The 72,089-nt window shown below is 38.7% G+C and overlaps 1 protein-coding gene across 2 annotated transcripts; it reads left to right on the top strand.

Moving 5' to 3' along the window:
- The first annotated feature begins 20,788 nt into the window (after positions 1–20,788).
- On the top strand, positions 20,789–61,391 carry LOC117408936 (NACHT and WD repeat domain-containing protein 2-like). Of its 2 annotated transcripts, XM_034014408.3 has the most exons (9): positions 20,789–20,940; positions 21,576–21,651; positions 22,140–22,313; positions 25,993–26,081; positions 39,995–40,111; positions 46,209–46,412; positions 48,410–48,554; positions 49,805–50,394; positions 55,854–61,391. In XM_034014408.3, the coding sequence occupies exons 3-9, from the start codon at positions 22,163–22,165 to the stop codon at positions 59,787–59,789; spliced, it is 5,232 nt and encodes a 1,743-aa protein (XP_033870299.2). In that variant the 5' UTR covers positions 20,789–20,940; positions 21,576–21,651; positions 22,140–22,162; the 3' UTR covers positions 59,790–61,391. The 2 variants fall into 2 exon arrangements, with proteins under 2 accessions (XP_033870299.2, XP_058862467.1); XM_059006484.1 differs by lacking the exons at positions 20,789–20,940; positions 21,576–21,651; positions 22,140–22,313; positions 25,993–26,081 and having other exon boundaries at positions 40,036–40,097.
- Positions 61,392–72,089: the final 10,698 nt, after the last annotated feature.

Raw genomic sequence — 72,089 nt, 5'->3', positions numbered from 1 at the left:
GGGCGGGGCGCATTGCCACACACACGTAGTGATGTTGTTTGATTTTTATTTGATAATTACTGTTTACTGATTATTATTGTTATTATTGTTATTAGCAGCGTTTTTGTTTTCATTGTTCAAGCAAAAAATAAAAAATAAAATAAAAAAGGTGTTTTTATCTCTATATTGAACATGGGTATGTAGTACACAGGAGCATAAAGGGTTAATGAAAAACACAGTTTAGGTCATTTATTTGTGTTTATTTAACACTTCTCTTCAGGCCTCAAAATGTTTCACAGGTAGTGTACCTTGAATCAAGTGCATTTTTAAAACCATCAACTGTAAAAGACCTTGAAAAATGTTAAATATGTCAAATTCGAGGACTGGAGTTTGACACCCCTGCTCTAAGGAGTTATTATCCAGTTTTACATTTGACCTTTTGGAGAGGTCAGAGGTCATGGGCAATTACATTTTTATATCGAGCATACATGTCTTCCTATATGTGTTCCATCATAACCATGACACTATCTGCACTCTCTAAGGAGTTATTATCCAGTTTTACATTTGACCTTAAGGAGAGGTCAAAGGTCATGGGCAATGACATTTTTTTTATAGAGCATACATGGGTTACTATATGTGTTCCATAGTAACCATGACCCTATCTGCATTCTCTAAGGAGTTATTATCCAGTTTTACATTTGGCCTTTAGGAGAGGTCAAAGGTCACGGGCAGACATGGGTTACTATATGTGTTCCATAGTAATCATGGCTCTATCTCTGAATACTGTCAAGGTTTCTTTTTTTCACCTTAGGAATATTGCCAGACTGCGTCCCATGCTTTCTCTACCTGCAGCTGAAAAACTGGTTCATGCCTTTGTTTTCTCCAGGATCGATTACTGTAACTGATTACTGTATTATTAAAAGCCAACCATACTTAGATCATGTATAGCAATTTTCAATCGAATAAGCTGTTTCCGAGAATATGTATTTTTATGACGTTATCCAACATGGCTGCCATACCAGAAAACCAATCAGCTTCTTATGAACAACAGTTAATGTTGGACTATCCCTGAACATGTATAGCACGTTTCAGAACTCTGCAATAAGCTGTTTTCGATACGTACACGTTTTAACAATCTCCGCAAAATCCAATATGGCTGCCGAACCATGTGACCTGCAACATTTGTTTTTGTTTCTGGTACACCGTCCCATGGGCATCATCTACCAACCTACCAATTTTTGTGAGTTTTTGAGCAACTTTGGGGAGGAAGAAAATAAATAAATAAATAAATAAATAAATAAATAAATAAATAATCCTAACAAAAACAATAGGCTTCCCCAGCCTTTGGCTAGGAAGCCTAATAATAATAATAATAATAATAATAATAATAATAATAATAATAATAATAACAATAATAGGCTTCCCCAGCCTTCAGCTAGGAAGCCTAATAATAATAATCCTAACAGCAACAATAGGCTTCCCAATGGGCTTGGAAGCCTAATAATAATCCTAACAATTACAATCGGGTAATAACATCTGTGATGTAAGAGATAGTCAGCCCAACTGTATGGATTCAGGGATATAGTACATTATATATATATATATATATAAATCTATTTCAAAAAACATAATCGTATCAATCAAAATGTTAATATGATGCAGCAGCTGATGTACTGAGGGGCTCTGAAAAGCTGTCACTCATCACGACAGATGGTTAACACTGCATCGCCTCTTGGGCACCACAAGTGGGGAATATTTGACAGCTTTACGAAATCCCCTGCAGCCTTGTATAAACAACCTGAAGCCTGTGGAGGTGGCCCAAACACTTCCTTTTATTAAAACTTAGTACAACTCTCCCCCATGTACTAGAATTTTAGAATTAGAAACAGGAGCTGGAAACAGATACAGTAAGAAATCAGACATATTTTAAGGACACAGATGCTGTTAAATAATCTATTGCCATTTCTAAACAAAATACAGTACATGAGTGTGGCAGGGCGATTGCCCTGCACAGATCGGAATTAATGTTGGTGTGGTTTGTATGTGGAAATGGGTTTATTGTGTGTCTTTTTGGAGTTGATTTGTTTGATTAATAGATTGTTTACAGACGGGCGATCGATTGATACTTTGCTGCCTGTTGCGTTTGGTTGAGTGAAGGGGCAGTGGGTGATTGGCTGTGCTGGTCCTCAATCAGCAGTTGGGCGGGTCTCTACCGAGTGTCCGTCAGTTTAAAAACATCCGGTGGAGATCGCTCGGGGCGACTGCACCGCCATGCTCCAGAGGGGAGCTGTGTATACTCAGGAGAGCGTCCGCTCTGCAGGAACGACCGCTACGCAACCCTGGAACTGCAAGCGGTGCTTGTGAAGGCAATGCCCAGCCAAGGCCGTATGAAGCAGCACGAGTCGTCGTATGAATACCGGCTCATAAGTAGGTTAGTTTAGGGAATTGTGATCCCAACTAATGTACAGCGAGGGTTACGTAGTGTAGCCGGTTCCTGGAGCGGGACACCTCGTTTATAAGGCTAGTGCTCGCCCATTGGGGCACCTTTTATTTGTAGTTTTTGTACTGTATTTTATTTTGTATTTTTGTACAGCTTGCTGTATTTGTCCTCTGTGCATTACCATTGCTGGTAACGTCACATGACCCCTTTGTTTATTTACGTTTGTATTAATAAATCCTGCGCGCCTGTCTCTCTGTATTTCCTAAGCAGTGGCGACCCACACACGTGACACGAGCACCCTGTCACAATGAGTATCATTTTTTATTGTATTTTAATGCATTCCATTGCTCTAAGCATATATTTACCAAGTTAACAGCTATAAAATAGCAAGAGAAGGCCAAAACAAAATGTTTCAAGTAAGGTAAAATTCTTCATAACTTAAAAAGTGTGCATTTACAATACTATAAATGTTGAACTGTGATTAATGTTCATTTCCAGAGGTTCCAAAGTTCAAGGTTTGAAGATAAACTCTCATCCCTTTTGTTTCCGAGCAACATTTGTTCCATAGCACTGATTGATCACACAGACTGTGATGTCTTCAGCAGTGTGATATATCCGAATCCGCAGTATAGCAAGGGGTGATATAACGAGGGCTGGGTGTATGTGTATATGTATATATATATATATATATATATATATATATATATATATATATATATGGTAGGTGAAATTTAGCCTTGGAAACAATGCAAGGCAGCAGAAATGTGTTTGTCTCTGATCAATAATTCTGTTTGCCGGATGATAGATTATTAAAGTAATGGAAAATCCCATTTAAAGCATTCTAATCATGAGCATCCCCAGGGAATGATAACAAGTTGGTATTCAATTAGAATGCTTCAGCAATTTTTATTCAAATATGTATTCATATTACTTTGGACAGCATATTTAGCAATTGGTGCATGTAATGCAAATCTTACAGGTTAGAAGATATTTTTATAAACAAATAATTGAATTGCTTAAATAAACTTTACATATCAGTATATGTGACACTAATATTTGTCACGATTGAGCGATAACTACAAAGTTGGCGGATAACTTTTATGAGCACATACTAATATTCCATGGATACATATTTTTTTAATTGTATTTTAATGATGGAATTGTTCCCAGTATATAATATTTCAAACTGAAAAGAAAATAGACTCACAGAAATGTACCCTCACAATGTACAGCTATTTGTTCATCACAGCGGCTGAACCACGTAGCATCCTTTGAATAACACATAAATTTTCTGATGTATGGCAAAAGAGGAGAACAGAACTATACAACATATGGACAGCATGATGCAGAAATACATAACCCTGTGAAAAGCTCCCAATTGAACAAAAGCAGACACCATTTTCTAATGTTGAATTCAGATAAAACAGAGGTTATGCTAGTGGGCTCACAGAACCAACTAAAAGGAAATGTGGGATTACATGAGCTCGACCCTCTCATCAAAACTTAAACTAGAAATTAAGATTTTGGGGGTCATCTTTGATCCTGATCTATCATTTGAGACTCATATTAGAGAAGTTACTAAAGTATCTTTTTACCATTTGAGAAATATAGCCAGACGTGCTCTTAATGGAATTTACTCTTATAACCAAATATTTGTAAATTTAACTGCTCTTAGTTGTAATCACTCTCAAATGTAATTATTTACTGACATTTTTATTTGCTCTCATTTCAACTTGCTCTTACTACTGATGTTATTGTATTCTATAACTACTCTGTACTGTGATACTCTGTAATGTGATACTTTGTAACAACTGTAAATCGTCCTGGATAAGGGCATCTGATAAGAAATAAATAACAATAATAATTCAGTTTAGATTAGACCGTAGTTTGGATGAAGGGGTATCTGTTGTATCTAGTGTCAAAAGTAGTGACTCCTGCCAAGGAAGAATTAAAAATAAATGGGCTTGATCTCAGAAACAAACTTGTTGATGAGCTAATTGGTCTAAATTGTGGATCATTCCCTGATGATGTCCCTTGTAATCCAGAGAGTGGTGTAGTCGTCTGTCTCTATTGTATTTACCGTCTGTAGTATAGCCGTGCTTGAGAGGAAAACACATATAATCAAATATAAACAAGTAGCTATGATGACGTTGCCGTCAATCATGCAAATTAGCACCATCGAAGGTTCGAACTTTCGAAGGTCAAAATGTACCCTTCTTTGCAGCCCTAATAATAATACAACGGCAATACAATACAAATTTCACTTATATAGCACTCTTCCTGCAAGCATTCCAGGGCGCTTTACAAAATAAATATAAAAAATCCTGTGTCTATTATATAATCCAGCTATAAATAAACAGCCCCAAACAAATATATCTAATAGAGTCTCAGCGTGCAGCAAGAGAGAAGAGAGAAGACAACCTTACCCTCATCCCAGGATAGTAAGACGGCGACTAACATGTTTAGATCTAACTCCTATGCAGGTTCTGTGCAGATATAGATTAGATACCGGAACAGTAACATAGTTGTGAGATATGTTGAACGGTGAGTTAGAATCGACAACATCCCGAAGTCACACAATACCTGTACCAGCAAAGCTTACAGCAGCTCTACATTTCTATGCGACTCACTCATTTACACTAAATATATGAGTAAGCTATTGTATGATGGAAGAAAGAATGTAAATGGGATACAGAGATATATATAAATATTAATATTACTTTACCAAAATGTTAAATCAATCAATCTATCTATCTATCTATCTATCTATCTATCTATCTATCTATCTATCTATCTACCTTGACGGAGTTAGGTTCTTTTGTTTTGGTTTTGTTTCTTTTGTGTTTGAAAAATAAAGAAACATGCAGGCACCGTCCTGTTTTCTCAATATATCTTGTTGTGGACATATTTCTTTTATGCATAAGCAGACAGTAGAAAGGTCCCGAAGGTGGCAAAACTAAACCCCAAATTGCCACTATATATATATATATATATATATATATATATATATATATATATTGTAAGAAAGAGCGGCGTCGCCTTTAAGAAATAGCGACGCCATTTGAAAGACTATACAACCCAGGAACCTTAGCACTAATGGGCAAGGCGGGGTTTCTGGGTATAAAAGGAAGTGGAGCGGGACAGCAGGGGGTGATTGTGGGGAGCACCGCCGGTTTGTCCTGCTGAATAGTACCCAGAAGGTTGAGAGTGCATTACGTAGTATTGTAAGGTAAAGTGAACGTTTGGTTTCTTTTTGTGAACAAGAGTTGTGTTTTGTTTATACCGTGAGCGTTTTTCCTCTTGGTGAGGTAGTCTTTTGTTTTGACAAAGTTTAATTTATTTTATGAAACGTTGGTAGACAAACGCTGCTTCTCGGTAGTTAGTTTAAAACAGTTCCGCAGTTTCCGTGACGATTGGGAACCGTCACAACTGCCGTCTATTTGTGTATGTGTGTTTGACTCGGGACTTGGAGGGAAAGTGCGCATTCATGCGCTGCAGGAGCAGCGGGCTGTAACAGAGAGAACTGAGGCAACAGTCTGGTTTTCTGGTCGTGGTTTATTGTTACACACATGAACAACAGTACCCACAGGTGGTGTGGACAGTATGGATATTGTGCTTGAACTCTGAGACACTCCCGTGTTTCCGTGAACGACTGGGACATCAGCTGCAGGGGTCCTTCCCCACAGCCTGGATACAATCCTTTATCAACAGGGGGCACGCCTCTAGGTCACGTTAGTGGTCTTCCTAGAGCCCTTCTTCTGGGAGGGCCCATTCCATACTTGCTTACGCTTACCTGTGTTGCAGAGATACTCCAGCAGAGGGTGTCTTCTTTGTTCTTACCTGTGTTGCAGCAAGACTCCAGCAGAGGGAGTCTGCGCTATCCTTACCTGTGTTGCAGAGATACTCCAGCAGAGGGTGTCTTCTTTGTTCTTACCTGTGTTGCAGCAAGATTCCAGCAGAGGGAGTCTGCGCTATCCTTACCTGTGTTGCAGAGAGACTCCAGCAGAGGGAGTCTGTTCCACACTTACCAGTGTTGCAGAAATACTCCAGCAGGGGGAAGCCACTTCTGACTTGGAATACAAAGCTACCTCGGCAGGGAAAGCCTACATTGAACCTACCAGCGTACAGGACTACTCCAGCGGAGGGAGGTGGCCTGTAGAGTTTCCAGCTAAGCTCATCCCAGTGGACTCAATTCCACGGGGGAAGGACTTGCACAGGCCTCGGCCTGCAGAACACGGTATTCTGAAATAGTTAGAGAGGGGCGAAGAAGTGAGCCAGTTAGTGACCCGTACAGGGCAACAATCTATACAAAGAAAGTGTTGACTTGTGTAAATATTGTAAATAAAAGTTACTTGCCTGAACGTTCTTCGTGTCTGTGCCAGTCGGTGGAAGCAGTAATAGAGTATCACGCAGGGGTACTCTATCGGTTTGTTACTATATATATATATATATATATATATATATATATATATATATATATATACAGTGCTGTGAAAAATTATTTGCCCCCTGTCTGATTTTCTGCATTTTTGCATATTTTTGACACTGAATGTTATCAGATCTTCAACAAAAACCTAATATTAGATAAAAGGGACCCTGACTGAACAAATAACACAAACATTTGATACATATTTCATTTATTTATTAAAGAAAGTTATGCAACACCCAATGCCCCAGTGTGAAAAAGTAATCGCCCCCTTAGACTCTAACTGGTTACGCCACCTTAAGCAGCAATAACTGCAACCAAACGCTTCCTGTAGTTATTGATTAATCTCTCACAGCACTATGGAGGAATTTTGGCCCACTCCTCCATGCAGAACTGCTTCAACTCAGTGACATTTGTGGGTTTTCGAGCATGAACTGCTCGTTTCAGGTCCTGCCACAACATCTCAATGGGGTTTAGGTCTGGACTTTGACTAGGCCATTCCAAAACTTTAAATTTATTGTTCTTCAACCATTCTGATGTAGACTTGCTTGTGTGTTTCGGATCATTGTCTTGCTGCATGACCCAGCTGCGCTTCAGCTTCAGCTCACGGACGGATGGCCTGACATTCTCCTGTAGAATTCTCTGATACAGAGCAGAATTCATGGTTCCTTCAATGATGGCAAGGCGTCCAGGTCCTGATGCAGCAAAGCATCCCCAAACCATGACACTACCACCACCATGCTTGACAGCTGGTATGAGGTTCTTATTGTGGAATGCATAGACATAACGGGGCCCATGTCGGCCAAAAAGTTCCACTTTTGACTCATCTGACCATAGAACATTGTTCTATAGAACTCTTGCGGCTCATCCAGGTGCTTTTTGGTAAACTTGAGAGGAGCATTCATGTTCTTCTTAATGAGCAATGGTTTCCGCCTTGCTACTCTGCCAGGAATCCCATTTTTGCCCAGTGTCTTTCTGATGGTGGAATCATGAACACTGACCTTAGCTGAGGCGAGAGAGGCCTGCAGATCCCTGGATGTTGTTCTAGGGTTCTTTGTGACTTGCTGGATGATTTTACACCTTGCACTTGGAGAGATTTTGGCAGGTCAGCCACTCCTGGGAAGATTCACTACTGTCCCAAACTTTCTCCATTTGGACAATATGGCACTGACTGTGGTTCGGTGGAGCCCCAGAGCCTAAGAAATGTCTTTGTAACCCTTTCCAGACTGATAGGCATCAACAACTTTTTTCTAGAGATCTTCAGGAATTTCTTTTGTTCGTGGCATGATGTGCCTCTAGAACATGTGTGCTGACAACTTCACTCTGATGGTAAGGGCCAAAGTTAGTCAGATTTATATTGGGCAGGGCTGGTCCAAATCAGGCCTGGTTGTTAACCAAAGTACTCAAACAGCTGACCCTAATTATTCCTTTAATTGGGTTGAGTTAACTAGGGGGGCAATAACTTTCACACCTGAAGATTGCATGTTTGATTACCTTGCACATTAAACAAATGACAGAAGCACCAAACTTTGGTGGCATTTTTTCTCTCAGACTCCCTTTATATACTACTACAACCCACAAAAAAATCTGACCAAATACAATGTGAAAAATGTGCAAAAATGCAGAAAATCTGACAGGGTCAAATACTTTCTTTACAGCACTGAATATATATATATATATATATATATATATATATATATATATATATATATATATATTGTAACAAAACTGGTAGTGTGACGCTACTCGTCAGTGATTTTTCGCTCCCACCGATGGGCATGGACTCAAGTAAGTGTATTTTATTTACAATATTTACACAATAAAACAGTTTCTTCCATAGACTATTGCCCTGTACGGGCCACTGACTGACTCACTTCTTCGCCCCTCTCTAAGCTACTTCAAGACTACCACAGTACTACAGGCTTTGGCCTGTGCAAGTTCCAACTGGACGGTATCAAGTGCACAGGCGCGAGCTTCACTGGCCAACGTAGATGTGGAGACAGGTAAGTAGTGTAGAGGTTCCCTCTGCTGGAGTGAGTCAGTCCGCAAGTAAATGAAGAACCGTTCCCTCTGGTTGAATGGTCCTGTAACACAGGTAAGTGCAGGACAGGCTCCCTCTGGTGGAGTGATCCTGTAACACAGGTAAGCGCAGGACAGGCTCCCTCTGGTGGAGTGATCCTGCAACACAGGTAAGTACAGGATAGGCTCCCTCTGGTGGCGTGATCCTGCAACACAGGTAAGTACAGGATAGCCTCCCTCTGGTGGAGCGATCCTGCAACACAGGTAAGTGCAGAACAGGTTTCCTCTGCTGGAGTGAGTCTGCAACACAGGTAAGTGTAGGATGGGCTCTCTCTGGTGGAGTGATCCTGCAACACAGGTAAGTGCGGGATGGGTCCCCTCTGAAGAAGGGATCCAGGAACACAGTTAAGGTGACTACAGACGCCAAGAGAAGTGAACAAGGATCGTAGATAATTGTATCCGGGCTGTGGGGAAGGGTCCCCTGCAGCCAAGTCCCCAGATGTCCATGGATGGAAGTTGTGTCCCTATGCAGAAGCATGGTACCCGCACTTCCCGTGTAAACTATATGCAATATGACTCATGTCCATCCCACAATAAACAGTGTCTTGAAATAAGGTCTGGTGATTCAGTTATTTCTGAGTACAGTTCGCTGTCCCTGCAGCGCGTGAATAATCACTACACATCCAGGTCCCGCGTCATAAAACACAACACTAAAAAAAGAACTGCTGCTGTGACAGCACACAACCAAACACCGCGGCACACCGCGGGACCCTTTTAAATTAAATACTGTGTAACTAATACGAGCTCCAGCTAGAAACACTTCAGAAAATAAATAAACTTAACAAAACAAAAGACTACCTCACTAAGAGGAAAAACGCACTCGGTTTTAAACTGAATACTGAACTATTATCGAAATGCAAGCGTTCACTTTACCTTACGATATTTTCTGATACTCAACAGAATTTGCAGGCTTCTCTGAGCAGGACAATCAGGCAGTGTTCCCCACGACCACACATCACCTCGATTGTTCAGCCCTGCTTCCATATAAACCCAGTAACCCCTCCCTACCATTTGGTGCTCGGGTTTCTGGGTTGTGTAGTTTCACCAATGGCGCCGCCATTCCTCACAATATATATATATATATATATATATATATATATATATATATATATATATATCCATTATCATTAACCGCTTACTCCTTTATAGGGTCGCGGTGAGCCGGAGCCTAACCCGGCATACACAGGGTGCAAGGCGAGACTACACCCTGGACGGGACGCCAGACCATCGCAGGGCACCACACACACACTCACTCACACACTCACACAGAGGGCAATTTAGAGTGTATATTGTAAACATTAATTGTATAAATAAACATTTATTCAAAAGAAAGATTATAAAATCGTACTTTGAGATTCATTTGCTGACAATAATAAAAAATACCATCATTATAATTCATCATAATGAAAACAAACAGAATTTAATGGGATATAAGCACAGACAGAATGGCAAATAAACTGTTAGGCTGTATTAAAATGTAAAAAGAAACAATCACCTGGTGTTTTTTAAAAGTTTCTCTTTTTGCTTAAGGGCAGTTAACAGAGCAGCTTACTTCCTGTGCAGCCATCAGCTGTGATGGCCAGCATCCACAAAGGGTTAATGCCTCTGTTTAAGGTCCTGATGTTGTTGATGTTGAAACACAGCATCCTACCATTCTAAAATAATTTGATTCTGATGTTGATGAGTCAACAGTAATGACAAGGCATACGGTAACCTATACCTATGGCATATTATTTGCTGATAAGAAAGAGTGTTGTCTACAATACTTATCATATCACCCAGAGAGTGGGGGTGAATTGATAAATGTTGATGATGGAAATTGTCAGCAAAACCAAAGCTGGTGAAGCATATGTTACCATAAGAGTCATTAACTTTGTAACAGAATCCTGCTACGAGATTAACAATGTGTATGCATAGAGAACAACAATGTGTATACATATAGAACAGCCTCATATGCTGAGTGCTACTCTAATCTCTTTGAAGGAAAATGGGAAACGCAGCACGTTGTCACCTTTGGACTAGTGGGAGAGTGAACTTGTTCATTATCAGTTGACATTTGCCCTGGGATGAACTGCATTTTAGCTTTAAACCCATATTCCTTCTAGAGTAGGACAGTAATTGCATCTTTCCTACATTTTTTAAATATAGTTTTATTTTACTTACGGCAGACAATGCACCAACTTTTTTTTTTTATGTGTCTGCAGTTTTCTAGATATCACCCCTTCTCTCTGAAGTCACCACCCCGTTTCAGTCTACTTCTGCTTGCAGCTACAGTACATCTTTGTAGATTTGCCGCCTCTTTGTATTTCTCAGCCACCAGCTCAAATAGGTATGTAAATTGAGGCATGTTAGGGTTTTGGTTTTCAGCTTCATTTTGAATTAGACATTGGTACTGTGAAGGCTGGCCAATAGTTCATCCAAGGGTATGTTGAGTCTGGCAAGCGCTTGCTAATTGTACCTTGTAATGCTTTATTGCTTGAGTGCTGTGGCAAAAACCTTATGTTTTTAAGCCATATTTTCCATTATAAGTTTGAAAAAAGGCATTAGTTATTTATTCCTTCAACTCTGATTGTGTTAATTTACCAATGGAAAGATAGGGTTATATACTACCAGTATAATGTTGAGAGTTCATTTTGTGTTGCACAGAGAAAATCGGTAATTTAAGAGTGGCACTAGAAAAGTGTTACATTTCAACAGCAGGGCTCTGTAATTTTGTTTACATTTGCATCTTTTTCAAACTGAAAGAATCGTTTTTTCTACTGTCTACTTATGTTTGGGGTTTGTATTACTCTTGCATGCCACATCATTATTTTAAAAACAATTACAGTACCAGTAATCAGTGTAAAAACATCTCATGAGATTCGGCCGCCCCAGTCTCTTCTGCTGTCCACACTGAGGTCCGGCTGCTGTCGGATCCGTTTCCTTCTCTGGTTTTGGCCACAGTCAAAGACTCCTTCTGCTGCTGTGTTGGGATTTGGCCACCGCCGGTTGCTTCATGTTCTTCCTAAGCCCCGTTGCTCCAGTTATGATCAAATCTCAGTCGGCTTTTGGTTAAGTCAGGTCTCAAAATCTTTCATTTTAAGCCTTGGGGGTGATCTCTGCCGGAACAACCACAGGTTTTTCATTGTATTTCGAGAGTCTTTTTTCCTCACCACTGTGCTAAAGTCAAATATTCATGGCATTACATCCACCATACCGTTTCTCATTCATTTCTGCTGCTGGTCACCATACATTCCATTCTGCTGATTCTGCTTCAGGCTGAAATACCCTTGATTTCTGCCTGCTTCTGAACTAGTATGTATGTGTTTTGTATTTTGTTTGTTTTTATTTTATTGCAGTTACATATGTTGTTTCCTTGAATTGTTATATATGTTATTTGTTTTTTTTAAGACATGCAGATTTCAGGGTCGATAAATAGGATATCATCAAAGATTATATAACCATGAAATAACACAACAATTGATGCGTAATTTAAATGCCTTCTTAAAATAGTAAATAGGCTTAATATAAGCCTAAGGCAGTCCAAATAGCCTGCTACAGTGAGTTGTTATAATCATATAAGGAAAATCTTATGATGTTTTTTGTAGGGTAATTGAGGATCCTGGGAGGCATATTCTACTGCAGTGGGATTCAAGCAGTCAGTGCAACCTGCTACTCCCTGTGGCAATAGTTAAACAGATTGGATGTCTTCCAACACTTAAACATTCAGCATGTCTTACCATGGCAGTAACAGTCTGAAGCAGAACAATGCCCACAACTGCTGGGAATATCACCTGCACGAAGGTTACTCACCACAATCAATGTTATGCTTGATAAAACGTGTTCTTAAAAGGCTTTTTTGCTGGGAATGTCAACTAGTATTTGTTTAAAAAATACAGAATGATCCAGCCCACTGTGGAATCTGAGTTTGTATGAGTTATGTTTCCTTGGTATCACATTTTTTTAAATAGTTGATTTCAGTAATATTGGCATAGACCTATATGTTGGGCAGCAGTGTGGAGTAGTGGTTAGGGCTCTGGACTCTTGACTGGAGGGTTGTGGGTTCAATCCCCAGTGGGGGACACTGCTGTTGTACCCTTGAGCAAGGTACTTTACCTAGATTGCTCCAGTAAAAACCCAACTGTATAAATGGGTAATTGTATGTAAAAATAATGTGATATCTGTATAATGTGAAATAATATATAATGTGACAATTGTAAGTCGCCCTGGATAAGGGCGTCTGCTAAGAAATAAATAATAATAATAATAATAATATATGTTGATATATTCAATTGCATTCAGTTCTTTGTTATGTAAGCAGTACGAGACCCTATTGAAATCTATGTCATTGCAATTCAATGATGTTCCTGGGAGACTGTAAAAGCAGCAGCAATCCCACTGAGTCAGATACAAACAAATGACAATTAAAATGTTAAAATGTCAATGAAATAAATACATTGTAAAAAAAACCAAGAGATTTCTACCCAATTATTTTATGAATTGTGTTATTTGCGAGCTCATTGTATGGGTACCATTGATATTGTAGATCACTATATTTGCATATTTAAAAATGAATAACAATAATATAAAGCCATACCAAAGCTACAAAGCAAATAATCTGCCGATCTGATTCATTTCCCAACATAGACATTGTGGTTTCAACACCCTCAGACACAATGAAAGTGAAATGACCCAGAGTATAGCGAGTTCTCACTTGCATTGCCCAAAAACTCATCATCTGGGTTCATAGGGAAGATTGGTAAAAAAATACACTGATCTCAGAGTGACAGTGTTTAAGGCAGGAACCAGCTGTTGGATGGAAGATCCAATAAAGTGATGGCAGCAGAACACATATTTGAAGGAGCTCTCCTGATTTAGAACCACATACATCCCTTGTGCAAACACTATACATCAGCTCATTCCTGGTGATTGTGTGACGCTTTACGCTTTTCAAAATGCTGCTGCTAGAATCAGGACTAAAACCAGAAAAAGGGAACATATCACTCCAGTGTTGGCTTCTTTGCATTGGCTTCCTGTAAATTTTAGAGTTGATTTTAAAATACTGTTATTAACTTATAAGACCCTAAATACAGTAACTTGGCACCAACCTATTCACGAGAACTGCTTATTATTATTATTATTATTATTATTATTATTATTATTATTATTATTATTATTATTATTATTATTTATTTCTTAACAGACGCCCTTATCCAGGGTGACTTACAGTCGTAAACAAAAAATACATTTCAAGGATATGCTTACCCCATACATCCCCAATCGTAACCTTAGATCCCTGAATATGGGATTGCTGGTAATCCATATAATAAAGTATTTTAAATGGGGAGGAAGGGCTTTTTGTTATAGAGCCCCCACACTTTGGAATGAGCTGCCAACACATGTGAGGGAAGCTGAGACTATATCTGTTTTTAAAACCAGACTAAAAACATATTTATTTGAGCTGGCATTTTTATAATATCTATATGTATATGTATGTATGTATGTATCTGATTTAGTTTTTAGTGTTGTATCTGTTTGTATTTTTTTTTGCATTATATAGCTCTGGAAAAAATTAAGAGACCACTGCAAAATTATCAGTTTCTCTGGTTTTACTATTTATAGGTATGTGTTTAAAATGAACATTTTTGTTTTATTCTATAAACTACTGACAACATTTCTCCCAAATTCCAAATAAAAATATTGTCATTTAGAGAATTTATTTGCAGAAAATGACAACTGGCCAAAATAACAAAAAAGATGCAGTGCTGTCAGACCTCAAATAATGCAAAGAAAATAAGTTCATATTCATTTTTAAACAACACAATACTAATGTTTTAACTTAGGAAGAGTTCAGAAATCAATATTTGGTGGAATAACCCTGATTTTCAAGCACAGCTTTCATGCGTCTTGGCATGCTCTCCACCAGTCTTTCACATTGATGTTGGGTGACTTTATGCCACTGCTGGCGCAAAAATTCAAGCAGCTCGACTTTGTTTGATGGCTTGTGACCATCCATCTTCCTCTTGATCACATTCTAGAGGTTTTCAATGGGGTTCAGGTCTGGAGATTGGGCTGGCCATGACAGGGTCTTGATCTGGTGGTCCTCCATCCACACCTTGATTGACCTGGCTGTGTGGCATGGAGCATTGTCCTGCTGGAAAAACCAATCCTCAGAGTTGGGGAACATTGTCAGAGCAGAAGGAAGCAAGTTTTCTTCCAGGACAACCTTGTACTTGGCTTGATTCATGCGTCCTTCACAAAGACAAATCTGCCCGATTCCAGCCTTGCTGAAGCACCCCCAGATGAGTCCAATTTTCAGCTTTGCCCAACACCTGGTCATCTAATGGTTAGACGGAGACCTGGAGAGGCCTACAAGCCACAGTGTCTCGCACCCACTGTGAAATGTGGTGGAGCATCGGTGATGATCTGGGGGTGCTTCAGCAAGGCTGGAATCGGGCAGCTTTGGCATGAATCAAGCCAAGCACAAGGTTGTCCTGGAAGAAAACGTGCTTCCTTCTGCTCTGACAATGTTCCCCAACTCTGAGGACTGGTTTTTCCAGCAGGACAATGCTCCATGCCACACAGCAAAATAATAAAACACCATCTCTCTGTGCTAAATTCCAGTCTACTTCTCACTCTCACTGAGACAGCCTCTGTCACTCACTCGCACAACTGGCATGCACTCCTATTTATCTCTTTGCATTAAACTGCGCCCTCCATCTGCCTTCACTAATCCCAGGCATACCATTAGGACCCCAATCTCCCGACAGTGTTCTGGGGGTAAAAATGCATGTTCAGGATTGGTGTTTTGGAAGGTGTTCAGCTTGTGGGCTATTCTTGATGTGATTTCCCAGCACTCTGCTCCACATAATAGCACACTGAGGACATTGCTGTTAAAGATCTTCAGTTTTGTTTTTGTACCCACTTGTTTTGACTTCCAGATGTTGTTTAGCATGGATAATGATAGGTTGGCTTTACTTATTCTTGTGTTAACGTCCCTCTCTGTGTCCCCATCTATTGCTACTTTACTCTCCAGGCAGGTGAAATCACTCACTTCCTCTATGGCTTTGTTGTTAATGGTGATGGAATTGCTTTTCTTTGGGTTCATTCGCATCAGTTTTGATTTGTTGATGGTTATTTGTAGTCCAAGCTTTTGGGCTGTCTCAGTCATTCTGTCAGTCTTCTCTTGCATGTCTTTATGCTGTCTTGAAAGCAGGCTGATGTCATCTGCGTAATGTCATCTGCGTAATCTTCAAGACAGGTGGTGAGTGTCCATCGGATTCCCCTTCTATTTTCTGCTGTAATTTCTTTCATAAGCCAGTTCAAGGAGAGAATGAAAAGAAATGGAGACAGAATACAACCCTGCTTTACCCCTGTGGTAACCTTGAAGCAGTCTGTGAGGTGATTATTACATATAACCTTACACTCAAAGTCTCTGTATAGGAGTGTTATGCTATTCACCATCTTTTGGGGAATTCCACATGATCTCAGTATTTTCCACAGAGATTCTTGGTGAAGGCTGTCGTAAGCCTTTTCGAAATCTATGAAGTTGACATATAGAATGCTGTTCCATTCAGATGACTGTTCAAGAATTTGTCTGAGGGTGGTCGACACAGCTCTTTCCTTGTCTGAACCCAGCTTGTTCTTTGCATATGATTTTGTCAGCTGCAGCTGCAATTCTCTTGAGGATGATTTTGCTGAAAACCTTATCTGTGATAGACAGTAAAGTAATCCCTCTCCAGTTACTGCAATTTCCAGGGTCGTCCTTCTTTGGAAGTTTGACAATAATGCCAGTTTTCCATTCTTGTGGGGTTTCTTCAGTATCCCATATCCTGGTGAGGATCTTGGGTGTTTCATTTTCCTATGCTTTCAGCATCTCTGGGCAGATCCCATCTTCACCAGGTGCTTTTCCATTTTTGAGTGTTTTGATGGCTTCCTTGACTTCAGTTTCAGTAATGTGATCTAGGTTGACATCAAGATCTTGCTCTTCATCTGCTCCTTGGATATTGGCTGTGCTTACAGGCTCTGGTCTATTTAGGATACTGTGGAACTGTTCTTTCCATATTTCACTCCTCTGCCTTTCATCAGAGAGGAGTCTGCCATCTTTGTCCTTTACAGATAAGTCTTGGCTTGTCCCACAGTCTCCCTTTAGCCGTTTGGTGATTTTGTATAGTATGTCCTGTCTGCCGGCTGCAGCTTCAGCCTCGGTTGCTAGTCCTTCAATGAAGTGTCGGTTGTCACGCCTTGCCCTGTTTTTCACCTCTTTGTCTTTTTCTGCATATTCTCTGGATATCCTTTCTTTTAGTCTTGGGGACTTGGTGTTTAACATCTGTTTCTTTTGTTTTCTATCTTCAATTGCCTTCCAGGTGGGTTGGGATATCCACTCTTCTTTATGGGTCTTTTGATGGCCAAGGATAGCATCTACTGCTTTTTGCATGGCTTGGTTGAATGTGTGTATTGTCATTTTGGTGTCCTCCTGCAACACATTGTAACTCTTTTTGAGTACAACGCTGAACTGGAGTTTGACGTTTGGGTTAGCCAGGCTTGCAACATTGAAGCGGTTTTGTCTTTTCTCTCCGAGCTTGGCTCTTCTCAACTTCAGAGCTAGGACTGCCACAACCAGGCTGTGATTGCTCCCCACATCTGCACCTCTCTTTGTTCATACATCCTGTAATGATCGTCGCCACTTGCCATTTATGAGGACATGGTCAACCTGACTTTCTGTTTTAAATCCTCCAAGTCCTTACTTTCGCATTTAGCAGCGGAATAAAGAACAAGAAAACGAGGGTGCTACATTTTAATAAGTGACTAGTCTTTATTGACGTTAATGCAGTTACGAATAGTAATTGTAATGTTTGTCCAGATTACTTTTTTATTATAATTTTATTATAACGTTATAAAGATTTATTTATTAAAATGTTGCACCCTCATTTGTCCATTTTCTACATTCTGTACACAGCAAAACCCATAAATTAAACAATTAAACTAAAAGCTAAGACCCCCCCCCCCCATTTATAAACTGCAGGTGTATCTAAATCAAGTTATTTTTTTTATTTGATTTTCGAACAACAATTATTCAACTTCCTTCAGTTCTCCTACCATCAAGTGTCATTCTATTGATTAGCTTGGGTTCACATTATCGTCATGGTATCCTTAAAGCCACAAACTCCAAGAACCAGTATCTAAACAGCTGAATCTCTTTTGTTTTTCAAATGTCAAAAATTCAGCCATTTAACTGAGAAACCTCTTCACACATCACACAGACTTGCTATGATAAAAAGCCCCTATGGCCTTCAGTTTTCAGATGCAATGTCTATTCAATATTCAAAATCTAACTGAATCTAGCTGCTTTCCTCTTCTTATAATTTCAAGTCCACTGACTATCTTCCTCAATCATTACTTCTTTCAAGTAGGCTGAAATGAAAAACATCCTAAATGAGATACTGAAGTAGCAGCATTGAGCGACCAATGAATTTGAAGCAGCTCTTATTAAAGAGCAAAGGCTGGTGCAAGGTAAAATGTATGTAGCTCTACTTTGCAAACTTGCCTGCTTGAAGCACTATAAACTAGTCAAATGCAAACAAAAAAATGTTAATATTGTAGCAATTGGTTGCATATGCAAAAACTAGTCCAACATTTCTAAGTCCTTTTTTGAGAGTTATATAAAACGGTCGTTCTTGAAATTAACCAATGCTGGTCTCTGAAACTTTTTCACTCTTCATTTTAAATCTAATTAAATCTAACGAAAAGTGAGGAACAAATGGATGGCTCAGGCTTCATTTAGACTTAGTGCGGAAGCAGTCGCTGTAAGCTGTTCCAAAGCTCTCTAATCACACCGTAACCTTGAACTGAATCTAGCTTTGGGCTTCTGTTGTCCTTAAATCAGGAGACCTACGGCTTTTTAAGAAGCTGACAATTGCTGAGTTTGTGTTAGCGTTTGGTATTTACAGACATATTCTCTATGAGGAGTTAGAATTAGATTCATATCTAGCCATTCTCATTGATCTTTCTATTCAATATGGTGGCACAACCATTTACAATTGCCATCAACCATTTTCTCTTAAGGCAGCCACAATTTTGCAACACTTCAACATGAGGGTCAGTTGGGCAGTTTGCTGGTCTCACATCACTGGTCTCAAAGCTTTGACCTGCTCTCTATACAGCTCTGCTTTTCACCATCTGTAATTTAGATGCTCTAAACACTGCATCAGCTGCAAATCCCCCTCATAGTTAATTCAACCAGCCCATGCTCTGGTGGCATGTTATGGGGTGGCATCATATGCCTTATAATGTCAAAGTCAAGTGTTTCATTCTGTGAGGGGAATCACATCCCAGTTCCCTGCCTTCATAATCTGCTCATATACTCCACAGGTATGAAGCAGGAGGGGTGGAGTACCTAGTTAGTTCTTATCAGTGGGGGAAGTCAATCGTATTGCTTTCTGCCAGTCCAAGCCCATGTCCTTTGAGCAAGGCAGGCCTCGTTGGCCCTGCTGGTAAGTACTACATCTGGTCAGTCCTTGAGGCTTAGGGGTATTATTGTTTACTAGATGTTTTAGCCTGGAGAAAAGGCAGCTTTTGGCCTTGGTTTCCTTGAGGGGAGGGGTTCTCTCCTCCGCACCAAATAGCTCTGCAAGGTGGTGGTACCAGCTTCATTTCTTATGGAAAGGGTGGTTTATCCACCAATAAAATAGCGATGGTAGCCCATGTCCTACCACCACTAATAACTTTTCTAAATCATCCTAAATCTTCAGCACTGGCAGCCCAGGTCCTGACAGTCCCAATTAGAGTGTAAATTACTCTGAAGAAGAGGCTGAGGCCAACAAAGTCATTGTCTCAATTACCATGTGCACGCATTCCGAAATAAAGCATTGAAACCTATCATGTGGTCGTCTTTCTTTCTGAATAATGATTTCATATTCCAATATTCTTAACACATCCATACTTTAGAACACCAAACTCATTTCACTTGTGACCCAGGTCTCCAGAGGCAAAAGCCGTGAGAGGCTAGTGAATCAGCTTTCTGCACTGCATATACACTTTGTGTCAGCCTTTATTCTAACAGTTTCATAAAAAAAAAAAAAAAAAAACTATTTGATTTAATTTGTGGCTACAATTAAAGTACCTTCTTCTTCATACTGAAACAGTGCAGAGATAAAGAATAATGTGCATTGTGTCATATCAGTAAAAGGAAAATGAATTTTCAGCAATAACAGCCCTGCCTGTATTGCTACCTAGAGAGCTGTGCTGGGAACTAATTCATAAATCCTACACTGAAACCCACAAGAAGTGAGGTGCTAGAGGGCATCTGCTAAGTCCCCTCTATTATAGTTTAGCAGATTTGTTTCTGATTCATATTCAATAGCACTGTAGATTTAAATACAAAAAATAAAGGTTAAACTCCCGCTAGGCAGCACATCTCTTTTGAATGCCAGCCTGCCATGCCGGGTGCATGCTGGGTTCACATGTGGTTTTGTTGCAGCTTAACACATTTATACTGCTTGAGAGTAAGCAAAAAGCTCAGAGACTGCAGCGTGACTCGACAGCTCTGTAAGTTCTAATATATGTGTGTGTGTGTGTGTGTGTGTGTGTGTGTGTGTGTGTGTGTATATATAGATATTCTTAAATAAAGAAAATAGCACAATACATGTAATTGGTAGTATGTCACTATGGTACTATCTGATATTTTTTCTACTGCATCTCTCTCCCTCTATATATCTATCTATATAACAATCTATCTACTTCTCTAGAAAACATACCATTTCTTCTCTGTTTTAATTTTGCAGTCACCCATGGCAGTGGGTTAATAGCAAGTCACTGTGTCTGTTGGCCACCTACCCACACTGTACTGTCTGTGTAACTCTATCTCAAAGCTAGTCTGTCTCCTAGTTTTTTGTTTTGTTCACATTCAGATAATTTTAACTGTTAAGACTGAACTGTTTTTCCATATTACCATATCACATTTTTCACCACAGGTTGCCAGACTTCAGTACATCTCTCCTGGTCTATGAAATCACATTTTAGGTAGGAATTCATTTGGGTAAGTTTTGCATTATCTTACATGGTTATTTACCATACTATGTACGGTATTTAAATGTTTTGTCTAAATTGTTATTTATTAATTACTTGTACAAACTGTATGTGTTTTTTTTTTACCTGCATATAAAGTACCAGTATAGTTGCATTTCCAACAAGCTTTAATTGGAGGTACCCCACATGATGAATAACTACTGCAGATAAATGTATAGATTAACCATGTTAATTTTCCTGAGATTTTCTGAAGTGTCCAATACCTTGAAAATATGTGAAGGCAAAGTTGTTGCGAAAAGCATTTGTTTCGCTCAGAAATGGACAGCAGCGTCACTCTCTGACCGTGTTTGAAGTCTTCTGTGAAGCGGTCTGTATTTTAACCATAAACACAGCCTTACGGTATCAGTCAAGCAGCTGTACAGCTCTGGTGTCGGTGACACGAGATAACATTCTTTCATTTCAGTTGGCTGAGGGTGATTCATGTTCACAGGACTCGAAAGGAGGATTTTTTTTTAAAGCTTTTCAATGCGCTATCTGATTTTGGGCTTTATTGTAACACAACTCGTGAGGCTCCCGGGAAAAGGATTACTATAAATCTTCAGCAAAAGTGTTTTATAAACTGATTATATGTTACATCCTTTATAGGTGCAACTGTGTTTTTAAGGAGGAATTCAACAGATGCTAGAAGACTGCTGCTCTTTTTTCTGTCTTCTTTGAACCGGTATGTGATTTATTTTCTAAACTTAAGGATATATTAACTCCATACTGCTTTTGGATACGTGATGTATGTATTTACCTCCGAGGTTCAAGATCTCAACGGCAGCACTTTGTTCTATGAATTTGTATGTGTGCTAAAGTGATTTAATGCTTACATGAGCATCTGAAGTCTTCACAAAAAAGCATCATGTTCTAATTTGGAATTACGAAATGTTGTTTCCTATGTATAGTGTTTAAATATTGTGATTCTAAAATTCCTCGCCCGTGATTATAAACACAGCTTTAATAACGCGCATGGCTTGTTGCTACTGAAAAAAAAGCCTGGCTTATTTTCTATCTCCTGTGAGATATATATATATATATATATATATATATATATATATATATATATATATATATATATACATATATATATATATATATATATATATATATATATATATATATATATATATATATATATATATAATATCTATTTTCCTGTATGTTTAGTGTTGTGCTGGCATTCGCCGCTCATGTGGCCGACAGGAGCAGGCAGCAGGCTGCCCTGTCCGCGGGACTCGTCACTCCGCAGGGCGGCCCTTTGTGGAAATGTCCTCGCGATCTCTCCTCACCACGTCCCGACAGGCAGGAGTGTCCGGGTCTTTATATGTGGCAACCCCGAGGGTAAGACTATACATAGTTTTTATACGTCAAAATTAACATTACCTATTCGAGATATACAGCTCCACTGTTGCATTTATTTTCTGTACTGTCACATAGATTACATTTAGTTAAGTTATAAGAAGAAAACAAACTGATGCAATAGGCTGTGTTTTAAATTAGACGTTTTTACAGTAGGTTCGCTTTCTGGTATGACCAGGCACCTGTTAACATGGACGCAACTGTCTGACAGCAGACGTCTGCAAACGGTTTTTTGATGTTTGTAAAGTAGAAGTGGTGTGAAATGAATATGCCAAGCCTACTACTTCTGTTTCTAGCGTCTCACAAAAAGCCAAGTTAGAGGGATTTATTGGAAAAGAATTACAATACAGGTAAATCCCAATAGTGATCAATTGTCAATGAAATAATACATTAGAGGATGGAAAGGTTACATTAATGACTAGAAATCGTAGTATACATGCGTTTTTCTCTAATTTGTTAAAAAAAAAAAAAAAAACTGTAGATTATTTTTCTTCTCATTTGTACCAAACTATTTGGCCTGATCCTAAACCAATTAGCAACTTCTTATCTGGTAGGGAGTTATATTTTCAATTCAATCCATAGACTGGGTTTTATAAAACTTACAAAATCATTTAATGTAATAAAAATGTATTTGGTATTCTAACTATGCAGTCATTATTACATTGAATTATAGATGGTACACTACAGCGTGTACATACCGCTGAATCCCTGGACCTGTTATGTTTATTCAGTCAGCCCAGCACTTGCATGATGAAGGTAGGTGCTCACTAGCCAGCAGCAGTACCAGGTAGTTGGGGTGGGGTGAAAATTCCATCCTGTATTATATATAAATACATATATTTTCCCTAGACAGTCTTTGTATATGACAGAAGGCCTCCAGGCAAAAGCTATAGTCCAGCTGCCGTGACATCAGCTATATTGTTTGTTTGCCCCCCCCCCCCCAATGTACTGGTTTACAAAAATGTAGAAATCATTCAAATGAACGCTGACACATTGGAACCAGACAGGGTCTTTATCATGACAGGAACTTTCTTGTCTTGCATATCTCGGTTGATACCTTGTTACAGTAAATGTCAGACATACAGATCCTGGTGGTATTTTTCTGCAGCATTTTAATGAAGTCTCAAATTGGACTGAGGGTAAATGTCAGATGTAAAATGGACTTGCAGAAAGCAGATGAGACCACCCAAAACAAGCATAGACTAAAAGACAGGAATAATAGATTGACTATTGCATTTCCACTACATAGTGAACGTAAAAAAAAAACGTAATCATAACCAAAGAACTGATTTTGCAGTTGTTTAAGTGTCAGTAAATAAATACTTTGTACTTAAAAAGCTGTGGCATGTCCCCCCCCCCCACAAAAAAAAACAACTATTCATTCTATTCACAATTTCTAACATAAAATGCATTTGACTGGAGGAATACACAGAAACTATATGTTCAGGTAGTTGTTTTGGTAATTAAAAAAATCAACCACTGGGTAATTTTAGTGTATTTCAAGTTAAGTTTAGAAGCTGCAGTAATACCTTTTGCTGGTGACACTGTACTGTTATGCTAAATATTTATATTTTGAATCTAAAAGGGTTCACTGTATTCTATCTCAAGCTGTTACGCAAGCAACTCTAATTAGTTAACCAACATATTTGGTTGTATAGCATAATGATCAAACTTTCGAAACATATCATAAAATAGCATGTAGGGGGCACTGTTGTCTTTTGTCTGCTGTAAAATATTTGATATGCTAAAACTATAGTTTACTTAATCATATTTTTGTTGAACAAATGTTATGAAATTCTTCTTAAGACAAACAATACAATTTAGAGACAAACAAACATGGGTCAAAACAGGTTACAAAACAGACATGGTAAACCAAATTAAACAAAAATTAGAAAGCGGGAGCTCCCAAATTAAGACTCATATCTTTAATATTCCAAGAAGGAGCAACTCAGGAGTCAGCGGCACATCCACACCAATTAATTTAGATAACACAGTAACTACATATACCTAAAATCTTGCAATGATAGGACACTCCCAAAACATGTGTAGGTAAGTACCTACTGTCCCCTGAGTGCACCCATGACAGAGAGGGTTGCTAGTGATTTTCATCTGGAACCACCGATATGGCATTGCAGAAAATCTGTTTAAAATGAATCAATTGGTGTGCTAGATTTTTGAGGATGTAAAAATATGATCCCACACCCTATTCCAGTCGAGGCTGACTCCCAGCTTGCCAATTTCTCTATCACAGATAGTAGTTACTGGGAGGGAATTAGTATTATGAGATATTAAATGGTTATATAGAGAGGATACAAGACCTCTTGTGATGGCTGTGAATGAGCAATGGCGTATTCCATGTAACCCCATAGGCACGAAGGGCTGAACGAAGATACAAAACAAAACAGAACCCAGGGAGTGAGTATGTTTCCTTAAGAGCCCTATTTTTGAGACCAGAGAATGGGAGATCCTGAAGGCTAATTGGCTTAATCGTGGCCTCAATTGAACGCCGTGAAACCGGGGCACTTGGGTCCAGCCAGGGTTTAACAGCCCTCAGGTGAAAAGCCCGGCAGTAAAACTTAAAGTTCGGCACGGCTTTACCTAATCATATTTGACGTTTTGAGGATAAAATTGGCCTTTTTTTATTACAGTATGCATTGCATTTAATAATTACTTTAAACGGATAACTGTAAAATGATGTTTGCGCAAATTAAAAGTGTATGGGTTTATAAGCATATACAGTAGGTGCAATGGTATATGGATGCCAGTATGTTACCTCTCATTGCTAGACCTCAGTGGAACTAAATAACGCTTGGAACTTATTATTTCATTTAAAGACATTAATTAAATCAATTTTCAACCACTTTCAGCAGTATGTCTTATAACTGCATTGCCATAAACTGATCATTACCTGGATCTAATAAATCATGTTATATATATATATATATATATATATATATATATATATATATATATATATATATATAATTTGTACATGTTTTAGATGTTAATTTGGGCTTGTCAGTCTAAGAAGGTTTCTAAATGGCAGTGCTAAGTGTTTGCAGTAGTTGTTGCTCTTGCAGTGCGTCACTGTTAATTTAAACTATATATACCCCTCATTAGTATGGTCACTTGATATTGTACTATATTTTAATGTCCTTGACAGCAGTGTGTAATAAGTGGACATTCCCGTTCAAATTTTTCAAAATCACTGTATCTTCAGATTTTGAACAAAACTATTTTTGTTCAAACACCTGTTATAATTTACTTATCTTTTTTTTTTTTTACATTTTCCTTTGTATTGTGTTTTCATGAATTCATGTTGGTTCTGTGTTTTTTATTATTTTTTTTTTCTCCAATATTGTAACGATCTCTCTACCTGGCTCTGAGTTTTTGTATGTTGCCTGGAGATTCCTAACTACTGTACATTGGAGCACAGAACTACAAACATAACTTCAGATGAAATTTACATCACAACTTGCATTTCAATTCATATCCCAACTGGTTTCTATAAAAGAACTGAAAAGCTGTTTGCTTGCATTCTTGCAAAGTAATTTATTAAAATATATATTAAGTTAATTGTTTTAATGTTCTAAACATTAACAGTGTTTCTAAACATTTGTCGTGATTCAATATATTTGTATTGCTTTCTTCATCGTTGCAGACACAGAAGCTGAAAGAAATTCACTGAGAGAACGCGTTTATCCTAAACTACGGGAATTCTGCAGGGAAAACTATGGGCTAGAATTCCAGGTATTGTTTCTTTTTCACGTATCTGTCTGAAGTATTGTAAGTCACAGATTGTATGCATGTAACAGAATGTATGTGTGACAGGGGGTAGTGTTGTCTATGTGGTCCAGTGGTTAAAGAAAAGGGCTTGTAATCAGGAGGTCCCTGGTTCAAATCCCACCTCAGCCACTGACTCATTGTGTGACCCTAAGCAAGTCACTTAACCTCCTTGTGCTCCGTCTTTCGGGTGAGATGTAATTGTAAGTGACTCTGCAGCTGATGCATAGTTCACACACCCTAGTCTCTGTAAGTCGCCTTGGATAAAGGCGTCTGCTAAATAAACAAATAATAATAAGTTGCTGCATTTTTGTTTCCGCTATTGCACAAAGAGATTAGTTTGAGAACAGCACCACACAGTGAAATCATACTGTTTTATTTCCCTATTTACAAAGAATATGAAAACTACAGTATATATATATATTGGGCAGAACATTAGCATACTTAAGTATTTGTTCTATGACTTGTATTCAGAATCTAAAAAAAAAAGAAAACATAATTTTAATAAGAATGTAATACTTTCACAACTATGTACAGCAGTGTTTTAACTGAGGTAGAAGGCATTGATAGGCTTATCCTTGACATCTATAGGAGTTTTGCTGCAAACACCTCATTTATTGACACAGCGACATCTGAAGAGAGGCTTCTGAGCTGAGCATATCTGACAGTGGATTGTACATTAGTGACATGTGTATATACAGCATGTGTATATATGAATGAGACCCCAATAGGTTTTAGAACTTAAGCACAGATGGACCTACTCAGCACTTGGCACAGAGACTTTTTCAGTCCCCCTTAAACATGTGACTTCATCTTTTATTCTTTAACTGATGTGGTAGGAAGGCTTTTTTGTGGGTTTTTGTATGTTTTGGATATCTTTTTGTATTGTGAATTGCTAGTCACCTCTTCAGACACCCTCTATGGTAACCTGTGAGCTAGTCCCTTATAAGGATTCATATAGCTGATACTGCCCTCTTGAGCCCTACCATATTACTAATAAAGGGCCTATGCAAGCTACACAGGCACCATCTAATTATATACTACTGTATACTATAGTAATCCACCAGTACAGTCAAAACATCTCAAATGTTAATTTAAATAAGTCCTCTAAATAACTCATAAGTTGATTGGTGTGACTAATGGTGATTTTCTTCACCTCAATTCTGGGGATTTAAAATAGGATTATCATCACTGACTTCAGACCCTGACTGCTGTCCTCATTAAGTCAAATGTATGCATATTCATCTGTTTTAATAGGATCAGTCAGTAGTGACTGAGCTAAAAAGTATTCCAAACAGCACTCATAGTGGTTTGCTAAAGCATAATATAATAACTAGCTCTGCATTAATACATACATTCCGGTTTCAATAGCCTGACTGCAACTGTGGCATGTTTAGACTTTAAAACATCACATAAGATTGCAGTGCCATGAAATCAGAGTCTAGTGTTCTGTTGCTGTTCAGAAGTAGTAGGTATACTGCATTCGAGAACCCATCCAAAGAAAGCAGAGGGGAGTGGCATGTTTTCCTGTGATGCGGTATCTGTTTGCCATCTTTGGGAAATATTTGTGCGTACAATGTACAATGCACTAAGATTAACTGACCAGTAGTGGAGTCAAATAATTTATTTTCCAATTATACCGTCTTTCAGCTGCACGTGAAAGAATGGAAAAGAACGAGAACATATATATATATATATATATATATATATATATATATATATATATATGTATGTGTTGCTCTATTTACTTGAATCTATAGGGCAGTAATCCTAGCAAGGATATTTCATTATCTTTTACCTCTTACCCAATGCACTATATTATTCCTTTACTGGTACAAGTAAAAGTCTCATGAATAGTGATTTAATATTTTACCCCTTTGATTACTGTGTTGTTGTGGATGGATTTACAAGTAGCATGGCCTGTTGCATGGAAATTAGCCTTTAAGATTGTCACAACTAGGTCGCATGTTACTATGGACTAAATATTCTTAGATTTTTGTCTCTTTTGTAAGACATCAATGGTGGATTATTGAAAATAAGAGCTGTAGAGGGATCTTGTTGGAGAATACTAAAATGTCTTTGTATGATATGTTGTATTTTTTTGGTCACAGGATGATAGGTAAGAATTAGGGAGGTATGATTATTAGTATGCTGTGTGTTGCTTTTGTACAAAGCATCCTTTCTGTTTATCGTAGACACATGTAACTGTGCTTCTCTAATGGTTGTGTCTGGGAAACCACAGTTTCTGAAAAATACACACATTTCATTTGTTTTGTTTGAAAAATCCCTATCATCACTCCAAATGCATCTCAGTCTTAATAACTGGGAGTACAGTATGGAGTCACGACAAGCTTTAGGATGTGAAGAGTCGTATCTCAGGTATGAATGAGAGTCTGTTTCTTTGTAGAAGACGGTGGTGTTGATGGTAGAATTAGAAGCAGTAATGGTGGTGTCCCAAAATAATACATTTGTAGAGGTTTTCCATGTATACTCCAGAGCTGGATGGAACTGGTCAATAAAATTAATTTAAAAAATGTAATTCTTCTGAGATGCTGAATATGTCATCAGTGTATCTAAGTTATAAGATCATTTGTAGAGGTTTTCCATGTATACCCATTTATACAGTTGGGTTTTTACTGGAGCAATCTAGGTAAAGTATGTTGCTCAAGGGTACAACAGCAGTGTCCCCCACTGGGGATTGAACCCACAACCCTCCAGTCAAGAGTCCAGAGCCCTAACCACTACTCCACACTGCTGCCCTTGTGTGGGGGTAGGAATGGTGAGGTTGCTTTTTGAGGAGTGTTTTTATTTTCATTACAAATTACACTACATGTATCTACATAGTTTTTAAAATCTGTGACTCATAACTGTAAGATAAGAAATGACGTGTCTCTTAAGGTGGAATTACACTAGACAACATAAGTGACACACCAGACAACATAAGTGACTTAATTTCACAAGATCTCAAAATACATCTTATGTTTTATTGTTACAATTGAGAGCAAGGATTTAACATAGTACTCATTCTTCACTAAAGTTAGAACTTTAAGTGATTCTATTAATTGTAATGTTAAAGTACAGTGTGATTTTACTGCAGTGGGAGTTAGACTGCAGTTCCAATGGAATGTAACTATATTGTGATGTTAAACTGCAGTTAATGATTATTTCAGTCTAGTGTAAAACTGCAGTTGCAATGTGATTATATTACAGGCTACTGTTAAACTGCCTTTACAATAAGATTCTGTTGAAAATGTCACAAAAATGTTGTCTATTAAAAAGGGCAACTTGCATTTTTCTTGTTATAAAACACATTTTTAAATGCAAAAGATTTAACTGATGAAAAGAATGAAAGAACACAGGCTTACAAGTAAAGGTAGACAATCAGCCGTTTTAATCTGGAAATTTATTTCATGAAACGTGAGACAGTAATAAACCTGCTAATCAAAATAAATCTTCATTGAAAATAAATGGATGTCACAGAGTGCTAGCATTCAAGCAGGCTGTAAATGTTTAAAACTGTGTCACATCACATGGAAGACATTTTATCCCTGTAACATAATGAAATTGGAAATACCGACCCCATATTATCAGTAAAAGCTTCTCGATGAGCAATCCCAAGCGAAATAACGGCAATCCAGCATTCATTTAAAATATATATATTTTTTAAATATACCTGGTACGTTAGGCAGCACTGGGCGAGAGTTTTTGAGACTGTACCAGGTATTTCCAATAGCAAGGGGTTAAACATTTCATTGCTGCCTCTCACATTAAGTGGCGCTCCGCACTGTGTATACAGTATATATTTCAATATTCATTCACCTTACTGACTGACATGTTACTATTATTATTTTTTTACTGACAAGTAAAATTGGATGCTCTGCTCCATTTGGTATGCATTCTGGGAGCTGTAGGTCAAACTGGAGAGCGTGTCGACGTGATTGCATTGTTAACAGGCACCCCAAAACTACATATCCCAGAGTGGCCTGACGTGCAGGGGCGGGATTCCTTGCTAAGAGGATTTAACAAAGTCCTGGATTCTTGGCGGTTATCTTTTTATTATTAACAACTCAGGAACCGTTTTATATTTTTTCACCAAACCTTGGAAAGGCCCTACCTCAGCACAAATCACATGTACTCAGCTTGGTGCAGAAATTCAGTACCGTGTAGCCTGTACATGAGAGGAAAAAATGTAAAAAAACCCTTGTTAAATATAAGGGGAAAAAAGGGGAACTTTTACTAAAAAACAGGTATCCAGATCTCAGAAACCGCACAAGGTGGCGTCATGAAACTCCCCACGCTTTCACAACATTGGAACAGGCAAATCTGTGAGCAATTCTGACAAACCACGCCGAAGTTATTAAAGTGCAATGTTAGGGTTTTAACACTGAGCACCCAACTCAATCCTAACTATAATTTATACCGATGCACAAAAGAAATGCAACACTCAGGTCTAATGGATTTAATCAAATATTTTAAACAAAATCACAGAAAATGTGAACAAAATTACAGAGCAAAGAATCATGATAAGTTTTCAGTATAAAACGTGACACACTGTCAAAATGAAAACATTACAAAGTTAGTATCGGGTTTGACCTCCCTGAGCATTAACACAATCCTGGCAGTGTTAACGCACAGACCTGATCAGCATCTGGAAAGACTGCTGTGCAGCTGCAGCCAGCTGGTGATGGTTGGCTGGTCGCGGTTGTCTCCTGTGGATGGCACTGGCGATTTGGTCCAACAGATATTCTATTGGCTTAGGTCAGGAGAAAAAGCTGACCACGGCAAGACCTCGACACTGTTTTCTTGAAGTCGTGCAATTGTAATCCTAGCACTGTGTGGTCTTGCATTCATCGCTGAATAAAACACTCCACCACTCTCTCTGCCACCACCTCAGATGTTCTCTGGCCCACAGAATGGCGATTTCGTCTCTCAGCTGTCAACATGTTACCCCTGAACGGCCTCCGAGCATGCAGATCATTTTCATGCAGACGGCGAGCTACAGTCATTCTGCTGATGTGCGGGTTATTTCTTCCTGGAATTTCTCGTGCTGTAGCCACTGCAGTGTGAAAACGATTACGCAGATGGATCAGCCAGATGTGATGGTCCTGGGTCGGTGTGGTGACCCTCTGCCTTCCAGAATGTGGCCTGTCCCTCACAGAGCCGGTTTCCTGGTTTCTCTGAACTAGTCTGCTGATTGTTGAAGCAGAACATCTCAATCTCCGGGCAACTTCTCTCACAGATGGGCCGCCTTCAATCAGGGGTATGGTCCTATGTTTCGGTGTTCGTGCGTTAATTAAAATCATGTCTTTTCGAATGGCTATTTATACAGATTCTTAATCAACTCATTTGGGCAATTTTAACTGAACTCAAATACCAAACAATGAGCACCTGGTGTTTTTGTGAAATCACATGACTTGAGCTCAGTATTTTGTTATCCAAAGGAACAATACTACTCAAACAATCAACAAACCTATCTGCTCACTATTTAAAATGTAATTATCATTATGTATGTGCCCAATGAGCTATTGATGTAAAACTTAGACTGTTGTGTTTTCATTGTGCATCAGTATACAGTGTGTATATAGTAGTCAAAAGTTTACATACCCCAATGGAAATGTACAATTTCTCAAAATTTCTCAAAAACAAAGAATTTTAGGAAAAATCTTTTGTAGCAAAAGTTTTGATTTGTGGAAGAGGAAAAAAGTTACAAGAAATAGATGCCTACAATTATTTATTTCAGCAATTTTTTTGCAAAAATCCAAAAATGCTAATTCAAAAGTATTTATACCATTTGATGCTATGATAGTATTGTCTACAATGTGCTAGAAATTTCAATATGATAATGCAGAACCTAATTCTAGAAAAGTCTAGAAAATGCTGGATTGAAGGTGAACATTCTTATAAAAGCAGACCTGGCAACCTTGAAAACAAAATTTTGAGTACCACCCTTGACGAGGAAATAATATTAGGGGGGTCTGCGGGTATGCCCCCCCGGGAAAAATTTTAGGGTTTAAACAGCTAAATGCTGCACTCTGGTGAGTTTGTAGTATGAATTTTTCAGTAAAAAAAAATTATGAGATTAGCTATGATTGTTTCAGTTTAAATTTAAATTTGTTTACCTTCATATAGTATACGACTAAGTCGCCCTGGATAAGGGCGTCTGCTAAGAAATAAATAATAATATAGATAAAAACTTTCATTTCTACCAACTGAAAATTATTTAGAGTACAGAGAAATAACCATGTTTGTAGTGTTTGTATGTTATTTACTGTCAAAATGTAAAAAAATGTATAAGCTTCCCACAAAGTGAGTTGTTTAAAACAAAGAGAATACAGTTCAATCTTCTCCCCAACAAAGCACTTTCAAAAAAGGAAAAGAAAACTTGCAAATAGTCACTGAGTTTCAAGTCAGCACCAAATGTCATAGCTTCCCACAAAGTGAGTTGTTTAAAACAGGTTTGTGTGTGACACACTTGCTGCTTCACTGACATCATGACTCTGTGCGTTACCAGTGAACAGCATGTCTGTGCTCAGGCTGGCTCTGTGTTGGATTTTGTTTTTGGTCACCAAGCTGAACCAAAATGCCTAGCATTACTGCAGAAAGACTTGCAAAGACTTGTTTGTCAGCAACCTTGATCAAGGCAATCTCTCTCCAGGCTTCGTCAATGTGCTTGGTCAGGATGCAGTCTTCAGAATCATTTACCTGATACAGGTGGAACATCCTCCAGTTGGTCTACTGTGACCCCCTCAGGCAGCAGACAGGCAAAGCGATTGATGAAGAACATGAGAGAGCGGGAGCTGACTGACTGGCTGCCTTTTGTGGATGTCTGCCACAGCTGCATGCACCAACACCCCATCTCCAAAAATACATTTCCGGATCATGTAGTCAGCAGCTGATGAGAAGAACTGCCTTGCATCCTTGTAAAACTGCCTCAGGTGTAGGCTCGTCTGGCTTTCGATGAAGCACTTCGTTTCATGACCCACTCCAAGTTCCTCATCGGAAAGCTGGTTTTCCATTTTGTTGTGGTCTGTGGGCTTCAAACCTCTTCCCACGTTTTTCATTATGGCAACAACTTGTTCTGGCTTGCAGAAGCACAGCAATATTTGTTGCAGTTGTTTCTCCAAAGTTGACAGCAGGGTGTGGATGCAGGGTTCTTCCTTCTGCAAAGCTTGGTTTCTGTCCGACACAGGGTCGGACAGAAACGTGTGCACCTTCTCAGGCTTGGATAGTGAAGTCCAAGAGGGTTTCTTCTCCTGACACTTTTACCTTTGTTTCCTTGGCTGTTTTCTGTTGCTTGGCCACTTCACCCTGTTTGAAGAGGAAAGCACAAGTCAAACCCTGTCCCAGCTGTTGAAGTTGTAGGTTTAGGTGCTGGCTTTACACTGGTGGCGGTGCTGGAGGATGACAAGACCTTGGGTGACTTCTCAGCCTGCAAAGTGGACTTGGCTGGAGCTGGCTTGGAAGCGGTCTTTGTAGCCTTTGCTGGTTTTGAAGAATTGACCTCTCCAGCAAAGAATGAAGTCAGAGGATCCCACTGCTCCAGGTGGCGGTTCACACACTGACCTAGAGAGAGCCATCTGGTGGAGCACAGCTTCAGAATCATCCGGACATTGGCGTCACACATCTTCTGCATCTCACGCAGTGTTGCCTTCCTCTTGCTGCTTTTCTCCAAGTAGACGAAGATGGTGATTAGATGGTCTTCGATGCTGACTGACAGCTCCCTTGAGGTTCTCTCTGCAGCAATGTGAATAAGGTGGCAAGCACAGCCAACCAAGTAAATGTGTGAGTGTTGACCTTTTATGAAGGCTGCCACTCCCTTTCCCAGGCCTTGCATCACTGACACAGTTGCAAAGCTGACACAGTTAGCCCAGGGTATCCCCCTCCTCCTCAGCTCATCATCCACCACACTGAAGATCACTCGGCAAGTGGACTGTACTTTCGACTATCTTCAGCAGTAAAACAACAATTCTGTTGACTCTGGCATCAAAGAATCTCACTACAATGGGATACATCTTGATGTCACCAAAATCAGTACTGCCATCTGTAGCAATACTAAAGGGGGGTGTCTTCTTTGTATCCACAATGCACTGTTCATCATGAGAAGCCAATATCTTCACAATATTGGAGGTTTTACTGTGTGCACAACCATACTGCTTGCTGATGTTGCTGTTGGGGAACATCTTTTTGAACAAGGGTCCAGCGTGGTCTGCTACAGCTAGAGGCAGGTTGTGCACCACTAGGAATAGTGTCTCTGTCCGGATGGTCCTAAGGTCATGTGCTGGCAGGAACATTGTATTAATCTTAAGGACAGACACTACAGCACTTGCCAACTTCTTGTGTTTGGCCCCTTCTGCGTGGCGTCGGCAGTCTAAAAAAAAAAAATGACAATAGTTTAACATAGATTATTTTATTAAAGTAAAGAAACATTTTATACATTGTGTGCATGTTAACATTTGCACATATGTGATAGATAGATCTGCTGATATCAACATACAGTAATAGGACATTAAACATACTTCACAATTTTTCTGAAAAATGAATATAACTTTACTCTTTTCATCAGAAGTATGAAATTGCAATACTACCATACAGCTACTTTTTAAATTAAGTTTCATAATAAGATATTACATTATTGTGGGGTTATGCTACTAAACGGACACTAGATGTCAGTATTACTAGTAATAGGCTGAAAAGGAACTATTGCGTTGAGGTAATGGAGCGGTTACTGGTGATTACCGTTGACTTGACTACTAAATTCAATAAAGCGATTAAATACTGTACACCATTTCCTGCTTTTCACTTACGACTACACAACAATTGTTCATGAAAAAATACTTGTTTCATGTAAGGTTTGCATATTGTGGACACTTAAGTGATCACATCCAAAGCTAAATTATTATAATTGGCATGATCTTAGAATTACAATAATTAAATATTTAATATTAGTACAATCACTATAATAACATCTAAAATGGGAAATAACTTGTATGTCTTACCTGAAGCTCCTCGATGACTAATGTCAAAATCTACTTTACAGACCGTGCAAAAAAACATGGGGCTCTAGCTTGCACTGACGCAGGCAGGGCCACTTCTCGGTGTAGCTTTGAAGAAAATTCTGTAGACTGTACACACTTTTTCTTCTGTGGTGCAGACAATGAAAATGCAGCAGATGAGTTCACGTTTATGTTTAAAAATCCAATGAAATATTCAACTGGAGTTTTTTTTTTAACATGAGCGTGTGACGTGTTACTTCCTGCCTATGCGCGCGTGTTTATAAAACGAAACAAATTATGATCAACATGCACATACAGTATTATAATTTACCATTATATATATACATATAGATAGCAATGTGAGGGCTTATTTTGATAAGGTGCATCGAAAAGTAAGAGAAAGGAGCTTGAAATAAGTGGCTCTGTGAACGTAAAATTAAAGTTAAACAGACATTATCAATTTTTCTTCTACTGTATGTGTGTAATTGGCTGCATACCCAGATTCATGTAAAATATTTGATTACTAGCTTTATTTGCGCCGTCCGCTCGCTTTGCCGTGTGCATTACTTCATACAAATCAATTGATATTTAATTACTTATTCATTCAGCAGTGTGGAGTAGTGGTAAGGGCTCTGGACTCTTGACCGGAGGGTTGTGGGTTCAATCCCTGATGGGGACGCTGCTGCTGTACCCTTGAGCAAGGTACTTTACCTAGATTGCTCCAGTAAAAACCCAACTGTATAAATGGGTAATTGTATGTAAAAAAAAAAATAATAATAATAATAATGTAATTGTATGTAAAACATAATGTGATATCTTGTAACAATTGTAAGTCGCCCTGGATAAGGGCGTCTGCTAAGAAATAAATAATAATAATAATAATAATAATAATAATAATTCACAAATGAAAATAACAAACTAACAATCTGCACCGTATTGAGTAGCTATCGTTTGAAAGACAGGGCACACAGAATCAGGCCAGTTTCGGATGGGTGCTCTAGAGGCGTGCCGAACTCAATTCAAGCACAAAAGTCCCAATTAAGTACATGAGTACTCGCTCAGTCATTCGTGTCAAGTGTGTGTTTTACTCATCTGGTTCTGTACTATGCCTTTCAAGAGAAAATGTAACTGGGCATCTATCTAGGATTAAGGTGGATTATCTGGGCAACACTATTCTATCATGTATGTGTGCGGTTTTGTAGTTTGGCCAGGAAATCAGTTACCACAGTAATACAAGCACTGATCTTTATATAGAGATCAGTGAATGAGACTGGTGATGATGACGAGGGAAAGCCAGGGAGTGGCTGCAAAGTGACTGTGGGTGGTCATAAGCAAATTTCAGAGATAGGATTGGTCGAAATAGGAGTACCTAACGAAATGAACATGATAGATGCAACACTTTCTCTAGTAATATATATATATATATATATATATATATATATATATATATATATATATATATATATATATATACAGTATATATATATATATATATACAGTATATATATATATATATATATATATATATATATATATATATATATACACACTACCAGTCAAAAGTTTGAGTACACCTGCTTGAAACCAGGTTTTTCATGATTATCTATGCTTTTAACTGTATAAACTTGTCTATAAACACTTAATATTTCATTATGTGATACGTGTACTTATATAAGATGATAATCATAAGTGAATTGCATTCAAAAATTTTATTTTTAAATGAAAATGTAAATCTTGTCAATTTTAATGAAATGGTCACCCAAAGCAAAGGGATTTCAGTCTGAAGCCCAAGTTAGTTCAAAGTCTGAAATGTGTATAACACGGTGTTAGAACACTGGCCTAAGTATAAAAGTGTCTTTGTTAGATGTTCTCCGAGTTAACTAGCATGTTACCTAATTAACCTTTTGTCACCAATTATTGTTAACAGGTGAGGGTCCATGATTACTATAAATATAGGTAGCATAGGCACAAGTTTGTCATTCCTGAATGTAAGGGAGCAGAAAATGGCAAAATATGCTCAGTTAAGCAAAGAAAAAAGTCTGTAATTACTTTAAGAAATGAAGGTCAATCTTTAAGACAAATCGCAAGAACTTTGCAAGTGTCTGTAACAGCTGTGGCCAAGACCGTCAAACGATTTGAAGAAACTGGCACTTATGAGGACCGAACAAGGTCAGGCAGGCCAAGGGTGACCTCAGAATCAGAGAACAAGTTAATTCGAGTCACAAGTCTGTGAAACCGGCGATTAACTGCCCCTGAAATACAAGCTCAGCTAAATGCTACTAGAAGTACAGATGTTTCAACATCAACTGTTCAGAGACAATTTTCAATTTTCTTGAACATTGCTTTGATACACCTTATGTTTTGTTTTGTATATTGTAACATGTGTTTTCATTTTCAAGTATTTACAGAAACGTATACGACGTAAAACATTGTCAATTATGAAAAAAAACCTAGTTTCCAGCAAGTGTACTCAAACTTTTGACTGGTACTGTGTATGTATATATATATATATATATATATATATATATATATATATATATATATGGATACGATTATGTGTGTTAAATCATTATGTATTATTGTTTAAGTAGTCATGGATTTCTTTCCTGTCCATCTTAAAAATACTAAGTTCTAAGGACTATTTTGATGTGTTCATGTTATTATGTGGCTTATCAAATTAGGTCAGGCAGTGTTGACAGTCTTGTCAGTGAGGTAGAGGCGGAGCTAGCTTCTCATGCCAGTGGGGTGAGTCTAGGGGCCCACTGTGCAAATACCTGTCTGATCATTTACTGGTCTGGTGATCGTATATCGAAGCAGATGTAGCAGAAGTGCTGAATTACTGTACAGTGCAATGCTGATGTGCAGAAAGTAGACTTTTAAGACCATAACAACGTTCGAATGAAAGCTGATAAACTTTCAAAAACTTTAAAGACTCATTACATAAAATAGTTGAAAACATAACAGGACATGCAAATATTTGGCATACAAATGCCCACTATTGAAGTACTAAGAATCCAGCAGATTGCTTAGGAATACTATTAATGTAAACAGTGAAGTGTTTATTGATGAAAAATACAAGGTCCCCTGGGGGCTCAGGTATTCAAACTGTCTTTGTTTTGATGTGAGACTCCCTGCCATGCACACACTGTCATGATCATGAGAGGATCAGGTATTCACACTGTTTTTGTGTTGTTGTCAGACTCCCTGCCATGCACACACTGTCATGATCATGAGAGGATCAGGTATTCAAAACTGTCTTTGTGTTGATGTGAGACTCCCTGCCATGCACACTGTCATGACCATGAGAGGATCAGGTATTCACACTGTCTTTGTGTTGATGTGAGACTCCCTGCCATGCACACACTGTCATGATAATGAGAGGATCAGGTATTCACACTGCCTTTGTGTTGATGTCAGACTCCCTGCAATGCACACACTGTCATTATCATGAGAGGATCAGGTGTCAGACTCCCTGCCATGCACACACTGTCATGAACATGAGAGGAGGAGGAACACATTCATGGCAATATTATATTAGAAGGCTCTATTTAATTAAAAATACTATTTGATGTTAAATGTGATTGGGAAGCAAAAAATAAAATGTGAGATGTTAACCAGAAATGTACACACATATTAAATAATAATAATAATAATAAAAAAAAATGGAACAAAATAATAATAAATGCCTTTATCGAACAACAACAATACTACAAATAACAATAATATTAATTCTAATAATATAAATATATAATACATGGATGAAGGCTATATTTGCATCCTGAGCCATTTGAAAAAAAAGTCATAATACCACAGTAGTGACGTCAAAAAGTGATAATTCCTCTAGAGGTAAATATACTTGAACGTTGACCCATTTGACTCCTTGAGACCATCGCTTTCAATTCAAACACAGAATGGCTCGTTGTTTCTGTATATACAACAACAAAATTATTCCACACAATAGATCTCACAAAACAGCTAGTTGCTTTTTCAGATCAGTCCTCTCACACAGCACACAGGCAGTGCCGCAGAACAGACAGACCAACAGCGCAACGCCAACTGAAACACCCACAAAACCACCTGATTTTTCATATTTCCAATGGCCAAATAAAGATAAAAAAAATATCACTTCTGGGTAGTGTAGTTTAGAAAGCAATCCATTATTTTTAATAGTAGAATAACAGCAGTAGAGACAGTGCACATTTGGGTTGATTAGATCGACCCGTACATTTATAGCATGTATGATGGCAACAGTATTCAAGTGAGTGTGTGTTCGGGCAGTCGAGAGGGGCCCACCAACCTTTATTTTCAGGGCCGGGGGTGCGGCCGCACACCCTGCCCCTCTCCCGCTGGCTCCGCTACTGCAGTGAGGTGCTGCTTTTGCTTTGGTAGTCAACAACAACACAGAATTTAGTGACTGTACTTGCTATTGCAAGTCCAATCTCAGTCTGCAATATATTACAATACTCTGGTTTTGGCATCAAAAATTGGACACCATCTCAGAATGTGACAAAAGTACCAGGGATTGTCAATTAGTCCACCCTATTATAATCTCCTATTGGGTTAAGGGAATAATGAAATACATTTTCACCGAAAAATGCTGCTACTGCATATTCATACAATAAAACCCATGAAGTAAAATAAATGAAATATTAAACGTTAATTAAAACTTTTGTACAATTCGTTTGCAAACTTACATTTTCTTTTTGTCATTTAGTCATGTCTTGGATGGTGATACTGGAGCAATCAGCTGATTGTATGTGGTATTGAATGTCATTGAAGTTTAAGTACATTTTTCAGGTCTGAACTCTGACCTATAATGCATGCATCCACTGTAAAGGAACACATCATTTTCTTCAGAGACATTTATCTTTATCATGTGCCTTGCAGGTTGTGGACCTATACTGGGGGATAGAGCCAGAGGAATGGGATAGTCCTGAACTCCAGAGGATCAGAATGAGACTACTGGAAGAGTGCCTGAAAACATCTGCAGGTCCATGTTTTGTTGTGGGTATATTAAAATAAGCCTTAATGTTGTTTGCCTTTTCAGTTTGTTGGTGATCTGTTTAAAATATTCCTTCTAGAAAGTTAATGGTAAACAGCACAATTCATCGATCGGTGTTAGCAGCACTCACACGAACCATGCATTAATAATTGAGTCTATTGAAACTAAAACCATTAAACAAACTGATCTAGTTTTACCATCACACTTGGATGTACTGCATGCCTATGGTTGCCACTGAATTAAAATCACTTTACTTTTGTTGAAATGGTTTAAAAATGGCATTAGGCGGTGTGTATGTAAAGTAAGCTCTTTTTTGAGAAATGTAATATTCTGACATATAAAACTGAAAAGTAAGAATGTTTGTATTTAAATAATAACATTTATTAATGTTAGCCTTTCGGTGGAATTTGGGGGAGTGGCGTGCCGGGACCCTTAATTGCTGCCTATCATTACCAATCTCCTATTTTAAACCCTAATCACACACACACCTTCCCTGTCTAGTGTTTTTCGTTTTAGCAAACGCTCAGACGCTGACATTTGTGCTTCAGCCTCGCGCCTTTCACTGCAGGTCATGTCTCTGCACAGTGCTGCCCAGATATTATAAGTTATTTTCCTAACTGCTCTGGTGATTCTTCTCATCATTCAGCTTCTCTATTCGGCTCCAGGAGCTCCAGCGTTAGTCATTCCTGCTCCATCCAGTCTCCAACCCAGCAGCAGTGCCGTTCAAAGCGCAGCTCCATTACTCAACTTTGTCCGCGTCTTCATTAGAAAGACCGACCCTCCACTAAACTTTCAAAGCTCCGCCGACAAGACAGACATTCCCATCATCAGTGATTGCCTTGCCTTAGCTCTATTTAAATCTACCATCTACCACAGGTTGTCTGCTGAACCTGTCCTAACTCCTCATCTGCAATCAGGTGCCCCTCCCCTGCTCCCCACTCAGCATCGCTCGCACAGAGCCAGCACAATTTAATAACCCTAACCATAACCCTAACCCTAACCCGCTCCCACAGAGCCAGCACAATTTAATAACCCTAACCCTAACCCTAACCCTAACCGTTCAATCAGAAGATCCGGTCCTGGACCTCCATCAGGTACGTTCAACGTTTTAATGACCTACCCAGCCCATTACAAACTCTATTCAACCAGCGATGGCTTGTGACTTTGATGGGTCTCATAACATACTCCAACGACACTGCTGTACTCCAGCTTTTCCACCGGCGCCTCACAGACCGTGGTTACCATGGCAACGCCCTCATCGAGTGTCAACGGAGAGTGGTAAGTTGCCTTGGTGATCAGGAAGCTTCATGAGACACTGCGAGCCTGTGCTTCAGTACTGCAATCTTCTGGCTCCTGCTGCTGCGCTTTCACAACGTGAGAGCGAGTTCAACTCACCGAATTCTGACATCTAAATACTGCAGGCTCGTCTTGTAGACCTACGTTAACTTATTTATATACATCACTAACTGTTCTAAAACATGTATCGAATATACTTATTATTCAAATCTAAAAAGAATATGCAAATGTTTTTATACATAGACAAGGATTTTAATTACAATAACCAAATATATTCTACACTGCTTCACTCAAGCCAATGGTTTCAATTCCAATCACAACCTATGGACGGCAATATAACACCATAACTTCTACATATTCGAAGCTGGTTTGCTGTCGCTGCGAATCTCGCACAATCCAACTACTCTATTCATTCCTGCAGTTTGTTGTCACTCCTAGGGATTCTCAGGAGTCCCCTCCTGTCTTAACCTTTTGCCTACCTATATTAATTGACATTCTTCAATTTCAACTCTTTCCCCCTCCTCCCTTCAAGCACCTGGTCATGAAGCCACGTGCTTATCGGTTTTCTGAGATGCTCAGAATCCACCATCACATTAACATCCATTCCTGCAACCTCTTCCTGTTCCCGGATTTGCACTGCCTCATGTGGCTCTGCTCTGTGGCTCTGCAAACCAACTTCATCAAGACACTTTATACATCTTTCACATCATTCCATTCAACGTGAGCTGCCAGTCAGATACGGAAACCATGTCCTACGATTATCAATGTTTGTCAAAGCGTCCTCCTACCCTGCAATGGACAATACACTCATAGACTGCTCCTGATCAAATCAATAAGTTTTGCAGCAGCCTCGGAGCAATGCATTCTTCATCCTCGCAGGTTCTACAGTGGCCTCAGATCTATGCATTCTTCATCTCTGCCCAAAGGCAGCCCCATCTCCAGCACCATCTAAAACCGCCTTAACTCGCAAGGACCAATACCCACCGCACTCAGCAGACCTCTGCACTCTACAGCAGGCCACTGCACACTACTGACAGCATTCCATCGTTTATTCCCTCAGATCTCTGCACTGTTCAGCAGATCCTGCCCTCTACTGTTAATCGCTCCTCACTACAGCAGATCTTGGCTCCCTCTTCAGATCTGCTCACTGTTGCAGCAGGCAAAAGTTGCTTTAGTTTACTGTTTAAACCTGCAACTGCCCTCCTCCAGAGCTTCCAACGCTCCAGCTTTCCTCCAGTACTCGGATCTTGGCAGCCATTTCCGCAGTCAAGGCTAACGCTAATCTCCATCTAATCAATCCATAAATAAAAAATCAATAAATAAAAAATACGGGGTGCTTGACTCCCTAAGCAGTCTAGTCATATGTCCGCTCATCCTCTCAAATACTACAAGCATTAATACATGGTTGATTATGAGTTAAGGAGTTCCACTATTAGGAGAATGACTGGAGTTGTGAAACCCAAATCTCTGAATGAGAGTTCTCCTTTTCCATTCCAAGCAGACACGATAGTAGCAAACCGTTGATCGATCCTGTATTAATTAACACATAGGATGGTCGGCATCTCATCTCTCTGCCCTTGTTTCCAGAATATGGGGCGCAAAGGGCACTGAGCTTCCTCAGCAGTCTATTCTTATATTCATTCAGCTCCAGCTGCCACCTCAGCCCTCAGTTCCAGCAGTCCTTCTTCCTCTACTTTCAGTATCCAATTCAGTCAGCTAATCCCGCCGGCTCCCCCCCCTCCAGCCTTCCCAGTTTCACCAGCTGCTATTCAACTGAATCCTACTGTCAGTAACCTCCTTCAATCAGCTCAGCATTACATGCTGCAGCCCTCACCCCTTCTTCAAGAGCTTCCTATTCTACAGCCTGGTCAGCGTCTTCAACTTTCTGCACCCAGAATCGAATATCTCTACCCTCAGAAAAGGCTGCTTCTGTCCATTCGATGACCTGATCATGGAAGTACTGTGTCTAACTGCTTTTTTATTCCTCAGATGCTCCAAGTTTACCGTCCCATCAGCTTCCACCTTCCCAGCGGCAGGTATATGCTCCCACGACCTATCTCTGTTCCCGAACTCACACTTCCATATCTGGCTCCGCTCCTCCAAAACTGACCAACTGCATCACTGTCATTTTACTCAACTATCCAAAATCAATTCCCCAGTGTGCCCCTACGCTGCCATGACAAGGTACATTTTCGAAAAAAAGCCTTTTTTTCCTGTCAGATCCGCTGTTTATCAACTCCTCCCACGCAATCATATCCCGAAACTGGTTTTCATCACATTTATCCATTCTTGTTTCCAGAGCAGGTCTTTCACCTCAATTCTATACCCCTCATTCGTTTAGGATAGGAGCAGCGACCTCAGCCGTCGGCGCTAACATCAATCTCCACCTAACATTTCGGGACGTGGCCCGCTTTAATCTCTCAGTGCTCGAGTCCCAACTGACCCATCTATTCTCATTCTTTACAGGTTCCCTAGGGGACTCCCCTCCGCTCCCGGTTTCGGAGACCTCAGCCTCGCCTCATTCGAGGGCAGCACCACATCGGTCAAGGAACCCTTTACTATTACTTCCTTTCAGGTCTCCACAAGACCTATTCTTGCCCCACGAGGCAACTCTGCCACGTCAGAGTTTTCTTACGTTTTTCAGATCCCCAGGGCCGTAGCCTTGAAGACCAAGCCCTCTACTCCGCAGAGTATGGCTCTCTGGTGGGGGATCTCTTTTCTGTCCAGACCGTAGTCTGTTCAGAAGTCCGGGCCGCAGCCCACTTCTCTAAGTCAGGCTCCCTTTGCCCGTTACTGTTGCGCTAACACCTGGTTTCTGCCTTCTCTGTACTACCCTATAGTCCCGGCAGGCGCCCTGTGAATTACAAAACATTACAAAACCTAAAACCTACAGCTATGGCCAAATGTTTTGCATCACACTATAGAATTAACTAATTTTGCTTCATAAAGTCAAATGAAACCTGTTGAATAATGTTACGTTAACATATTGAATTACATACCACTCTGCAGATTTCCATATGCTTAACAAAAAACTGACAAAAAATGAAAAATGTGACATTTCAAAATCTAACATGAAATACTGTACTACTATTATGGCTTCTGGTAGACTTTTGCAATATTATTTTGTTATTTAACACATGGTGTTAAGTAAAAGATCTAAATTATGTTCATAAAGGTTTTTTTTTTTTGGTTTCTTTTTAATTATGTCTCAGTCCTAAAATTCTATGTGATGCAAAACGTTTGGCCATAGCTGTTTTTAAAGCAAGCTCACCAAAAAAGCCTCACCTCTAAACATGCACAAACAGGATTTGGGGTAAACTTGGTATTAGACACAGTCAACTCTGCCTAATTATTATGAGCTGCAACGTTACTAGCGTCTTTTAAATGGATATAACTTCTAAACACTTGTAAATGTTATGAGTGTCATCTTGTGAACAAAGGTGTAAATACCATAACATAAACCCCAACAGGAAAATGTAAACGGCAAACTTTGAGTTTATATCGTGACACTTCCAGCTCATTTGAAAGAGATTCAATTAAAAAGGCAAGCCAAACATTGTCATCAAAGTTCTATTGGTTTCACTTGCATGAAATACTGCTTTTCAAAACGTAAAATATCTTTATACAGAACTCTCATTATTTGTATTCTTCACAAGGCCTGCATGTATGATTTGCAACACATACGAGTGATGTGAATTGAGCAAGATATGTCCTTGGCTGGCATTACCTGGCCTGTTTTTGAACATGTAACTGTTAGCAATTAAGTAGGATTTGCGGTATCGTCAGGCTTCTGTGATGTACAGTGACCAGCAGGTGGTGCCTCTTTGTCTATGTTAAGAAGTAAATTATGGACCCTGAGCAAAGCTGTCTCATTGCTGTGCAACGGTGTACATCCAGATGGAAACAATTCAAATAACCTTTAGTTGAGGACGGAGCTGTACATGTGGATGTATACTAGTGTAACAGCAAACACAGAGGAAGCTGGATAATCACAGACAAGCAAGTTATTAAACCTGCAGCTTGGCAGCAATGTTTTTGATCTCCAGGCATCGTTTATTGATATGCCTTTGGGGAGAGCGATCACAGCATCATTTGCTTTTATGCTCATAATTACATTTAGGAAAGTCTTTGGTGGTGAGCTAATATAATTTCATATTGTATTATAACATGCATACAAAATGAAAAACAAAATGTATAACTGTGAAGAAATGAGACTAAAGAAGGCAAATTAGGAAATAATCATTTGGAAGATCTGGAAGGATGTTTCTCACTGCAAACCCATATTTGTTTTCAACAACAACAGATTATACAGTACATACGATAATAATATCAAGCAAAATCAAGAAAAAAATAAATAAATAAATTGGTGTATTTACTGAAAATGGCATTAGCTGGAAGGTTTTCCTATTTTACCTTATAGTTTTAATTGAACGTTTATATTTTGAAAAAATATTTGAACATGAAAACCCTGTGATAAATTTAAAAATATAAATGCTTGATGTTCATGAAACATTTCTAGACAGTTGTTGTATTCTTTACCAACAGTCAATGAATGTAACATGAATAACAAGCTACATTTAGTTTTTCCAAACTGTATTTAAAAAAAACTCAAGAGTTCCTCTATAGTTGTTGCACCACAGACACCAGGGAGCACGCAACGAATGCTGTGTGTGTTGCAATAGCTTTTGAAACTGTAAAAGTCTGCCCAGTGCAGCTATCTTAATACTTTAAAAGTTACATGTTTATGTAAAAACTCCCAATAGACCATGAGCGCTAAACAGAGCTTTTCTTTCTTTAACACAGGCACTTGTAGGGGAAAAATATGGCAGCATCCGAATTCCAGGTGAGGTTGAATCATCTGAGTTTGAAATGATTCTGGACGCTGCAGTAGAAGCTACGTTAGACACCAGGATTTTGGAGGAATGGTACTGTAGAGACGAAAACGCTGTCCCACCAGCATACTACCTCAAACCCAAATCTGAAATGCTGAAAAATGAACTTAATGCAGTAAGTATTCTTATACAATATTTCCAGTTCTCTGTTTGTTTTGCCTTTATGTGTTTTGCAGCTACTCGCTCCAATGGTCTAGCTGCAACCTAACACTTATTACTATACAAATGAACTGCTCCATTAAAGATGGTGATCATATTAAAATAATAAATGCGTGTATTACAAAAGAATTATGAAATCAGGACCACATACTGTAGATAACTGAACCCTTTACCTTCTGATCTAGACTCATAACCCATGACGCTACATGACATAAGTCACAGGAAATTATATGCTTTTCTGCCTGAGGGAGATACTAGAACGTATTGGAAATGACAAAAAAAAATCATTACACTGTTTTAAAGGGCTCCATAGTTCAAGCAAAGTTCACACTGACAGCATACAAGAATATTCCTTTATTTAGTACACGTACTGCCTTTGTAACTGGTCCCCAAGCAAGCCCCTTAGCCATTGACTCATGAATAGATCATTTTGAATAACAAGGGGAGGAATGGGGTAGGCATTATGCCATCGCGTGCGTCTTGAGGTTTGACATACAGGAATCCTAGAGGAACGGGCCCATGAGCACACATGCACATCAAAAATACATTTTTCATTCTCCCGGAGAGTAACAAGATAATTACCAGGGCATATGATGTTAACACACATATTGGAATGGTTCCTAGCAATGCTATGCCTGTGCTATTCCAGATGTGAGATCCCAGATGAAGAATAAACTAAAATATGGTATACAGATCTATTTTCAAAACGTTCATGGAGTATTCTGTTTTATATAAAAAGTGCAATGAATGCAAAAGAAAGTGTGCTTAAACATAATAAAAGTAACAAAAGTAACTTAATAAAAGTAACAACTAATACAATCCATAATTTAACAGGAACTATTAAAAAAATGCAATGACTGGAATATTATTGAGCTGCATTTCAGTAATTTTTGGAGTCGGATATTAGAAATTGTAGTGTTAATCCTCTGTTCTACTCTACAGAGGGATACAATAAACAGGGTCCAAACTCAGTCAGAACTGCCATACAAAATAAAACATCTGGAATGGCATTTAAATACATTTATATAGATGAGTATAAACTAAAAAAGGATAGAAAATACTAAATATTTGAAAGTAAAGTGTGATATGTGTTGTAAAGTGATTGTTATGTTATGTTTTCATCAGATTTTGTGTCATGTTCATTATTTGGTGTAAACTTGCTTACAAATACCTAGATATTCATGTTGTTTTGGTTTATTGGATAGCCTATTCCATGTGAAGCTATTTCCATTTCAGTTTTGGTTTATTGGATAGCCTATTCCATATGAAGCTATTCCCATTTCAGGAGCAATTAAAGCTTCCACTCTATAATAAAGGAGTGGCAAAGAAAACACAGTTAATCATGCAATGTATTTGGTCATTATAGACTTCTGAGGGTCTTTCACTCAATCCGAGAATGTGCTGTATGCCACCACATCAAAAAGAAACCCTATTTATGACATCAGCCATGCCATATTTAGTGTCTACCAGGCTTTATTCTCAATATCATTAGGGTTGACAGCAACTGCTTTAAAAAAATCATACCTAAAACTAAATAAAGATGTTTTTTTTAAAACGTGTATATTATCAATAAGGAGTGCTAGCATCAGTGAATGGGTAATATAAACAGAGCAGTCAATACTACTCCTGACGATATTCCCCCCTACACAGACTATCGCTGTCATATAACTCTTTCTTTTTCTGAAGGTTAGTTCAACAGATGAAATAACTATAACAGAATTCACAAAATGAATAACTACAGTGAGCGGATATGAGGTATCAGCATGCACTACTGCCTTTCAAGACAAGCCCAACATATTTGTCACTGATTTGTTATTTGCTTCTCTTTTGCACAGCAAGACAGTTTTGTTTTATTAAGAAATGTAGTTTGAAAAAATGTGTCACTTTGGGATTAAATTCCCAGATCTCTTGAGGGAATGTAGAAAGTAATTTGTAATGCCTTTGAATTTTCAGATGGACTCCACCAATGATTCACAGAATGACAAGACGTGGCAGAACATATCTGAGGAAATCAAAAAGATTTTCAAAACAGCAGTTTCTTCACTACAGAAAAAGGGAACCATGAATAACAACCAGGCAAAGAGATTCCTCTGCTCTGGTATTATATATATTTTATTTCTGCATGCAAGCTTCATCAATAGAAGAGGCTGCAATGGACTGTATGTAGTTAGTCTGGAAACCAAAGTAAACATTAAAGCTTTCTTTTTTTGTTTTACTCCAAAATGTAAAACGTTCTCTAGAGCATATTTTTTCTGAACCTCCTTTATTAAATCAGTTACTGTAATTATTCTTATATGTACTACTTTTATGTATGTGCTGTATCATGTGTGGACTCTAGGGAGTACTACACAAGGATGGCATGCAGATACATTCAAGGGATTCTGATGATATCATTGTCTTTAAGCCAACAGAATCCTGAGATTGAAACTCACCTTATGCATGGGTTTGGCCATGTGTTATTTTATATTGTATATGATCACGAAGAAGTACAGGTACAGCTCTGACCAAAGGTTTTGCATCACCTAGCATTTTAGGATTGAGACATAATTTAAAAAACTATATGAACATAATTTAGATATTTTATTTAACATCATGTAACCAAAGAAACTACAAAATGATATCGCAAAAGTCTACCGGAAGCCATAACAGTAGTACAGTATTTCGTGTTAGATTTCGAAATGTCACATTTTTCAATTTTTTTAAGTTTTTCGTTAAGTACATGGAAAACTACAAAGCAGTGTGTAATATGTTAACGTAACACTATTCAGCAGGTTTCATTTGAATTTATGAAGCAAAATGAGTTAATTCTACAGGGTGGTTTAAAACCTTTGGCCATAGCTGTATACAATTGTGTGACAGACTTTAGACATGGTGACAGCAGGGGGTTTAAGAACAGCAGCACAGTAATACAAACGTAAGGAAAGAAAGGAACAGCATCAGGGACAAATAATGCTATAGCTAACTGTAAATTGATGATAATGGACTTCAGTGTACAGAAACAAAGGGGTTTTATTTCAGCTCTAGAACAATGCATATTACTAAAAATCCACCAAGAGAGTGTTCCACCATGAGACCAAAAATACAGAGCTTTATCAAAATTAAATAGACCGTAGTCCCACTAATCATAAACTGCAACGGGTTCTTACAGCTTCAACATTTATTACATTTCACAAAAGTAGCAGAATTTTAGCAACTCTTTGTGGCTTTTAGGAGTCGTTTTTAGACTGAAGGTTGTTCTCGCAAGCATGTACATCATTTATGGAATTACACCAGGTATACAAATGTGAAACTGCTATAAAGAGCAAAGCATCATCATATTTAAAAAAAATCTCGTTTTGTTTTTTACAGCACTTGAAGATGAATTGGACTTTGCTTTGGGAAAACAAACCCCTGCATTTCTAAAAAAGTGTGTGTGCTACATTCGGAAAATCGCTAACTTTGATAGGCATGCAAAACTCCCAGAGATGGGCCGATATATGGATACAATAGTGGAGAATGATAAAGTTGTGAGAAACCAAGAAGCCCACGAGAGACTCGTTAAACTCAGGGATGAATTTATTCCTACTGTTGTTGCATCTTCCAACCTTCGAGTCTACACGTCTGTTACACATTGTGACATGAAACTTGGATATTCTCAAGAGGTAGAAAACCATTACGTGGAAGGCCTTTGTAAACAGTTTTATGAAGATATGGTCGACATAATCCAGGCCACAGTCCAGCAAAACTTTGACACTGAAACAGATCCACTCTACGATGAAGTACTGCAACACTTATCTCTGTGTAAAACGTATGCCTCTTTCTATGAGCACCGATGTGAAGCTTTGGATATGATATACAAGTACATTTTGCCCAACAAGGCAGGACGCATGAACCCCCTAATAGTATATGGAGGACCTTGCACTGGGAAAACTTTGCTTCTCGCGGAGGTGGCAAAACAGGTAACATTTATTTCATTAATACAGTATTGTTTCAGGGTGTGTTAAAAATACAGATGTATTCTTACTGGTTTGTCAGTTTAAATTTTCCAACAAAAAAAAAGTTTAGCAATTGTCAATGTTGACATTATTTATCAATCAACTTTTAGAATATGTAGCCACTTATCACAAGAAGTGGGTTTGAAATTCAGGTGAAAATATATATATATATATATATATATATATATATATATATATATATATATATATATATATCATGTTGGCTACTGGATATAGCATGCTAACATTTCAGAACAGTCATCAAACTTTAACTCTCACCTGTGTATTTTGACTTTAAAGCAGAAAATAATACTAGAAATGGATTTTCTTTGTAACATGGTTTGGTTTTCAAAATAGTATTATTATTATTATTATTATTATTATTATTATTATTATTATTATTATTAATGTCAGAATATAATCTTTTTTGGTTTTTGGCAGTATTTGCGTTATCCCTGAACCTTGAATTACCTGGTTGTTCATCCAGAAATTCACTGGGACCCTGACCCGTATCATGAAATCTTTTTAATGTATCACTAGCTTCCTTTTCGATAAGTAGGCAGCAGTGTGGCGTAGTGGTTAGGGCTCTGGACTCTTGACCGGAGGGTTGTGGGTTCAATCCCTGGTATGGGACACTGCTGCTGTACCCTTGAGCAAGGTACTTTACCTAAATTGCTCCAGTAAAAACCCAACTGTATAAATGGGTAATTGTATGTAAAAATAATGTGATATCTTGTAACAATTGTAAGTCGCCCTGGATAAGGGCGTCTGCTAAGAAATAAATAATAATAATAATAATAATAAGTCATCCATGTTCATTGGCAATGTGGCTGAGACCCTACAGGGTTTATTCTGATGACATCATTCTAATACACCTTGCCTGGGGGCCCTGTTGCCTGGCATTCCTTTTCCATCAGGGACATTGTTTTTTGTTTTTTTTTTTTTTTTTTTTTTAATTTAGTCGTCGCCAATTATTTTTACCCCGGTTTTCACCCCAATTTAGCATGCCCAATTATTATCTGTATCCCCGGCTCACCGCTTGCAACCCCCCCGCCGACTCAGGAAACGGAGGCTGAAACACGCGTCCTCTGAAACGTGCTCCTTCCAAGCCGTCATTTTTCGCACTGCAGATCCACAGCAATGCTACCAGACCTATAGTGCCGGAGGACAACACAGATCTGGCGGCTCCGCTGCAGAGCCACAGGCGCCCTATCGGCCACAGGGGTCGCTGATGCGCGGTGAGCCGTGGATTCCCCTGCCGACCTAAGCCCTCCCTACCCGGGCAGCGCTCAGCCAATTGTGCGCCGCCCCCTAGGAACTCTTGGTCACGTTCAGCTGTGACATAGCCTGGATTCGAACCAGCGATCTCCAGGCTATAGGGCACATCCTGCGAGGAGCGCCTTTACTGGATGCGCCACTCGGGAGCCCCTCATCAGGGACATTGTGACAGTGTAACCTTTACAAGGTTACATGTCTGTTGGCATCAAGCGAAAATACATAGCAGGCTTGCATAGCAATCATTGCAACATTCTCATTCTGACTCATTTCCCTTCTGGCCATCCAGAACATGATGTCGTAATGTGTGTGCCATATATTTACATTGCACACTTCTGCATCTACACTATCACGTGACAAGGGGTAGGACTTTTTTCCTTTTACTTCTAAAATCTAAAAAACTACCCTGCCCCTCTTCTTCAGCTGTGGCTATAGCAAATATATATATGTGAGTGTGAGTCTGAAAAACATTGTATGCCATGAACATGCGATTAGATATCTGCCATTAGATGCAGAATGCAAATTTATATATTTAGGAATGTATATATTGAACTGAATAACATGACCTACTAAATTATGCTCCTTTTATTAAATAAAATGAAACCATTCCAAATCATTGTATGTATAAATAGGGTTATTCTGAAATTCATGGCAGGACAGTGGAACTCTGTATTCAGTACCAGGGTAAATGGGATGCAGCTATCTGAGAGCGTCCCAGGTAGCTGATCTCTTAAGCCTCCCACTTTTCACACTTTCATCAGGAAATCAGAAATCAGGTTGAGGTTAAACTGAACACTGTACTGTTTTTTTTTTTTCAAACAGTTTTAAAATGTATTTTAAACGTTTGCATTTCTAGAGCTGAGGGTCTCCGATTAGCTTTTTATAGTTTTTAAGTCCTATAATCACCCTAGGTAGTTGAAAAAGCCTCCTATGAAGGAAGTTCTCTCAATCGGCTGTTTACCTTAACCATAGGTGGGTATAAAGGGTACCACCTGGGCATCACCTCCTCTCATACCCACTAATGATAATCACTGGTACCTGCTGTCAATGATGCTCTAGTGCAGGGGTCTCAAACTCGCAGCCCGCAGGCCACATGCGGCCTGCACAGCGCTACAATCTGGCCCGCTAAATAATTACACAAAAGTAATTTAATCTGGCCCGCATTTAGCTGCATACGTAAAACTCCAGTAAAACGTGTGTAGGCGATGTTGTGCATAGTTTATGGTTAGTTTATGGTGAGACTATATGAACTACTGATCGTACCAGTCACTCGAAGATATCGTTACCCGATCCCCAACAAACGTAAATGAGCAAAGAAATGGCTCAGCCTAAAAGAAATTGACCACGAACACAGAAAATTTCAAGAAAAGTGGATGGTTGATATTCTTTTGTGGAGTACAAACAGAGTACGACATGTTTGATTTGCAAGGAAAGAGTTGCCGTTTTAAAAGAGTACAATATTAAATGGTACTATACAACAAAGCATGCAGAGCAGTATGATAAATATTGAGGAGAAATAGCTTTGCAGTTGAAGGAAGGATTAGTGTTGCAGCAACAGCTTTTTCAGAAAGTGAAAAAAGAGTCAGAGGCAGCAGTTTTGGCAAGTTATGTGGCGAGTGAAATGATTGCTAAGTCTGGGAAGCCGTTCACTGATGGTGAATTTATTAAAGACTGTATAATCAAAGTGTCTGAGATCGTATGTCCCGACAAGAGAAGCATTTTTAGTAATATTAGCCTGTCTGCAAATACAGTAGCAGAGTGTGTTGTTGAGCTTTCTAAAGATCTTGAGGAGCAGCTCTGCAAGAAAGGCAAAGCATTCAGTGCATACTCTATCGCGCTTGAGAGCATCGATTTGGTTGATAGTGTGCAGCTGGCGATATTTGTGAGAGGTGTTGATGGTAACTTTCACATCATGGAAGAACTGCTAAACTTGTCTACGATGCGCGGTAGAACAACAGCAAGTGAGATCTTTCAAAACCTAGAAGACGCACTAGAACACGCTGGTCTGCAGTGGCATTCTTTAGCAGGCTTAACAACACATGGAGCCCCAGCAATGATTGGGAAAAAAGAACGGGTTGGTAGCGCTTGTGCAAAAAAAGATGGAAGAACAAAACACAGAGCAACCAGTAGCATTACACTGCATCATTCACCAGCAGGCACTGTGCCACTGTGCATTTCCGTTGCTGTGAAATGTGTGAACTGCATTCTCTCCAGGGGCTTGCAGCACAGGTAGTTTTGTGCTTTCTTGGAGGAAATTGAATCCAAATACAGTGACTTGCTGTACTTCACAAAGGTGTGTTGCCTAAGCAGGGGCACTGTTTTAAAGAGATTCTTTGAGTTAAAAACAGAGGTGAAAAGGTTAATGGAGGAGATCAATATGCCCCTGCTTTCCTTGTTGATATCACCCAAGAGTTGAATAACCTAAACCTGAAGCTACAAGGTCCTGGTCAGCTTGTGACAACAGTGTTTGATGATGTGAAAGCATTCACAACTAAACTGAAACTGTGGAAAAATCTGATTTCTCAGAGTAATCTCACTCATTTCCCATCATGCAAGTCTTTTCTGGAAGAGCTGGACATTGAAATGCAGTTCAGTGGTGCTGCATACGCTGCTAAACTTGACCTGCTTTTGGAAGAATTTGTTCAGTGGTTTGCAGATTTCAGAAAGCAAAGAGCAAGCTTCCTGTTGTTTGCTGATCCATTTTCAGTTGATGTGGAAACAACACCAAGTGATTTACAGATGGAGCTCAATGATCTTCAATGCAACAAACCTTGGAAGAATAAATTCAAGGAAACCCAAGGATATGTTACGCATTTCTTCAAGTAGCTGCCACCAGGTTTGCAAAAGCTTCAGAAAAAACATCTGTTCGGCAGCACATACATTTGTGAGAAACTTTTCTCCAATATGAATATAAGCAAGTCAAAGTACAGAACAAATATCTGATACACACCTTGCTGCAATCCTGAAGGTTTCAACTGCTCAGTCACTGAGGCCAAACATCAGCAGACTCACAGAACTGAAGCGTTGCCAGGTGTCTGGCTAACGCTAAAAACTCTTTGGCAAACGCAAATTGTAAAAAGGTTCTATGACAGTTCAGTTTAATACTTCATGAAAGTTTAATACTTTTTTTTTCATGAAAGTTTAGTACTTTTTTTTTTTAACCAATACCATCTTCCGTGATGTCATTGGCCCTCCAGAAGGACTTCAGGATTGACATTGGCCCTCATGTAAATTGAGTTTGAGACCCCTGCTCTAGTGAAACACACACTTGCCCTGAATATTTTTGATATTACAGTTTTCTGAACTGCTTGTTCCTTCTCGCTTTTAAATATTTCCTTTTAATTGTCTGTATTTAAACTTTAACCCTTTGCGATCCTATGTCAGACCTGGTCTGACATTGCAATTTTCCCTTTCCGTTCCAATGTCGGACCCTGTCCGACATCATTAAAAAGACGTAAAAAACAGGTCTCTAGTCGTTTTTTCTCTGGAAAAAGCAGAGAAAACGATTCAGTGGCCGAGTGAGACTGATAGGAGCTGAGAGAAGCCGGAAAAAAAAGGGGGGCGCATCTCATGAATACAGATAGCCCCGACACCACATAGATAACACGGACATAAACAAACAAGATAGCTGCTTCTGCATCCAGCGCTCAAAGAATATCACAGACATTTGCAGAGCTTTTTTTAGCTGTTATAGTAATTAAATAATGACTTGGATCGCATTATTGAGGAGTTTGGTGATAAAACGAGTGATCAGGAGATGATTTATCGGTATGCACTACTATGTAAAGGAATGTAAAAAATACAGCGAACAAGGGGTGGGGCGGGGCTGGAGATGCAGTACTGAGTGTCCTGTTGATGTGCAGTGCCTTTTAAACCTGTTTTACTGTGAAAAAAAAAACTTTTAAACAGCGAGTCTAAAATAAACTGCGAGTGTGAAAATAAATTGGACCTGGCGCGCCAGAGACGCGCTGAATAAATGGACCACTAAGGGTTAAAACATTGGTAGCGGTATATACAGTATTTAATGATTTGTTTCTTTTCATATCTACATACAGTATAATGCATTTATAATATGTGTCCCAAATGTAAGAACTTACATCATACCATACCATATATTTAACAATTTACTTCCATATTTCTTCTTTCAGGCTTATGCATGGCTTCAGAAAGAAATGGGACCAGACACGGATCCAGTAGTAATTGTAAGATTTTTGGGATCCACTGAAGTTGGTGCAGAACTTAGAAGTCTACTGCAAAGCATCTGTGAACAAATAGCAATCAACTACAGATGCCTTGTACATAGTAACCCACATAAGATCCACGATCTGAAGGAGCTGCTTGTAAACCTGATGAATGAGTCTTCATACCATAGACCCTTGATAATTATATTGGATGCTGTAGAACAGCTTTCAGACAGCGACGAAGCACGCAAACTGTGGTGGCTTCCCATCCACCTTCCACGGTCTGTAAGGATTGTTGTCTCAACACTACCAAACAAACATGGGATTCTACAGAAAATGAGGTGCCTTATTCATGACGAAGACAATTATGTTGAGCTGACGCAGCGTGACAGAAAAATGTGCAGCCAGATACTGAAACACCAACTGTTAAAAGTGAAACGTAAAGTCACCTCAGGGCAGCAAATCTATGTAAACGAGGCGCTGGCAAAGTGCACTTTGCCTATGTTTGTAAATTTGATCTTTCGAGAGGTCATGCATTGGAGATCGCACAAAGATGTTGACGATTCATCGCTTTGTGTAACTGTACACGAAAGCATAGAGAAGCTATTTTGGTCTCTTGAGAACAAACTTGGTTCCAGGTTTGTGCTAAGAGCACTTGGCTACATTTCAATGGCCAAAACCGGTCTAAGTGAAATGGAGCTGGAAGACATACTTTCACTTGACAATAGTGTTCTCAGTGAAATCATAGTCAGCACCAACCTGCAAAACCCATTACGGATCTCATACATTCTCATAGCAAAACTGAAGGAAGATTTGAATGGTTACCTTGTGGAAAGACAAGTGAGGAATGTGACTTTGCTTGTGTGGGCCAACAGGCATCTCCAGCTGATTGCCCAGAAACTTTACCTCAGCAATGAAGAGGATGTACATCAAATGCACAGTCTCTTGGCTGAGTATTTTCTAGGTGTTTGGTCAGGAGGAAGAAGAAAAATATTCAACTGTGAAAGTAATAATTTTGGCTCCCTCGACAAGAATCAAATGAACCTCAAACATTGTGAAAAACCAAGTGTGGAGCAGTCTTCCTTTGATAGACAGACACCAGAGCAGCCATGGGTGTTTCAGTGTAATTCACTAGAACCTGACATCTTCTTTGTCAATCACCGTAAGATGACAGAGCTCTTACATCACCTGACAAGGAGTGGGCGGACAGAAGACCTGATGTTTGGTGTCATTATGAATTTCAGCTGGCTCTACACAATGATAAAAATAGGTCAATTTGACAAAGCACTCTCAGACATCGACCTTGCTTACAATTATTCACAAGAGAAGGAGCTCAAGTTTCTTGCAAGTACTCTTCGCAGTATAAGGTTAAAGGTGATGAAGAACCCAAGTTCCCTTTCTGCTGAGTTGCAACAGAGACTTTTGCCAGTTGTTACTTCCTTGCCAAAGCTTAGACACCTCCTGCTAGAGTGTGACAAAGATGGTCCCAAATATTGCTCTATTGTTCCTTTGCATTCATCCATGGATGTCACCTACAGTCCAGAGCGTCTTCCTCTGTGTTCAAGTTACATGCAGATTGTTGAGGTTCTCCCAACCTTCAGCCCTGGTATTGTCATTGCTGCTTTGGAAAATGGATCTATCAGCACCTGGGATGTCGAGACTCGTCAGCTTCTAAGGCAGATTGACACGGCTCATGCTGTTGTCCTTGGGATAAAACTTACTTCGGATGAGAAATACCTTGTTGTGGCTACAACTAAAAACACACTGCTCGTATATGATAACCATAAGTCCTGTCTTTTGTCTGAAGTTGAAATCAAAGGTTCAAAACATTGTGGAGCTGGTGGAGCGGTCACATTTATAAATGGTTTCACATTATCTAGCAATCATGCTCTTGCATGGCTGGAAGCGAGCAAAGATGTCAATGTAATAGATCTGCTCTTTGGATGGCCCTTATACCAGTTTCACTGTTGGTATGAAGTCACTTGTGTTCAGTGTTCTCCGGATGGAGTATATGCATTCTGTGGGCAATACCTCAATACCACAACTATATTTAATTTAGGGAGTGGGGAAAAGCTTTCCACAGTGACATCTGAATTTTCTGGAGGATTTGTGAAATCCATTCTTATTCTCGATACACTTCAAGAAATGGTGATGATTGATAATGAAGGAAATCTCTCAGTTTGGAACACCGAAGAAGTTACAAACCCCCGGATAATTGAGGACTTCGACTGCAGTGGAGAAGACAATGAAGTGGTCAGTATTGAGCTGTCTGAAGACCAAAGTGCAATTCTCATATGCAAGGCAAAAAGCATTGAGGTTTTAGACACTGGCTTGTGGAAAATGGCAGAGAAGTTTAAGGCAAAACGGAATGAGCGTTTTGTTTCTGCAGTCCTGTCCAAAACTGCAGAGTGTATTGTTGCTTCCATGGAAAATTCCTCATCCATCTTTGTGTGGCGGAGAGACAGTGGTCAGTGTATGGCAAGCTTAGAAGACATATCAGGATACATTGTTAAGTTAGTTAAATCTAATCATCACAACTTGCTGTTGTCCCTTACCACCAGTGGCGTAGTTTCAATTTGGGACGTAGATATCATTACAGCCATGTCAAACATAGACAAAACTGGAAAGCCAATCCAAAGCCTGTTGTTACCTGGTAGAGGTGAACTGATGTATACACTTGATGGGTCTGAAGCAGTTCATAAGTGGAACTTTAGCACAGGTTTCATTGAAACTGTGTTCAAGCATGAGGGGATTGTGGAAAACTGTGTACTGACATCATCGGGTGATCTAATGGTCACATCAGATGACAAATGTAGCCAGTATGTTTGGCACACTGCTACCGGTGAAAACATTTTCCGTATTAATGGACAGAAAATATCCCAGCTTCTGATTACCCACAATGATCAATTTGTTGTCTCGCTTTGTGAGCAAAATGCATCTAGAGTGTGGAGATTAGCCACAGGCCACAAAGTATGCAACATACTTGTAGCATTACAGAATGCATTCATCACAACTGCAAATACATTCCTGGTTGGCATGACAAAGAACAAACTCTTAGCTGTGAGCTTGTGGTCAGGAAGTGTAACAAAGAAGTTTTGCTGCGATGATGGCACCTCCATTGTCAATTTTAAACTCATACCTGATTGCCCTGATTATGTAGTTTTTATTACGTCCACAGAAACTGTTTACATCTGGAGTGTGGCAGAAGAGTCCATCTGCAGGCGAGTACAACTTCCTACCAATTTTCTGAAAACTCTGGAAGACTTTCAAATTTCCCCCAATGGAAAGCTGGGAATTGTGTCCCGAGGGGATGAGAATATAAATGTTCTGGATTTACACAGCGGGAAGCTCAGAATTGTCCATGCCTCTGGTGTCATCTGGCGCCAGAGGCTGTCTCGGGACGGTCGCTACCTGGTGTACATTTGCTTTCAGAATGGAGATGATGATGATGACAGTGTTGCAGCCTCCAGTCTGATTGTAATGAGACTGGCTGATGGCAAGAGCATTGGTTCTTGTTCACTTTACAAAACTCCGACCTTCCTTGGTCTGTCTCAGAGACATTTGAATATCATAGTGGGATTTGAGGATGGAAGCCTTGGCACCTACACGGTCGTGGATCGAGTTGATGCAGCCTTAAAGATCAACATCGCTACTTCAAATAGCCGTCAGATTGTCAACAACGCATCCCAAAAAGTGCGACCCAAGTGTGGAACTTTTCCTTTTAAGACACTAGCAGATTGTGTTTGGAGGGAATCTACTGAGGTTTTTTCAAGAGACAGTCCCATAAATGTGTCAGACTCCGGTGAGGCAGACACCACCCCAACAAAAAAACAGAACTATTGCTCCGACCGGGTGAGCTCCGCTATCGACTGCAAAAGCCAGGACTTCCTATCTGAGAACTGAGTTTACAAATGTAATAAAACACAGAGGAGTACAGTGCAGATACCCATTTTGAAATAATGTTGATCAAAGTGATCTGAGGACTGTTTAAAAAACAAATACTGTATGCACAGCAGCAGCTAAACAACCACAGTGTTCTGAGGTAGACACTAGTTAAAACATCTTGCTGAAATAAAGATTCTTACAATAAGACACATGGGGCCCTATTTTAACATTGATAATCATCCAGAATATCAAACTGTATACAAAACATTCTTTCAATAACTCATCAGTTAAAGCCTTGCGAATAGGGCCCATGGTTGAATAATCCTTAATAAGTGTAGCAATAGCCAGCTTTACTATATACTTAATGGCTGTTTGATACCAAATGTGTATTGTTTTGGTTAATCAACCTCAATATAACAGAATACCATGAAGTGCTTTTTCTGCTGATGGCAGTGGTATGATCATTCTAACAAAAAGTATTATAAATGAACAGTTACCATTTCAGCCATTTATGACTATGTTATATTTTTTTCTAAAAGTGTAATTGTTCTAATACAAGCACATTATAACAAAACCATTATTCACCGGAATTATCCCGATTAAAACCATGATCTTTTCATTCATCATAATGTTTCTGAATTTACATCAGCAAATAAAACATATACATCATGTATCAACATTACAACATCATATTATTTTTCAATTTGAAATAAAACTAAAATAAAAAGCAGTTTTTAATGTGGCTTTCGTATGCAGATAGCAAGTTAATTGCCTGAAAATTTCAAATGGTTTGAAAAAGCTTGAACCAAATGTTTAAGAACTAAGCATAAATCATATGCAACAGATTTTAAACACATTTTGTATTTATATTCTTAACATTGTACTGTTAATGTTGTGCTTTTTGTGCAATATACTTAAACCGTTACAATAAACAAAGAGGTGTGTAAAATCTGTTGTTTAAGATGTATTTTTTAATTCTTAAACATTTAGTTTTATAGTGCATATAAGAAGAATATAGTTACTGAACTGAATAACAAAATATTGAACCAGTAACTTAGTAAAAACTTCAGCTTGTCAAAAGCTGCAATGTATTGGTTATACAGTGGCTTGACTTGAGTCAATTTTTTGTGATGCAGTACTTTGATACAGTACATTGAAGTACAATACTACTGTATACTTTTAAAAAATTCAATTGCTGTCTTCACTTTTAGCTCACTTTCTCCTTTATGATGTAGTATGGTTCTGTATATAATTCCAAGTCTGGTGGTGTTTATTCAATTATATTTATTCTTTATATAGTAATACAGCTTAATACGTTGCCTTTGCCTTGCTTAGAGGGCCATACATACCCTTACAGCTACCCAGCACATAACTAACCCCTTGCCTTTCTTCAAGAAGAAAAACATGATACTGCATATAGTTCAAGAACACATGTATCTTAGAATAGCATGATTCAGAAAATGATGCTTCTGGTAGAGTTAGTTTCAGCTGATAGCTTGAATTCGAGGTTGCTGATGTAGCATGAAAGTGATGCCCACACAAGAAACGTGTTAATCATACCATCTAAAAAATAAATATAATTAACACTGAAAAATAGTATTGTTTACAAAAGAAATGATTTCAATTATATATATATATATATATATATATATATATATATATATATATATATATATATATATATATATATATACTGTTTATGCTTTAAAGTAAATAAAAAATTCAAAAAAATAAAAACTAAAATACTTTGGAAATATGTTTTATCCATCATTGATTTGTCAGATTTAAAAATGTTTTAATATTAATTTATAACTTTCAAAGCATATAATACATTTAAAAATAACATACTGTATTAATGTTAATTCCAAATTGTGATGTATCTATTTTATCAAATAAATAACTATATTTAGTTTTGTTTTTATAAATAAGACTAAAGTGCTGGGTACGTGTACATTCCAGCCAATCGTTTTTGCATTCTAAATCGGAAATCCAAAAACCAGAAAATGACTTGTTTTTCTATTTCGGTTTTTCATAAAAACAAAAATTGACCTGTTTTTCATTTTCCAATTTCTGAGTTTAAAATACAAAATCTGATTCAGGCTTGTTTTCCTATTTTTCATTTTGCTTTTTGTACAAAGTATTCGAAATGGAATAATCTGTAATACAAAAATAAATAATAGACCATTTAAAAAAAAAAAAAGTACTATATCTATGGATGCACCCCCCAAGTGAAACAAATTGGGTACCCGTGAAAGGGGAGCTCTAAACATACGTGAGCGCCCTGGAAAAAATGTGCTATGATAATATAATCCAGTTAAGTTTATAAAGTTAATTTATAAAGCCGGATATAAATATTAAGAACCGTACCTGGATTTATTTTTAGTATTATTATAATGCACTGTACCTGAGTGATACAAGGATGATTATTATATTAACTTAACGTAGACCTACTGCTGTATTGTAATACAGTACTTTGTAACAACTGCTAAATTAATTAATTAATAAATAAATAATGTTGGTAAACAGACAGAACACTTCCACGATAATAAGCACAGGCACGAAATTATTGCATCATCATAACAGCGGTACACAGAGAGCTGGCCATGTCTGACCTTTTTTTTTAAAGGTCTTGAAGGAGCTAAATAATTTTTAAGATATTAAATGTTGTGGAGTGTTTTCATGCTGCAGTGGGGGGTTCTTTTATAACAGAATATGGTGAAGGGTGGGGGTGAATTCTGTTTACAGTTTCGCACTGTATCGCAGTTCCTTCTTTTGTAAGAGCTGCAAACCTCAGGGAGAGAGGACATGTTAGCATCTTACAGAGCTTGCCATAGGATCACTAAAGGGGGCTGGCATGTTTGGTTGAATAGGTCTGTCCCTCTTCCGATACGTTAGTATATTTAGCTATCATTGTTTAAGTGTGTACCTGTTAGAGAAGCATTAACAGATGTGAAGTGCTGTCTCTCCAGATATCTGCTTGAATGAAGACTACCTTCTTTATCACCGACTCTTGGAGATTGATTTCATTTTTCATCCCTACAGTCTATTATTTATTTTTGCATTACAGATTATTCCATTTCGAATACATGAAAAATGGGAAAACAAGCATGAATCAGTTTTTGTATTTTAAAATGAAAAACGGGTCGATTTTTGTTTTTATGAAAAACCGAAATAGAAAAACAAGTCGTTTTCTGGTTTTCCGATTTAGAATGCAAAAAAGATTGGCAGGAATGTACACGAACTGGGCTGCCTTAGTATTAACACTTCTGCAGTGCAGGGGGGCCGTGTAGGTCTGTATTCAATCAATTATCTGAGACTAACCATTGATTTCCTGTAGCAGTACAATAATATTGAGCCTATCATTCATATCATTTACTTTTTTATTTTACCAGACACTTAAAAATACTTGCCAAAGGTCATCAATTATATATTTTTTTGTCTGCATATTTTTCATATGGTTGGTGTATACACCATAGTATTTTTGATTGTTGTTACAGATGTGGATGTATATATATATATATATATATATATATATATATATATATATATATATATATATATATACAGTTGTAATCTACATACCCCAATGGAAATAAATGTATAATTTCTAGAAATTTCTCGAAAACAAATAATTAGGAAAAATCTTTTGTAGCAAAAGCTTTGCTTTTGTGGATGAGGAAAAAATGTTGCAAGAAGTAGATGTCTACAATTATTTATTTCAGCATTTTTTTTTTTTTGCAAAACTCCAAAAATGCTAATTCAAAAATATTCATACCCTGACAAAGAAAATGAAATTAACAGCTAGTTGAGGCACCTTTAGCAATAATAACCTCTTTTAAACGATTAGGATATTTGTCAGTGAGCTTTTGGCATGATTCTTTAGTGATTTCTGACCATTCTTCATTATTCTTCTTTAACCATTCTGAAGTAGATTTTGATGTGTGCTTTGGATCGTTGTCGTGTTGGAATGTCCAGTTGCGCTTTAAAACAAGTTTTGTAGTGGAGGGTTTCAGATGATTGGCCAATATCTTTTGGTATGCTATGGAATCCATTTTACCATGTATTGGAATTAAATTTCCTGTGCCATTAAAAGAAAAACAGCCCCATAGAAGGATAGTACCACCTCCATGCTTGACAGTAGGTATGGTGTTCTTTTCTTTGTACGCCTCACCAGACTTTCTTCAAACGTAACTACTATCAGCGTGACTCGATTTTTGTTTCATCACTCCACAAAACCTTTGACCAGAACTCATATCCATCATTCAAATGCCATTTTGCAAACTTTAAACGATTGTCCTTATGATGTTTTCCTAAGTGGCTTTTTCCTTGGCCTGCGACCATTGAGACCTTCACCGTGCAATACTCGACCTATGATTGATATGGAAACCCCAGTCCTACTTGCAGCCAATTCACTTTGAATATCTTTGGCAGTCAATCTCGGATTGTTATTAACCTTCCTCACAATTCTTCTACTTGTTCTTGGTTCTTTATTCCAGACCGAGGGAGCGTTGTGACAGTGCCATGAGTCTTATACTTCTTGATAATAGAAACAATAGTTGAAATTGTGATACTCAAATGCTTGGAAATCGTCTTGTATCCTTTTTGAAGATTTGCAAAAAAATGACTATAATAATAATTTTTTTTTTTTGCTACAAAAGATTTTTCCTAAAATTCTTTCTTTACGAGGAATTTCTAGAAATTATAAATTTCCATTGGGGTATGTAAACTTTTGACAACAACTGTATGTGATTCTGAAAGGACAACATGCTGTTTTGACAGTTTTCATTTTTGTTCTAAAACTTGTCGAGTCTCTATTTAAATGCTAGTTTTAAAGTGAACAAGTACATTTGAATGTTTTGATCTATTAAAGCCAATATACAGTATATGGTATGTTATCTAACTTGAATGACTTTTAATAACTAACATGTTTGCAATTGATAGAATATATACTGATACGGAATGTTTTTATGGTATTCTTTGTATTGTTGGGAGTTACAGTACTAACCTGGTTAGAGATTTATATTTTCATAAATGTTGTATTTAAAATTGAATTTTGTTACAGAGTTGTATAATTAGAGTTATTCCAAAATTATGTCAGAAGCAATATAAACTTGTGTGTATGCATTGTTTGTATGAATCATTTTAAATTAATAAAATAGTCAAGAGTTCTCCTCTGTTTTTTAAAGTTTATTTTTAGAGTAACCTGAGTTTAATTGTGGGCCATGTTTTCTATATAGTCAACACAAGTTTACATTTCAGATATTTTTTCAAACTTAAATTTTTATCAAATGAGTTAATCATCAATACTGATAGCAATTGATTTCACAGTATACATGATAACTTACCAGTCAGAGTGCAGCCATCTAAAAGGATCTCTTCTATTCCTTTGTAACTATCTAAGGCATTCACTAAACAGCGGTAATGTGTTTTGCACGCAGTAAGCCCCTTTACTGCATACTTTGTACACCTGCCACACTTTACAATGCTTAACTCTGCTTTCACTGTGCTTTATTACACTTTGCCATGCTGTTACTATGGGAAACTTTTAGAAGGGGCGCTTTTTGGTAAAACCCTGAAACTCTGACCAACATAATTATTGTTACTTTTGAACAAAATGTGTTTTTTTGTTGTTGCATTCTTTGGAGAGTATTTGTCCAATTCATTTCAAATGCATTTTCATCACAATAAAAAGGAAGGCAGTCTTAATGTTAACAAGTTAATAAGAGGTAAGAAAATACATTTTAAAGTGCAGGTAAATAGACTCATTTAATTCACATGAATGACTGTGACAGAGCAATGAAGACACCAGCTTTTAAAAGTCACACAAACACTCAATCTTCGGTGTGCTTATTCCTCTTGGATATGAAGAAGACCCAGCGTGTTCCAGGCTGTATACATTGCATGCTTGAGCTCAACAAGTATAAAGATGTCAGGCCTGCAGTCTCGGATGCATCTCACATGCTCACAAGTGTCAGTTTAGTCTGTTGATCGGGTTAGCAATGCAAGGATGTAATTGTTTTTAGCTGGACAAAGTGGTGTCCTTTTGAATCACTAAACTGCAAAGGCTTTCAAGTGACACAACTCAGATTTGACAGACAAGTATCAAGTATCGTACCTTGTTTCCTTGCATTACAGGTCAAACCCCTCACACATCCTGCCTCCACCTCTACCTCCTGATCATATATGAAAAACAATAAACAGAACACCTGGCAAAACCACATTGTTGGTTCATATGATAATTCAATTATATGAAAAGCTTTGAAACAAGAATGTCAATAACATCTCTAATTTCCCCGTACAGTAGCTGTGCTAACATGTCACTTGTTTGGCAGATACTTGGATGCAGGTGTTGTTCACTCTTCTTTTCAGCAGCTGGGTTATTTAATTATAATATACAGAGTGACTAGAAAGTAAGTTTACCACATCAACACACCATATCTCAAACGGGAGGGCATAGGAAGGTGAAATTGCATACGTTGTTAAGCAAACCATGTGGACGCAAATGCCACAGTTATTAATTTTTGTCACTAGGGGACGCCACTGGTTACTGCTGTGTATTTCCATTCTACAGTACTGTGGGTATAAATAGTGCTGTCACAAGGCAGCTCAGTCAAGCAACATTAAGCTGACAAGTGTGCAGAAAGGTGAACTGGTCACCTTTTTTTACAGCAAAAAAGGTGACCAGTTCACCTTTTTTGCTGTAGAAAAAGGATATTGCTGCTCTAGAAAGAGTGCTTACAAAAGGATATTGCTGCTCTAGAAAGAGTGCAAAGAAGAGCAACCAGAATTATCCCGGGTTTAAAAGGCATGTCGTATGCAGACAGGCTAAAAGAATTGAATCTATTCAGTCTTGAACAAAGAAGACTATGCGGCGATCTGATTCAAACATTCAAAATCCTTAAAGGTATAGACAATGTCGACCCTGGGGACTTTTTTGACCTGAAAAAAGAAACAAGGACCAGGGGTCACAAATGGAGATCAGATAAAGGGGCAATCAGAACAGAAGATAGGAGGCACTTTTTTTACACAGAATTGTGAGGGTCTGGAACCAACTCCCCAGTAATGTTGTTGAAGCTGACACCCTGGGATCCTTCAAGAAGCTGCTTGATGAGAATAAGCTACTAACAACCAAACGAGCAAGATGGGCTGAATGGCCTCCTCTCGTTTGTAAACTTTCTTATGTTCTTATGTTCAATGCTGAGGCAGCTCTCAGGGAATACCGCAGAGTGCATAACATCCACAACAGGCCATGTTGAAGAGCTGCTGTTCACAACTTAAACAATTAGAGGAAACAGGTTGCACTTGTGATAAGCCTCGTAGCGGCAGACCACAGACACCAACCGAAGATGTGGCTTAGATCAGCCGTGCCGTAGCAGAACAACCAGGCACAAGTGCACGTGTTGTCACCTGCCGCCTGATTTACCCAATTCAACTGTTCATAAGGCTCTTCGTTCAGCTCAGAGGATGCTTCCATAGAAGCTGCATCATGTTCAAGCATTGGAGGAGACGGATTTCATCAGACGTGTTGACTTTGACTTTGCTTTGAACACCAACACTGCTGAGGTAAAATGACCTAGGAAGTGAAACAGATTGCAGGTAATATTTATGGAATTATTTTGTTAGCTACTTTTAGGCATGTATTATGTAGAATTGTAGAATTCAAAACAAACGTTATAGAATTATCGCACACTCGTCCGCTTCAAATAAAACTAAGAGGGTTTTAATTCTGGTGAATAGGAAGCTCAATATGAATATTATTTTCTATTTTTTTTTTCTTTCTAATTTGTACTGGAAAAGCCATATGAGCTATAAATAGCTTGTTTACAAAGGCGTCCAAAATACCTGATTTGATTTAACTCGCATTTTCTTAAACGGGGCATGTTTGTTACATAGCACTGTAAATTCTGAATAAAAAAAAGACCAGGCAGATTTTAAATCAGGAATTAGTTTAAACCTATCCCATTTTATATTCATTATATCATTAACAAAGTCATTTAAATCAAACTTACAGAAGGACCTGTATAAAATAATTATTAACCAGGGTAATGATGCGGAGGGTAGATTTTGCTTCTCTGTTATTATGTTAAATGGGTACAAGCTCTGTTTATCTTCTCTCTATGCTCCCAATGTATTTGACACTTATTTTTTTTATAATATTAGGCTCAGATTATTTGCTGTGTTAGATATTCCTTTGATAATTGGAGGGGATTTTAATTTGCCCTTTGATTCTAAAATGGACTTGTCACCCATCACTGCTGTTAACTCTCCAGCCACCAAACACTTCCAGAACTGTACACATGACTTAAATATTTGTGATTCATGGCAATTGGAGAACCCCAAAGTTAAACATTACTCTTTCTTCTCACACAGACATAAAACGTTTTCCAGAACTGACTACATTTTTATCTTCCAAGTATACTTCATATTACTCACACCGCAATAAATTTCTGACCATGCACCCATTTTATATACAGATATTTATGTATTACAAAATAATACATAATATGCACAGGGGCGGGGAGTACCCCATCACAGTATGACATGGGGTTCCCTCTTGTGCAAGCTGCTACCACCAGATTACCGGATAAAGTTCAATCAAGACGTTTTCGTTTCATTAATACAATTCCATCTTTATTCTTTATCACAGACTTTCTTCAGGCAGTCAGATAAAAACAGCAAAAGTCACTTTACATATGTTGCATCAGTATTTTTTATTTTCCCTTGGCTCGCACCTACACCACACACACAGGTAGCTTGTGCTAGGAGCGTGGAGTGGAGTGGAGTGGAGTGGAGTGGAGTGGAGTGGAGTGGAGTGGAGTGGAGTGGAGTGGGTAAAGTGCCTGAGCAGAGTGTCAGCATGAAAAGCCTCTGGTTAAAAGCCTCATGTTAATTGCAAATTTCACAAAGCTTATACAATTAAAAAAATCTTAACCACGTGGTATGTGCAAAAGGGTCAGAGTGTGTTAGGATCCCAAGCCGAAATACGACTCCATCGGCTTGGGGTTAAATTACTTTTTTAGATAGATGAAATCGTGTCGTGTTCGGCTTGGGGTTGTCTTGCGAATGATCGAGGTGCAGAAAATTCACTTTACCCAAAGCATTTTCATCACTTCATGTAAAAGTGAGATTGAATTATTCTCCAGGGAAATAAATAAGATTAAAAAAAAAAATGAAACAACCCTGTTACTGTTGTAGTAAATATTTTGCACACCTTTTTTTTTTTTTTTTTTTTTTTTGTGAACGTGTCAATTATAGTTATCAAATATACTTTTATACTTTTGACAGATCCCTGATATTTGTATCCGGTTCGTTGGTACCAAAGCAGGAACCGGATACCCGATTTCAAAGGAACCGGTTCACACATCTCTACATTTTGAAAGCGATTTACACTAGCAGCGGGAGCGGAGCTGACTGCAGAATTAGAAGCACCTGAGCGGACTGAGGAAATAAAAGCCTTGGAGCGAGCGGTTTCAAAAGAGGAAGAGAGCGAGCAGCGACGTTTATGAGCACTCCACTCCGCTCACATGCTCTCGTCCAGTGTTAACTTTGGATACAATGACAATTGTCAATGTTCCTAAACAGTAAGTATGTGTTCACCAACAAATAAATACACATAGTACTAACATAATAAACAACCATTCTGCGTGCACACAGGCACCAACAGTGTCTCTCTTTTATTGTCGTTAGCTGCAAATCAAACTGTCCATTGCTCTATTAATCGCTTTCCTTCCATAGATAAACAAAGGAGGACAGGACTGTTATTTAGCAATGTGCAACAGTCCATGTGACGTTCACCGTTAGCACTCAAGAATTAGATTAGCAACACTGTAGCACTCCAAAATACTTGGAGGTTTAGCCCTTCCAAATTTTACATTTTAGTACTGGGCTTTCCAATTGAGATGAATCTGGATGAACCCTGAGACCCCTTGTGCATGGAGATCAATGGAAGAGGCGATAGCTACGCCAATCAGACTACAAGATCTTCCCTTCCCCTCTTCGAACGGGTCCGACTATAGTGAATGCAATGGATGTATGGAAGAAAGTGAATAGGTTTTTTTTTTTTACATTTCTCTTAAATTTTACAAGCTTTTGCCCATTTTGAATAATTCCTTTCTGTTGACGGGCTCTCAGCCTTTCTCATACACACCTTGGTCTACAACAGGTGTTTATATTTTGAACGATATTTTTGATAGTAAAGGTTGATGCACATTCCAAGATATTCACTAACAGGGGTTTTCTTTCTTTCTAAGACTACGCTCATCCCTCAGCGCTTATGTTGCCTCCTGGGATGCCACCCCATAGTTCAACTATTTGTCTCATCGTTTGCCACAAAGGGTTTCTTCTCTTTACAATTGTTACACTTCCCATAATTCCAGACGACTCTCGGTGGCTATTATTTGGGACAGAGAACTTAGTAAGTGTGGTGTCACCCTCAACTGGGATAACTTCTTTACATGATACAAGAACTTGGCACACCAATTGATTAATTTCAAATTGACTGTGACAGGAGTGAAAGGAGTCCCTCTTGTAATTTGACCTCCCGACTACTGGCAGCGCTGTGCAGGAAGGACCGAGACACAGGAGAATGGCTGAGTCATGGTTGGGGCAGAAGCCACAGTGGGGGCGGCCATCTTAACTTGGGGCAGGACCTCATGGTTGAGCCCCATTATTGCAATCAGCTGTGCTGCACTCGACGTTTGGCTGAGGTGGGGCAGTGCACTGATTGTAGGGGCAGGGCTCGGCACTATTTAGGCTGTGGGGTTCTGCCATTTGGTCTCCCTATCCTGGACTGAGACAGTTGTGCTGCGTGAGCTCTGTGAGTTTTGTTCTTTTGTTTGTTTTGCGTATATTCAGACTGAGGATTCCCAGACCGGCTGCCTTCGAGTCCGGACTTTCCCTGAGATCCTGGGAAGCTGCAGGAATTACTTGTCCTGTTGTTTTGAAGAGGGAGCCCGAGCCACCTGCTGTGGTGTGGATCATTGGAAAACCCTGTGGCAGTGTTTCTCTTTTGTTTGGACTATTTGTTTTTCATTTCAAGCCTCTGCTTACCATAGCTGGTAACAGAGGCAGTTTCTTGTGCTGCAATTGTGTTGGAACCCTCTGCTCTGGACTTTGTGTTTTTTTTTTCTTGTGGGAGTTATAAATAAAAATCCAACCCTAACTACGTGCTTCCTGTCTCCATCACTTCTGTGTCACATCACTTCCTCCCATAACCCACCACATTGACACACAGATTTTATGTAACCCCTCATCAGAAATTTCAAATTAAATTTGTCCCTGATCCTTTGTGACAGGGATGCACTCTAGGAACAGCTGGCACCTATCCGCACATGTTTTGGGAATAATACATGAACGTGTATTAAAAATGTAATTGGATTCATTAATGAAACTGTGTGTCTTGAGAAACAGGGCAAACTGCTGTGTCTTAAGAAAAGGGCCCCCTTGGTTCCTGGCAGACATACTGAACTATGTGACCTACTGATTAGAGGACCGGCACCTGGACTGGATTAGGCTGAGCGGACAGTTGAATTATGTACAGATAATCCACACGTGCAACAACAATCGTTTTGACGCAAGGAAGACATAAACTAGCGATGTCCCAGTGGAAAAGGACATTAAAACATCAAAGGACTGTGAGTTTAAAAAAAGGCAAGATACACAAATGATCTCATGAAAGTGGCTAGTTAGCAGAGTGAGAAAGTGGCTAGTTAGCAGAGTGAGAAAGACTATAAATATCCAAGCAAAACTAAACATTTTGCACTCCACATAGAATGCTAAACAAGGTGCTGTCACTCTGCTAAGCAAAGCTGCAACTCCGGGACTCTGCCTAAAAACAGAATCAAGACAGGACTCTGCCTGAAAATGGACCCAAGACGAGGAAGCAAGCTGCAAGCGAGTCAACGACCACAAGCAACGAGACTGAAGCCCAGCTGGAGGACTGCCGTAAAACTTACAGGGACTGTTATCAGACAAACCAGTCTAGGTCAGAGAATTGTGAGGGTATGGAACCAACTCCCCAGTAATGTTGTTGAAGCTGACACCCTGGGATCCTTCAAGAACGAGCAAGATGGGCTGAATGGTCTCCTCTTGTTTGTACTTTCTTATGTTCTTATGTCTGCTGTACACCTATAACCACAGTATCCAAAATAAACTGTGCCCTGCTGCCTGCATAGCTAAAAGATTCAGCAAAGAGGACAGAGCGGACGGGCACTGTTGTGGATCCTACCGAGGACTGAAGACTTTGTGCAGCTGTTTGTTAATTCTATCGAGAATTGAAAGCTTTGTTGCCGAGTTTGATCCAACGTGGGATTGAAGACT

This window comes from Acipenser ruthenus, chromosome 2 (assembly GCF_902713425.1).
Source record: "Acipenser ruthenus chromosome 2, fAciRut3.2 maternal haplotype, whole genome shotgun sequence".
Classification (NCBI taxonomy): Eukaryota; Metazoa; Chordata; class Actinopteri; order Acipenseriformes; family Acipenseridae; genus Acipenser; species Acipenser ruthenus.
This window is presented reverse-complemented; position numbering and strand designations above follow the sequence as displayed.

What these genes read in the sequence shown, in the direction of transcription:
- LOC117408936 (XM_034014408.3), top strand. Translation starts at nt 22,163, where the DNA reads ATGTGGCCGACAGGAGCAGGCAGCAGGCTGCCCTGTCCGCGGGACTCG. An exon ending in CTGCAGGTCCATGTTTTGTT is followed by an intron (nt 40,112 to 46,208) that starts GTGGGTATATTA and finishes TCTTTAACACAG; the next exon opens with GCACTTGTAGGGGAAAAATA. An exon ending in AAAGAGATTCCTCTGCTCTG is followed by an intron (nt 48,555 to 49,804) that starts GTATTATATATA and finishes TGTTTTTTACAG; the next exon opens with CACTTGAAGATGAATTGGAC.